At 37.1% G+C, this 72,089-nt stretch overlaps 3 protein-coding genes, 2 long non-coding RNA genes and 1 pseudogene across 5 annotated transcripts; 4 read left to right on the top strand and 2 right to left on the bottom strand.

Moving 5' to 3' along the window:
- The first annotated feature begins 28,087 nt into the window (after positions 1–28,087).
- LOC113718245 (cytochrome P450 87A3-like) lies at positions 28,088–31,381 on the top strand. The gene is made up of 10 exons (XM_072075817.1): positions 28,088–28,364; positions 28,630–28,728; positions 28,902–29,136; positions 29,246–29,395; positions 29,576–29,824; positions 30,020–30,109; positions 30,206–30,284; positions 30,540–30,646; positions 30,772–30,899; positions 31,073–31,381. The coding sequence occupies exons 1-10, from the start codon at positions 28,168–28,170 to the stop codon at positions 31,164–31,166; spliced, it is 1,428 nt and encodes a 475-aa protein (XP_071931918.1). The 5' UTR covers positions 28,088–28,167; the 3' UTR covers positions 31,167–31,381.
- Positions 31,382–36,466: 5,085 nt separating this feature from the next.
- Positions 36,467–37,708, top strand: LOC113718246 (uncharacterized). Its single transcript, XM_027243162.1, has one exon. It carries the CDS (start codon positions 36,467–36,469, stop codon positions 37,706–37,708), a length of 1,242 nt encoding a protein of 413 aa, XP_027098963.1.
- Positions 37,709–37,801: 93 nt separating this feature from the next.
- Positions 37,802–38,629, top strand: LOC140035632 (uncharacterized). The gene has a single exon (XM_072076938.1). It carries the CDS (start codon positions 37,802–37,804, stop codon positions 38,627–38,629), a length of 828 nt encoding a protein of 275 aa, XP_071933039.1.
- Positions 38,630–51,708: 13,079 nt separating this feature from the next.
- Positions 51,709–53,336, bottom strand: LOC140035919 (uncharacterized). The gene is made up of 3 exons (XR_011839814.1): positions 53,249–53,336; positions 53,094–53,139; positions 51,709–52,176 (listed from the first exon to the last, which is right to left on the bottom strand). It is a non-coding gene; the product is annotated as an uncharacterized lncRNA (long non-coding RNA).
- A 1,821-nt stretch (positions 53,337–55,157) lies between these two features.
- Positions 55,158–56,696, top strand: LOC113718248 (uncharacterized; annotated as a pseudogene).
- Positions 56,697–68,659: 11,963 nt separating this feature from the next.
- Positions 68,660–70,164, bottom strand: LOC140035317 (uncharacterized). Its single transcript, XR_011839381.1, has 3 exons — positions 69,831–70,164; positions 69,678–69,720; positions 68,660–68,881 (listed from the first exon to the last, which is right to left on the bottom strand). It is a non-coding gene; the product is annotated as an uncharacterized lncRNA (long non-coding RNA).
- Between the last annotated feature and the right edge of the window lie 1,925 nt (positions 70,165–72,089).

Raw genomic sequence — 72,089 nt, 5'->3', positions numbered from 1 at the left:
GATCACCAAATACAAGAAAACTTCATGATCCAATTTTTTCACATAGGTGTAATGGCCTTTCGAGTACAGATATTTGCTCCAAATCGCTGCTCAACTTTCTATGAATGGAACATTTTACCACCCCAAGACTATGGCCAAAATGAATACGGTATGGTACAAAATTATTACTCTCTAATTAAACACAATTTATCAACCTAAATTGTTATCCAAGAAAACTGCAGGAACATTCTGCCCAACAGAAGGACTACTAACAAAGTTTCAATTCTTCGTGACAATACAACCATCCGATATAGACTACTTGGTAATTTTCATATTACACAAAATATTAAGCATATCAATGTATCAATATTCTTACAAAAATTTCACACCTTTTTATGACAGGAATTACATCCAGATGATGCCTTCCATATTCTACCAAATAAAGACAGCATAATTGTGCTCAATTGTCAACAAAAGACTTGGCACATAAAGGTTGAGGACAATTATTTAACAAATGGGTAGAAAAAGTTGACAAAATTTCATGTAATTAAAGTAGACTATACTATCGTATTTACTCACTTAGGATTGAACAAATATACACTTCAGATATTTGACAATGAACTTGTTCAAGTGTATCCAATATAATCTAAATAAAATACAATTAAAATGTTCACAAACTCAATGCAGTTATTTAACATTGCTACTCTAATAAACATAGTCCAATAACTATCATATAACTATCATATTATCTAAATGAAATTAATTCCAGATGCACTTTTGTTCCGCTATCATATAACTATCAACCCAACTATGCATGTAATATCTTATAGACTGACTTCCATCCATATAATTGCACTTCCTTCGCTATGTAACTTCAACACTATATTATCTAAACTCATTCAAGCCAAACTTATACCACCTATATAATTTTCTACACTACAACAAATATATAATAACTAAAAATTGTGCAATTTAACACGGTAAATATTTGACCGTCCCAACTAGTATATAATAAAAGTGGGAGTTAGCAAATGAATAGTGCCATTTTGGTCAAGCGGTTATGCCGTTATTTTTGTGACTTTGAAGGGCGTTTTGGTCTTTTGAAATTGGATGGCAATGGCTCTGCTGGAAATTGATCTTTTGTCAAGCGGTTATTCGATAATTATGGACAACTTTGTTGGCTTTTGTATTTGTCCTTCAGGTGTGTGTTTGGTTTCTCCAAGTGAGCCGCACAAAGCTCCTACTTTTCCTTCTAAGTCACACCTGTTCCTACTTGAAACTCCTAAACGGAGTTACTTCGGTCTTTTATCTTCTTCAACTGGATTAAGCATACACGGATTCTTTCTTTTAATCTTTTCTTTATTTTCTTTATTAGAAAATTTTTAGTGCCCTTATTTTTATTATTATAGTTTTCATTCTATTTATATGTGTGTGCTAAGCCATTTTTAGTGCCCTTATTTTTATTATTATAGTTTTCATTCTATTTATATGTGTGTGCTAATTTATGAGCTTATTTTCTCTTTATAAAAGATAATGTCTAATAATATAAAATGGGAGAGTTGGGTTATGAATAGTGCTTTTTGGTCAAGCGATTATGCTGCAATTATTGTTGGATGTGGAGGCTATTTTTGTCAATTGGCTATTTTGGTTATTTCTCATTGGTGGTTTACTTTGTGAGGCAGTAAATAAAAGCTCTATGCAATTTATTACTCATTGCATTGGGTGGAGTAGTTGTCTACCATGTTGACAAGAAACTTCTAATTGCAAGATTCCCAAAAATTGAACCGAAAAAAAATAGAAGTCCAACATTGTCATCACAGGTAACGAAAATTGGCTAACGTGTCAAGATTTGGAATTAAAATGGTTTATAATCCTTCTACTATTTAAGACGCACAATTATTAAAAAAAATATTAGTCTATATATCCATATTAAATGTATATAATTATTACAAATTTTTCGGTGCCCTTATCTTTATTGTTATTTTTCCATTCTATAAACACAAAATTATTTCCGCCCTGTATGTGAGTTAGATTGTTAACTTACTTCCTTTTTAAAAGAATTAATTTCTTATTTTACTAACATATTCGTATTTAATATATATAATTATTATAAATTTTTTTAACACATTCATTTTTCCTAATGACTCTAAACTGAAAAGCAATATGGTGTGCTATTTTTTTCATTATTTTAGTCAAACATGTAACATTAATTAGATTGTTTCTTACATTAAAAAACTAAAGTACTCTAAATTTCAAAAAAATATAATATAATTATATATATAATACAAAAGGGAGAGTTGCCCTATGAATGGTATTTTTGGTCAAGTGGTTATCCTACAATTATCTAACAATATAAAAGGGAGAGTTGCCCTATGAGTAGTGTTTTTTTGTCAAATGGTTATCCTGCAATTGTTATTGGATGTCGGGGCTGTTTTCATCAAATTGCCTGTTCTGTTTGTTTAAAGCAAGTATAGTTTTGGTGCATATACGGGACATATTGATCGAATTGGTAATTGGTGGTGTAAAAAGTGAAACTTTTGAAAGTTGGTTTTTTGTGGTTAATTATTTGCTTTTAAAGTGTCCTGTAAATGCAAAATTACCTAGGAAAAAATTGATAAATTATTGCTAGCTTTAATGACTTTAAAAATGGCCTTTATTACTGTAACATGAAATAAAATTGTTAAATGTTCTGTAAATGCACAATTATTGAGGAAACAATTAATAAATTATTGTTGGCTTGACATGAAATAAAATTGTTAAGTGTTTTGTAAATGCAAAATTATTGAGGAAACAATTAATAAACCATTGTTGGCTTTAGTAACTTTAAAAAATGGGTTTTATTACTGTGACATGTGGTGATTAATTTTAACAATGCCAAATTCTATGGTTTAAGTGCTTAATTGACTTGCCAAGTCCCCTCTTTTTTGTGTCAACAATGATTAATACTTTTTTGGGAATGATTCACTTTATAATTTTCTAATTATCTTAATTCAAATGCAAAATAACCTTATACAATTTTTTAATTTACGCTTATGCATTCTATATAAGCGCCCTCATGTATTCTATATATTATTGTTCTCATGTATTCTATATATTTCATAATTATCAACCTTTAATAAAAATGATAATTCTCTAATGATCTGCATGAATTAGATAATAACATAGATATATACTAATAAACCCACACAATAAAAAATAGTTAACACGGGAAATATTAGCCCACCTGAGCAATGCGCAGGCCGTCTCACTAGTTTAATGTAATGATTATCTTTCATCAACGATTGCAAGGATTTTTCTACAAATTCTACTTAATTTAATGTAATGATTATCTTTCATACCGACAAAACAAAGAAAGATCCATGTGCAGAAATCTATTACGGGACCCATAACGTCAACACGTCAACGGTTACGAAGAGCCCAATCCTTTGTTTACTTTAATGTGTAATGATTAATTAATTCAATTTAGTTCTAGATATGTGATGATAATCTTTTGTATTGATGAAAAAATGATTTTGGAGAAAATTCTATTGCGAGACCCACAACTACGACGCACAAACGATTATAAAGCGCCCAATCCTTTGTTTAATTTAAGGTAATGTAATCTATATATATATAATTATTAGGATTCAAGCGCGGAATAAATAACTATTGAAATATGAAGTCGACAACAATTTAATGAGAAACAAGCCACAAACATGAAAGATAAATGACATACAATATTTAACGTGATTCGACTCCACCATTGAAACTACGTCCACGGAGAGAAATCAGTTCTTTATCATGAGAAGAAAACCCTATACAAAAATACATTTTGAACCCAAATCCAACCCTTGTATACCATCTCTTATCTCTCAAGAATTCTCTCTCACCTCATATATAAGGTTACATGTCGCCTCTTATATGCCCTTGTGTGTCTCTTATGTAGTATGTCAACCCATCTATTTATAGGGAACATTATTTGGCCAAAAACCCAAATAACAATAGGAAACCAATTCTAATTCTTAGAGTTATATAGAATAGGAAATAACTTCTAATTCTAAACAAAATAGAATATTCCTTGGCTACTACTTCAAGTAACTAAAACCAATTAGAAAACTAGTTACTTTCACACAAAACAAGAATCATACCTAAAAAAAATTAAGCCAATTTCCTAAAAAATCTCCACCTTGGCGAAAATTTCTTTTAATAACCATTTGCCTTCAACTACCAAATAATATGGTACCAAACTACACACTCGAATCAATACAGTCCTGATACCAAATTGCTTCAATTGGCAAATGAACATGTGTAGTTGCCCTGAGTCTAACCTTCTGTTGACTCGCGAGAAGGTGCCTCAATTCACCATTTCCCTTTGAATGATTTCTTCTCACCACCACTTGCAATCTTGAATTCCCTTCTGTGAGCTCTAACCCTAACCATTGAGGTAATCAAGTGGTAAAATCAACATACTTCTTCCCATCCTCAGAACTATCTCGCCACGTGTGGTTTCTAAGATTCCACCTAAAACAAAAAACTTGTAACTGTCAGAGTCTTCTGGCGCATGGAAATTATATCTCCTTATTTCTTTGGGACATGTGCCATACTACCCCAAAAACATAACCGAAAGCTAAAAGCCACCGGGATGAAGTATTAACCGTTGGAGATGTGAAAAAGTCTCCAACGATTCACGTCCAAAATCAACATTGGACTCCATCTTTTCCTTGACCCTTAAATCACCTGCCTAAATTCACCATCAAGTATCTTCATACTTTTCGACTTCCTATCATTCACTATCAATGCTTTTTGCTAAACCATTGAAATAAGGATACCACTCATTCAATGTACTCCAGCGAATAGGACCTTTCAATTGAAAGGAAAGATTAGAGCAGGAAAAGGGAAAAAGTTGCAACCACGATATATAGGACCTTTCAATGTACTCCAGCGAATAGGAAAGGTGGCTTATCGACTTGAGCTACCAGCTAGTTTGTCTAGGATCCATGACGTTTTCCACGTTTCTCTGCTTAAGATATACCATCCGGATCCGACTCACATTTTCCCACCTGAAGATGTTGAACTTGACGAGTCCTTAACCTATGAAGAACGACCTATTCAAATATTGGATCGGAAGGTGAAGGACCTGAGAAACAAGCAAATTCCTTTAGTAAAGGTTCTATGAAAGCATCATGAAGTGGAAGAAGCAACTTGGGAGCTAGAAAAGGACATACAAGAAAAATACCCTGACCTGTTCACGACGAAAGGTATGAATTTCGAGGTCGAAATTCTTTTAAGAGGGAGAGAGTGTGAGGACTCGCAAATTTCTTATATTTTCCTCAAAAATGCCTTTTATTTGGAAATTATTATTTATTAAAGCCCTACCACCCAATCATTCCACAATAAGTGCAAATAAACCTAAAAAGTAGTGTTTCACTTTTGGTTTCAAGATTGGGGCAAAATTAGGGTTTTCGCGTTTTTCCGCCAGATGAATTTTCGGTATGGAACAATGATCAAATTTGGTGATCAAATGTGACTTTTAAGTGAGAAATAATATGTGATTAGGGAAAATGATATAAGGTTAGTAAATATGAAGAAAAAACCCTAGTACATGTGTTTTTAAGAAAAACGGTGCGAACCGACGGGTACCGTGCATTACCGATTGAACACACCACTTGACCACCACTTTCTTACCATACAAGCTCATTAATACTTGAGCAAAATATCTTCTCATTTGCCAGCTAGCTTGACCGAAATTTAGGGTTAGAAATAGCAAGGAAAAGAAAGAGAAAAATGAGAGGAGGTGGTGGCGCCAAGTGTCGCCACCTAAGGGTTTCTTGACCAAGAGATGGTCTTCTTTCTTATCCCCAATTTTTGCTCCTTTTCCTTCATTATTTCTGTTGTTTGGCCAAACAAGAGAGGAGAGAAAGAGAGAGCAAGAAACAACTTCCTTCTTCTTGATTTTAGCCATCCAAGTGAGAAATTAAACTTCTAAACCGATTAAAGTGTTAGTTGTGGGCTTGAGAAGCTAGGGGAACTAAAAATTTCCAAAGGAGGTGGAGTATCACTCTTCCAAGGTTTGTCTTTGAGGTATAAGATCTGATCATGGTTCTTGTTCTTTTAAATTTTGATTTAAGATGTTATCTAGTTCATGTTTTTGCTTGATTATAAGATATGCAAGTTGTTGTGATGATTTTGGATGATATATGCAAGTTAGGGTTTAATAAATTTCTGCCTAAACTTATTGTATAGTTAGTATATGTTGTATATAAGGTTGTATAAGGGGCTTTGGTAGTGTTGGAAGCAAGAAAATAAATAGATTGTCATGAAATCCCAAAAACTCCAGATTTCTGGAATTTTATGTTTACATTCTGCCCGGTTTTAGTACTCATAGTTAGAGGTCGAATTAGATTTGGACTAAAACATGAAAGTTGTATATAATGGTATTTTATAGTTGCCTGCAAAATTTCAGCTCAATCGGATCAACGTAGCTTGTGAAAAGATGAAAATACCCTCACTGTTCTAGGTTACATTCCAGAGTTCCGCGTGGACAGTTTAGTCTATTTGGTTATGTTTATTCACTATAATACGTTCAGATTTAGCCTTTTTCCAAAACATGAAAGTTTTAGTACCCTATCTTAGCTTTTTAACGCCACTAAGAACACCTTAAACGGACCTCGGTAGCCTGAGATATGACCATTCTAGTACAGTGCGGTTAATTAGTCGTATAGTTGGAAGTTGGCTCTGTAAATTGGGAATTTGACCAGGTTACGCTGGAAATTGGACTAAGTGATCTTCATGAACATTGTAGCCCTATGTCTTAGCTACAAAACGGTATAAGTTGTACACCAATCTGATAAGTGTAGTATCGGTTGTGTCATTTCCGCAAAAATCCGTCAAATCTGTTTTTGTTTAATATCATTTCCGCACTTGTTACTAGTATGATTGTTGTCCTTATGTTATCTTGAGCCTTTTGGATGGCTATTGAAGTTAGATTGTTGTGTGTGTACTTTTGGGGTTGAATGAGAAAAATAATGAAGGCAAAATTGCTGGAAAATTAGGTAAACACAAAGGGCATGCTGCCCAAATTTACGCTCAAGGACTAGGGGGATATATTTACGACTTGGGTAAGGTTGACAAACGAATATCACTTGAACCATCTAGGACTTTTGCTACTTTGGTTATCGAGGGTTATACGTTAGAATCTAGCCGAACTTGTACCCCTAGGGAAGGTGGTATTAATCACTATAAATCTGTTTTCCTTGCACTTTCGACTTAAAAGCTATTTCCAAGTATAATGGATACCAAAGTTTACCATTTGAAAAGCGAGCGAGTGATCTACGGATATTTTTCAAACGAATTTCAATTTCTTGATTATTATTGAACGAAACGTCTAAGTTTCGAACCTTACATGATTTTCCAAGTTCTTAAGCAACTTCTTATCGCAGATCTGGACTCCAAGCTAGGAGTATCATTTGGACGAGACCACTAAAAACACTATACTTGTTTTGGTGAGTGCTTTCACATATCGAATTGCGCTTGATACTTGTATTTGATACGTGATCAATGTGATTATATGCTATGTACGTGAAATTTTAGGGCAAGAGTGTACTTTATCGCACTTGTCCTAATCAAACTTGATATTATTCCGTGATTTCACTTGAAATGATATACTTGCATACAAATTTCATCTTGTCTGGAATTCCAGAAGCCCTGAGACTAGTTAATCGAGTCGAGTCGGCAAGGGCCGGTCGATTAGATAACAAACCCCGGGTAACTAGTAATGTCGAGTGGAGTGTATCTCCTCGGCAGAACGGTATACTCGAGTATTACCACCCGTGTTTCGTGTGGCGTGCGGGCCCGGAAAAGGGGGTTGATTGGTGGACGGAGACTGGCGTGAAGTGGGGTATTATTTTTGGACTAGTTATTACTTGAAAGTTGACGGAGTGTCAACTATCGACCGATCAAGCTGGAATGGAACCGAGAGATGAGTTACTGTATCCTTATATGTGAACGTGAACTTGATATTTCTTGATTAACTGAAGTGATATCTCTCTGATTTGACTTGTTTGCTCGACATTCTACTATTACTCTGCTATCACTTGAGTTGTTGACCAATTTGATATTTGGAACTTCACTGAGCTTTGGCTCACCCCGTTAGTTTTGTTTTCCTTACAGGAGTACGAGCGAGGCGTGAGACACGTAAAGGCTAGCATAGTCTAGTTGTTTGTGACTTTTGACTTGTACTCGCGCTATTTCTCGAATAGAATGTTTTGTACTTGGATTGTACACACTTTGAACTAGTTTGGGTATATTGAGACTTTGTACCATGATTTGTACCAATGTAAATTATAAGTTTGAATTGTGAATGTTATTCATGGGTCATGGATGTATGCACGTGCTACGAGTGAGTAAGTCCTAGCGAGAACTGGGCAGGCGGCCTTTGGTACGCCTTAGGGGGAGGTGGGGTCGTCACACTCTATTAGGACAGCTCCTACCATTTGTCGATCCTTTGTCGCTGACATGGTTTTCAGCTTAGTCACGCTTATGTGTTCTTTGGCCGAGGGGATGAAACTTGAAAGTAGACGGAATCGAGCCAGTGAATGTCCAACTTGACAAAAAGAAAGAAAGAATGTCTGTTATAGAATTAAGACTAATTTGACATAGGATTTGAGTAATTTATGATGTGAATAGTATGTTAAGAAAACAAAAAAAAAATTAAAGAGTTCAGAAAAAAAAGTAAGAAAAGAATTATTCTTATGAAATTTCAATTTTCTATTACTTTGATACAAGATTTACCCTTATTTACAAGGGAATTCAAAGTACATCAAAAACATTTTCAAGACGGCAATAACATCATCTTGTGAGTCGTCATAATTTTATTGATAGTCATATCAATTTTATCAAAAGTCGTGATAATTTTATCGAAAGTCGTATCATCGCTGTCACCTCATAGGTTATGATATTCTGAAAAATATGAAAAACTTATCACTATTTAGAAGTTGAGATAAATGTGATATACATCCATAATTTTTAATTATTTCATAACAATGTCCAATTTGACAACTACATCTAACTAAAGGAGTAAAGCACCCATACCTAACTAAATTTTTGGTCGTTTGTTGGAAAAAAAAAAAAGAAAAATGACTAAACTTTTGGCATATCCCATAGAATTTTGACCGCCAGTCAAAACAAACCATTGATTGAACGCGAACCAACTATTCGTTGGATGATAGCGCAAAAATTTAACTCAAGACCAGACGGAATCATGTGACCATTTTGTCCGGAAGAGATGATTTTGGATGAATATAAAATTTGACTAAACAAATTGAAAAATTTAATAAGTCATCTATGTCTATATCTATGTTTATATGTATTGTAGAGAGGGTTTTTAGGATGGTTAAATTAGAATGTTTGTAACTCCTCATTCCTTTTTTTATAGATAGAGTTTTGAATTTTTAAAATTGTTATATATATTTTCATTTTTTTGAATTTAAAAATAAGAAGTGGCCCACTTAATCACTTATATAGAAATTTGATTTGAAATCTATTAATGTGAAGGTAAATAAAAAAGAAAAATCATCAACCCTACTAAAAGTAAAAAAGTAAATAATAATATTTTACCCTTCAACTTATTAATTCTAACTGAAAGGGAAAATTATATAGAAAATAAAAAAATAATATTCATTGGTCATGGACTTAAAATATCAATAATGGTACCATTTGTGAATCCTAAATTATGAAATCACTGAATAAAAAACAAAATACTACTAGCCTAAAGAAACAAATTATGGATTTAAAGGGTTTGGGAGAATGGTGAAGGAAAAATAATAGGAAATTGGGTGGCAATGATAGAAAACTAGAGGCTAACTATAGGCGAGAGAAAGACAATAACAAAGAGTTAAAGAGTGATGGGAAAAATTTGGACGGAGAGAGGAGAGACAAGAAAAATCTATAAGAAATGATGGGATTGTGGAAGTATGACAGGAAAGATGGCACTGTAATAAAAGGTCTGAAAGTCATAAAAAACAATAGATAGTCAGTTAGCAGGTAAAAGAGAATGGAAAGGGTGACAGTTTTCAATAATTTTGAAAATTTTAAAAACACATTTTATAAAGATAATTTTAAATATATATTAAAGTTTATGAAAAACATTATTCTATAAGCACTCAACAATTTTAGGATTACAAGATGGGAGAAATAATTTTCTAAAATTGAGGAAAATGAATTATTTATATTTTATATTTTTAATGTTAAAAATTTTGATATACAAGTATAATATGATATATTGATAAATAAGTTTACAATTACTCTATCATGTAAATCGTTAAAATTAAATTATTTTATTCAAATTGTTATCATATATTGATAAAACAATAGGTTAACAAAATTTGGTTTCAACTTATTTAAGATATTAAAATTAAGAAAGTCCATTTTGTATTTATGAAATAAACTTGTTTTAAACATGTTAAGCATATACTTCTTTGAAATTTTCCCCTTTTGCATATACTTTATCCTATACTATAATATATAAGTATTGTTTTGAATTGAAATATAAATCAGTGCATTTCATGGATTAGAATGCTAGTGAATAGTGTATTAAAATGGCTAAATGAAGAATTTAATCAAGGGTTTGTCGACATTTGAAAGATTAATGATTTCACACCCTCAAGATAAGGAATTAGGGCTATTGTAAAATAGGGGGCTCCATGCAGTACATGCGGCCCTTAGTTTCCAAAATTTTTCTAAAAGATAACATTTCTAAAAAAATTCAAAAAAATAATAATAATAAGAAAGAAAGGTGTTTAGTAGCTGCAATAAAGAAAGATGTTTAGTAGCTGCATGTAAGCGGTGCCGATTTTTGTTGATTTTGCCAAAATCGGCACCCCTAAATGAAGAAAAAATCCACCACCTCCCTTATTTTTCCAATTTTCTTTTAAAATATTTTTAACAATATTTTGAGAAATATTATCCAATTCGAATATTGGGGATGCAGAGAGTATTTAGAATATTATCCGATTAGAATTACTATATCTCTAATTTATTTGCAGGTACTCGCTTCATGAAAAATTTTATGTTAGACATGACCAACTACTTGGTATGTAGGACAAATTAATAAAAGCTTCATTTGGACATACAAAGTTCCAACTCACATTTCAAATTTCACAGTCAGGTGTATATGGTAAAATAAAAAACCAATCAAGCAAATACAAAGCTTAACATTTTCCCCTATTTAAAAAGATAAATAGGAAGCTAGATAATTATTTATAAATTCAAGGAAAGAATACGAGCAACAATTCATCATCAAGGTGGAGAAGCATACGAACTTCAGTCCACATGATTGATCACGGAGGAGTAGCCACATTACCTTGAGGAAGGCAATACATTTCTACAAAGATTGCAACTAAAATAACCAAAAATTTTCGAGAACTTTTCTTAGACTTTGCACCCCCTAGATGTTTTTAAATTGTATTTTTGCACCTAAACAGTTTTGGCTTAATTTATCGAATGTTCTCTTCACTGTTTTGCCTTCTTATGCAGACGGAACCATAGAACTTTTATACTATGCGGTAAAAAAGAACAAAGAGTAAATGGCATTATTCTGTATCCAAACATACAAAATTGTGTTCAATTGTTCCGAAACTCACGATTCCCGTGAAAATTGCTTCTCTGACTTTAGCATTGCAAAGAACAAGTGGATGAACCAAGGGTATTTTTAGATGGATAAAAGTTAGTATTATACGTCAGGATAACCAAATATACTGTGAGGACCCGAATTTTTACTTATTTTAATCTTATTCTAATGGCTTAATTAATTATTTATTCACCCGTTTTCTCCGAATAATTTATTCCAACCTTTTTAGACCCAATTACATGGAACTATGACTTACATGTATTTTTAAAATGACTTGTTACAAAAATTTAATTTGTGAGAGCTCGTTTAGTGAAAATAGTGAATGCGCGTGTGGAGGTAATAATCGATTCGAGGGTACAGTGAGTTTGGAGATTGAAAACTTATACATTAGTCTTAAAATAGGTATTTTTATGTTTAAATACTCAAGTATTAGTTAATTATACCACCGTTATAAGAATTTTTTAGAAATTTCGCCGTATCGCGCGCAAATCGAAAGTTCGCGTATATCGAGCCTGAACGGTTAATTGGAGATTTAAGAAATTATTCTAGACTATTAAGAGTGAATAATTATAATATTTAAAAAAGTGCATTGGAGGTTTAGTGCATAAATGAAACAAACCGAGTGGAATCAGGCACGAAACGCGCCCAAACGTTCACTATTCTTAGTTGACTTTTGAAGTAAATTTGGGCCACAAACACTTAAGCTTCTCAAGGAAGCTTCGCCATCAGCAAAACACTCCCTCTCTCTTTACTTTTGCTGGCCGAAACACCATAGGAGGAAGAGGACCAAAGCTCTTCATCATCTTGCTTCATCTCTTGCTCATTTCACTTCAAATTCCTACCCCACCTTGCAAATAACTTGGAAATCATCTTGGGCTAGGAGAAGAGCTTCTTTCTCACGGTTTTCTTGAGCTTCTTGTGGCCGAAAATTTCTGGTTTAAGATCATCTAGGAGGTAATGATCATCTAACCCTTAAATCTTAGCTTAAGGAAGTTAAATTGCACTTGGAAACTTATAGCTTCATGTGGGTACCTCTATATTATTGGAAATCTTGTGAGTGGATTCTATGAAATCCTACAATGGACTTGATGAACTGATATGATGATGTTGGGTGTTGTTTATGTTGATTTAGTGATTAAACTAGTGATTATAAGTTGAAAAGTGGAAAGAAAACTCAAAGGAAGTGAAATGGAAGAAGGACCGGTTCTGCCCTGTCTTTGCCGTCCCCCTTGGTGTGATTTTTGGTGGTTAAATTGACTTAGTTTTGATGTAGATATGTTGTATAGGTTATGTGGAAATTTTCCACCAAAAATCACTTGATTTGATTGGCCAAAAGTTAAATTTTTGAATTGGTTTCAAAGCTGGAAATGTGTCCCGAGCTGCTCTGGCAGCGAATTTCAAATGACTATAACTTTTTGCTCTGACGTTGAAATCGAGTGCTGTTTGTGGCATTAGAAACTAGACACTTCTAGTTTTCTAAGGGTATAAAATACATCCCCTGATTCCACTTGAGTGAACTGTACCAGCCTTTCAAATTCACTTGCCCTATTTCTCTGCTGTGTTAGAGAGTCTGTTAAGTGCTGCGAATTATTGCTTGAATATGAGCTAGTTATGGACAGAATTTTAAAATATTTCCTTCTATGAAATTGTAGCCTTATGAATGTAGTTTCCAATGCTACCAGCCACGCTCAATTCCAAGTTGAATTGAGTGAGTTGTGGCCGAATTGCAAAACTGTCTCAGTGATAGAAAACTCTCTTTTTGGCTAGTTGAATGCCTTAATTTGAATTGGGACTTATTATTTCGAAATTCTTGGTGTTAACCACCTACCAAATGTATTTTGGATGTTTCTTACACCTTGTCTTCATAAATAAACTAGATTTAAGTCGATTCCATTGGGCCAAAAGTTAGAAAAGGAAAATTAAAGTACAAGGCAAATTTGCCTTGGAAATTCTTGAAACTTTAGTGGCTTTGTTAACTGACTTTCCATACGAATTTTTGCATGAAATTTGACAGAGGAATAGACCTTATATGGTAGTATAATCATACCAAATTTGGTGCCATTCCGAGTCCATTTCGATACCCAACCAAAGTCTCAAAGTCAGTGAGGAAATTTCAACAATTTTGAGCTGCTATATCTTGGTGCTCAAAACTCCGATTCTTGTTCCGTTTTTTGTATTTTAAACTTTGATTGTAACTCTAATCGAGTTTCAAATTTTAGAGGCTAGTTCACATTCCGTGAATTTTGCCGAATTTTCAAAATTGGCCAAAAACCAACCTCGAAACTGTCTTGGTATTCCAAAACAGCAAATTGAAGCCGAGATTTGAATGTCTTTCATTTGGAATCATGGAAAATTACCTTCTAGAAACTTTTAATAACTTTGGAAGTAGTTTCCAATGGTGTGAAGTTTTCCAATTTTGGGCTTACAGAAAGTGAGATACAATTTTTCAAAGATTACGTGTCAAATCTGAAATTTCCAAACTTAAAGGAAATTGAGTTTTTAGAACTCTCCATTTTTCTTCGACACCACTTGACCGTTTTATACTTGATTTCAAAGATGAAAATCAGATTTTTTTGTATTACTAAAACCCCTCTTTGGAGCCTCGATTTAGGAGTAATTAAGACTCATTTTCGTGATATCTTCTTAGATTGTACACCAGTACAATCTTTATCGATAATTAGGGGTTTTAAACGATAGTGTATAATAGTTTATTATTAATTGCTCAGGCAATCAAGAGGACCTTCGAGAGGATCCCACAATGGACACCTGAACCCTCGAGTGGGCATTGCTCACTTGTTTCTTTTTTTGATTGGTGAGTGTCAAGTGTATGTGAACGTGTTACGTGCTTAATCGTTATTAGTGATTGAATATTTTGAAAATGCTGAGTCGAGTGTGTACTTTACCATACTCGTTCTCATTTAAGTGAAATGTATTTGAATTATTTGAAGGGAATTGCTTGAAGTAACTTGTTAAGTGAATTAAGTGAAGTATTTCAGTGATTAATTATGCTATAGTTGCATAAATCGATTGGAGCAATGTCTCATCGACCACTGAGCGATAGTAAATACCACATCGATTCAGGTAGGAGGTACCTCTCGTGTCGTCTCAGAACCATAAACCATTCTAAGTATATTGGAGCGATGTCTCATCGTATCACACCGATTCGGGTGGAATGTACCTCTCGTGTCATCTCGAAACCATAAACCATTCTAAATCGATTGGAGTGATGTCTCATTGACCATTGAGCGATAGTAAGTACCACACCGATTCGGGTGCAAGGTACCTCTTGTGTCGTCTCAGAAACATAAATGGAGTAAGTGAAGTGCTACGAATTTAATTACCTACTCGAGTGACGAAGTGTTGTCACGAGGAGGTATTTGATTGAACTTTGGCAAAGCAAGTAGAAATGAGCTCCTGAGAGCTCTTGTATCCTACTTAAGTGTGTTTTATTATAAATTATGAATTACTTGAATGTTATAGTTTTCATTATTGTGTAAGTGCTATTGTTATTGAACTACGTATTTTGCATGTTTTTTTGGCCTCACGAGCATTCGCTCACTCCTGTTATATTTGTTTTCCTTAACAGGAGTTGGAATGGAAAGAAATATGAAGAAGCCGACTCAATGGACTTTTGATTGGGGTGTTTGAATGTAATTGTTAGACAACCTTTAGAGGTTGTATTTTGAAAAAATGATGTACTTTGAGAACTGCGTTGTGAAATTTGAAAGTTTATTTAAGGAAGTGACTTTGCTTACTTCGACTGTTATTTCTTAGTTGTTTATCTTAAGTTTGAATTGAAATTATATCGAGTTCTGGCGAGAGTTGAGCAGGCGTTCCGCGGATACCCTTGGATTCGCCCTTGGGAGAAGTGGGAGCGTCACAGTTGGTATCAGAGCTTAGGTTTCAGATCTTTATAGATTGTCCTAGGTTTAAAAGTTTATGATTGATAATGTGCGATTTTATCATTTATTTTATTATTAATTTCCCCTATTACATGACCCGATGTGGATTAATTATTAGATTCTACTCACTTTTCATATTTTGCATTTATTTCAGGGAGTAGATCGAAAATATCACAATCAAGGCCAATTTGACAATCATCGGAAAGGAATTCAAATGAAAGGTCTTCAAGGGTATTTTTGGAGCAAAAGAGACGCAAGCCCTCTTTGGGATAAATTGGGCCGAAGTCATCTTTTCTTCTGTGGGCCGCCGCACATCTGAGGGAAGCAGGGGATAAAAACCAAAAAAATAGCAGAGGAAAGGGGGCCATTTGGCTTTCTTCTTAGTCTTCCATTTTCTTAAATTAGCTGAGAGCTTTGATTTTTCTTTCTTTGGAGTTTTTTAGTAGCTTCTTTTCCTCCTTGTGTGTCAGTCGTAGGGAAATCTATGAATTACTTTTTGTAGCTTTACTATCTATCCAATACTTGGACGAGTTGAATTTTCCAAATCTCAAAGGACAATGACCGCTGCTTTCTCTTCAATTTTGCTTGGGTTTTTTGCATCAAACATGAACTAATTTCACCATTCTAGTCAAGAAGCAACGGAGGCTCTGGTTCGCCTAAAAATTGTGAGATCGATTTAATTTTATCTTTTTCTTTTATTTATTGGTATTCGCATATTCCCTTATTACAGTGCATATGAGTGTTTAATTAATTGATTGTCTTGGATCCGAATAATTAGTTAATTTGATAATATATTGTCAATTGGAACGTTAAATCCGTAATTGTTTAATTGTCTCAAAATAGTGATAACTGGCATGATTGGATTTGTGTCAGGGGAATACGCTGGCTAACCTAAAATAACCCTGGTAGTGTGTTATTTGGTTAGACTAGGGCTCCTCTAATACGTAAGACAATTGGAAAATTAAATCTTACGGGTGTACTTAAGATTATGTTTCAATTAGAGTAGTGATTAACGGGCGTACCTTAATCACCGACACAGTAAGGAGGGGTTGATTGTCATCGCTTATTTGACAGTTATAACCTATTTATTGATAAATAATTGGAATTGCCTTTGTTTCGATGATCAATTGGGTGAACCATTGTTGAAGTTATTCCTTGGCTAGATCCTTAATTATCACTCATCTGATTTTAGTAAATTATTACTTAATTTTTAGTTGGCTATTTTATTATTATTATGTTACTTTTAGTTGAATTGCTTAAATTGTCACCCCTGATATAAAAACACCCCCTTGTCACTGTAAATTTGAAGAGAAGCAATTATTCCCAATTCCTGTGGATTCGACCCTGCTCACCGCTATCTACAGAAATTACTTTTAGTTTGAGTAGATTTTATTATTGCATAGGCCGACAACCTGTCAATGTTGTCGAACTGTGGAATTTGATTGTGTATTGCATGTAATGTGATCTTGGTGCTTGAGATTGTAGCACCATTTTGCTCATAAAATACTATAAGACTTTACTCTTTAAATTAGGCTGGAGGTGAGTCAAGATTAGGATATTTAAATAGCCATTTGGTGAGTTTAAGGGTTAGAACCTTGCTTCCCCCATTATTTTGCTTGCCGAACTTTTCGAAAGAAAAGTGAACCATTTGAACAATTTTGGGCTCCACTTTAAACTTGAAAATGAGACATCTTTTGCATTCTATTTGATTTGACTTATTACCATAACTTGTATAAGAACTTTCACCTTGAATCTAGTAAGGAGGCTAAGAATTTAGAAAGTACCTTAGGCTTTTGGATGGAATTTGGAGTTTATAATCATTTGAATGATGTGGCTTGGTATCCGGGATTCTTCTAGTTTTGTCCCTAACTAGACTTATGGTTTTCTTTTGATTCTACCTAGTATAGTAGGGGTGGTACTCGCCGTGAGACCTTTTGTATTTTGCCTATATACACTCATATATTTGTGGCACTTAGTTGCCTATGACCTGTATTTGACATTAGTAACCCGTTGTATGCACATTGACATATAACATGACTTCTAACTTATGTAAATAACTATGCTTTAATTTAAAGTGTTCTTGCAATGTGTACATGTTTTTCAATTCATGCGCTTATACTTTTCACTTTTATTATGCGTTTAGAATCTTGCTAAATGGATCAGCGAGGACGTGGACGGGGGCGTGGGCGTGGGTTTCGGCAACCTCGCACTCCCGAGAGAGGTGAGGGATCTGCGAATGGACCAAACCAAAATTTTAGAAACGAAAAGGGTGATCAAGTGGCTACGGCCATTAACCGCATGACCGATATTCTCGAGCGCTTAGCTGAGCACCAGGGACCTGAACCAGTCAACCAACCTATGAATCAAGAGAGGGATGAGGATAGAGCCCTAGAACGATTCTTGAATTTCGCTCCACCTAAGTTTCATGGAGGCCCTGATCCCAATGTAGCGAAAAATTGATTTGAAAGGATGGTTGACATTTTTGCTGCTCTAGATTATAGCGAGAAAAGGTAAGTAAATTTTGCCGTTTTTTAATTTGAGGGGGTAGCACGCTCATGATGGAATGTCGTTAGTGCAAAGTGGGAAAGAGAACAAATCCCTTGGACTTGGGTAAACTTTGAGAGGGAGTTTAATGTCAAGTTCTTCCCGCCAATTATACAAGAAAAGAGGGAGGATGACTTTATTAAATTGAAACAAGGATTATTAAGTGTGGCCGAATATGAGGAGCGGTTCACCAAACTTTTCAAATTTGCCCCTGAACTTGTAGTCACCGAACGGAAAAGGACAAGGAGTTTTATTCAAGTGTTAAATGTAAAAATCCAAGAATCCCTAGCAGCATCCCACATTACCACTTTTACGGATGCCTTAGATAAGGCATAGATGGTAGAAAATGTTAAATCTCAATCTAAGGCATTTCATGCTAAAAAGAGGGGTAATCCAAAAGGAAATCGGAGTAGACAAGATCAACAAAAAGGGAAATTTCAAACTGGTCAAGCCGTGACTCCTCACGTAACTTATCGATATTGTGGACAAATTAACCATACTAAGGCCGAGTGCTGGAGAAAGCAAGGAAAATATCTGAACTGCGGTAGTACCGAGTATAAGTTTTTGAATTGCCCTAGAGTTTCTAAGGGAAAAGAAAATTCTCAACAACCTGCTAAATCCACTGCAAATCAGTCGAGTGCTAGAAGGAGTGATTAATGCTGATGATTGTAGAAGGAATTCAGGTAGTGGAAACTATACGCGTCGGGGTGAATCTGACTCCACTCGACAAATAGGGATCGTAGTCTTACCCTAGTATAGACTGACACTTTTAGAAGTTGTAATCTTTTATATAGGGGATGACACCCTTTTGTTGTGTATTGCGACTTAGCACATTTTGATCTTGTTGTTTTCCCTTTTCTTTTGAAACGATTTGATGAACTTAGTATAACTTAGTGTAAATATTATGATCTTTTATGGCATACAAAAATTTACCTTGCATTTAATTGATTTTACGGTTTATATGCATATGAGTTCGAAGCTTCACTTAACAAACACAGAAAATTTCAGGTTTAACCCTAATATAGTTCCCGAAAGGGCCAAGATTTCTTGTTCAAATCAAGTTCAAATCAAGGGAAAACTACATGTATGATAGGTCCATGTTTCAAGTATAATATGGAACAAGAACATGTTGATTATAGCCTCTCTGTTTAATCTTGTTTCAACCCTTCCTCCTCTTCTACAAGTGTGAGATGAGCTTATTTAGAGACAAAGTCTCTTTTTGACAGTTGCAACTTACCTTAAACTGATTAAATTGTGTAGGAAGAGATATTAAAATCAAATACATTAGTAACTCTTCAGAGAGTATTAATTTAAGTGCATTTAATTTTGAAGTAAGATCAGACACTCCATAATGTACTCTCTGATATTACCTTTATCACTATATTTTATTGAAACTAGACGTGTCAAGAGCGTACTAATTTCAGTCTTTTCATTCTTGACAACTCTTTTTTCAATGTTCTGAAGGAACTCTTTAGCAGTTACTGTCGTTTCTGACATTGTTTTTCTAAATGCTTTTGGAACGGTCTTTTTGATGATCATTAGACACAAGCGATTTGATCTCACCCACCTTTTCTTATCCCTCTTTTCATCAGAAGTACTTTGATCTGTAAGAGGTGGGAGAGAATCATCCCTTAACACAAGGTCGAGATCCATTATTTCAACTACTGTTAAGAGAATTTTTTTCCATAACTAGAAATTTGTGCCATTTAGCATAGGAATATTATTGATGTTGGTAGTAATATTCGTTAAATCATTTGCAACTGAACAGAAAACATAAAATATTTTTAAAAAGCTCACATAAATCAAAATAATGATAAATTCAAATAATGGTAACCCTATCTCAAGATACCGATGTTTCATTAATATCTTATCTTTGGACAAAATATTAATTTCTAATTGATATCTTGGTGCAGTAATAAATATTGATAATAATAACATGTCAAACAATAAATTTTCTTTTGAACCAATTTATAATTCATATGTAAAAAATCCAAATAATCATAACGTATTTATTACCACAAGTGTACATGTAATTTTATTAAATATTGATCTTCTTTTGGACAGATCAATATTCATAAATAAAATTATAAGTATTCAACTAGTTATATTTTAGAACAAATTAATTTTCACAATAAAGGTCACTTTGGCGGCATATTGTTTCAATTAATTTATTCTAAAATATATATAATCATACCAATATTTAAATTTAAAATTATATAAATTAAAGAAAAATTTTGATCAAAGTCAACTTTGGTCAACTCTGATCAAAACGTGGTCAAACATGATCAAACCAGTCAAATTGGACCAAAAGTCCATATCCATAATTGAACCAAATTTATCAGTTAAGTCCTAAATTTTCTTGAAGTCCATAAATGCTTTTTAAGACTTTATATTTAGTGGGCCTAATATATGGACTTCATAGGGTTTACATATCTTATTAATTTTATTAGGGTTCACTTAAATTAAAGAAACTCTAATTTTCTTAATATTATTTCTCAAACAAGAAAACAAGTCACGAAAGCTATATAATCAAATTGCTTAAAAAGGAACCAAGCAAACAAGACAATCCACAGGTCCCAAAGTAAATATAAATGGTGCCTTTAACATATAAATCATGTGGGTCCTACGATGACTTGTGCAATAGCATGATAACCGTAACATCTCCTATGTAAACAATTATGAATATGAAAGCCTTATGAAGACTTGTCCATCATGGTGGTGGAATCCACGAATTCATTCATTTTTTTTATTGCATATGAATCAATGGGGCTTGTGACTGGACCAGTTTCAATACTTGACAACCATGCATTCTTTATGAGACAGGTCACTAAGTCAAGCATAAAACACCGCATGAATTGGATGACGACTTTTATTAAAGATCTGAATTCATAACACTAGATTCACGTGAAGCAAAAAATTGTTAACGTGAAGCGATATTAACTTGGGCAAAACCACGGAACAAAAAACTTGTTGGTCGTGCAAACAAAGCCAAAATTAATCATAGTTCTATATAAAAAAAAAAGTCAAAATTTATGAATTTTTAAATCCAAATTATTTCCCAATAATCAACCATATTTTTTATCTCTGGTAGCTTTTCTGACGATGAAATATCAGGAAAGAGCTATTTTGTTGGCACTAGAAAATATGGCAATAAGAATACTTGTGACCTGTGAACTATAACCCTATTTATAAATAACATTCTTGCTACCTTTTGAATTTCTATTTCAGCTCATTATAAAAATAAAAAGTACCCTTAAGTCTCTACACATTAAATGCCCATATCTTACTAGATACATTAAACCCAAATTATAGTTGATCACTTTAATTAGACTTAGTCTTATTTGACAATTGTATTACATAATTATTTATATATAAGTCCAATATTAGATTAAAGATTTAGCATGCAAGACACACTGATAAGAGTGAGAATTGCCAGGGACCTTCAAGAGTATTATCGACTCTTCAAAAGGGGTATAGCAATTGGGCATTCTGTACCTTTTGGATATACATTTGTAGGGACAAACTGATTTGGTAACATCCCCTGTAGCAAATCATACCCAAAATGAAGTTAGATCTATCATGTCCAATAACAGAGAAACGGGCTTCTAAGAAAATTAGAGCTCATTGCATTACATCACCTCTTACATAGATAAAAAAAATGCATGACTGGGAAGGCGCTCAAGGGTACAAGGTTTCCCGAGATTTTCGTCAGATCCTTCAACATTTTTGTATGTACCAATAGCGCATTCCTAAGAATCATTGCATTACCTAATTAAAGTAAATTCCTCTAAATTAAAATCGCATTTTCACACTCTCAGCAGCAAATAGTTAAACGTGGATCAAATAGTATGGCATCCAAATCTGAAGAGGAACTATTTATGAGACGATGGATTCATTCCAGTCAACCTACTCTTTTAATAATAAAAAATTTATCAGTAATTTAGACCCTAGATGAAATTGAAAAATGGAAACCCATTAAAAATAATAAGAGAGCCACAAAATGAAGGCGGAAAAAGGAAAACAAAGAAGACTGTAACTTTAGGATCATTACCGATGATAATCATTGAGACGGCAAGAGTGTCGATGTGACATCACACTTGCGCTGCCTATTGTTGTAGCGGGAATCATAACAGCGCCCCGGAGAAAATCAAAGCCCATCGAAAACAAAGCTGCCGCCCTGTTTGAAGGGAATTTGAAAATTAAGCAAGATCATCAATTTAGGTGAGCGGCGTTGAGGAGATGGCCGCAGGCTGCAGCAGCCGTGGAGGATTTTCTTTTGTTTTTTCTCTGGGATAATTTGAGAAACCTCCCCTAAGCTTTATGATAATTTCACCAGCCTTCCCTGAAATTTGTAAAATTACATAAACCTTTCTTAATTTTAAGGTTTTGATAACAAAATTAGTTCAATTTAAAAAAGTAACATTAAAAAAGTATTTTAAGGGGAGAGATGAAACTTTTATTCTATAAATACTCCTTATGTATGTATATAAGTTGCATTAGTAAAGTAATAAAAATAATTAAAAGTTAGAAACAATCAATACACATATTTTACTACTCAAAAAGTTCATATTTAATAAATTAGACGACACAAATAAGCAACAAAACTATTCTAATGATCACAAACAAAAGGAGGACTTTGGTAGAAAAGAAAAATACAGGGCAAAAGAAGGTTGTTTATGATAATATTTTCTTTGAAACTCTTAAAGTTGTGACAATTGTAAAGTCATTTCACATAAATAAAGGAGAAAGGAGGGAAAAGAAAAGTAAATTTTGAAAATTTTTCTATTTAAAATCACAAGAATCATGGTAAATATCATTTTAAAAAAGATAACTAGTGTATTATAATTAAGAAATTAAGGGAGCCAAATCCTTATCCTTTATGGTGATCAAACTAGGAAAATGCACATGCATTGCACATGTATAGTGTGTAATTTATCATAAATTGCTTTTCCAATTAGGTAAATCACTTAATGATTGATTTAATTTCTTCTCTTTTCTTTAGTTATCTCCTATCTTAGTCGATCCTGGATCTGTTCATGTCCCTTTTTAGGTTTATTTATAGTATAGTTTAGTAGTAGATAAAAATGAGTTATTTTTAAAGCAATAAAAGCCCATTGCGATTGATGAGGATGTGATAAAGGTGATGAACTGATAAACAGTTCATCATCCACACGAGAAAGAAACAGTCAGAACCTTTTTTCTTTTTTTTTTTTTTGTGTAAATGATTCAAACTATTATACGGGAGATGGGACTTCTTTCCACCTTATTTGTTTCCACATCTTATTTTTCCTTCTTTCATTTAGTTGATATTGACAATTACTCAATAATGCATATTCAAATACTCAAAAAATCTAATAAAGTTGAAGGTACCATGCACTCCCTCCGTCCCACTTTGATAGTCTTGTTTTCCTTTTTCGTCTGTTTCAAATTGTAGTCCACTTTCCTATTAAGAAATGTAGTAATCTTTTAAATTGTCTAAAATACCCTTATTAAATATCTTGTTATTAATACATTGTTATTAAATACTAACCCACTACATTGAATACATTGAGCTTTTCCAATACTAACCCATTAGTTGTAACTGATATTAATTGGCACTCTTCGTGATTAGCATAAGGGTATTTTAGGAAATTATTAATCTAAATTTATGTTTCCAACCAAATTAATTATACTTTCTTAATCTGTGTGAAAAAAAAATCAAGACTAACAAAACGGGACGGAGGGAGTATGTTTTTAAGCACATTTTTATCTCTTGAACTATCTTTTTTCTTACATATATTATATCACAAAAAGTATTATAGCATTAAAATATATAACAATATACAGGGTAGAGATTTGTAATAATAGAAATCTTATTTGAATAAATAAATATTTTACTTTGACTCTACAGATGCACACCCCCCTACTTTTAAACTGAACACACTTTGAGATTTGCTTCTAGCATGCAACAGCAAAAGGATAATTTTGTTTATTTTTCGCTCTTGTGACACGTAATGTGAGGAACGTCTCATGCAAAATTGTTTTATTCTATTCTTGTATGTTTAGGTACCTTGACAAAATTATTTTATTCGTGCATGCAAGTCTATTCTTTGTTGCGAATATTTTCTCACCAATTTTTGTGGCTTCACCTGTCTATTTCTTAGATTTTCCTCAACCACTTGATCAGCATATACTTTATGCAAACTCTTTTGGACTGATTATTTATTTAATACCACAAATGGTCATCCATTTCAAAAAATGAAGCACTATCATCCAGGCATGGTGATATGTTTCTTTTCGTCATTCTTTCTCGCTTGACTTTTCCTGAATTTTTCCTTGTAGTTTTAGTTTCGAATTTTTGCTTCAAAGGAAAAAATATGAGCAACAATTAAGAACATATTACAGTAATCAAAAGATCTAACTAAGGGTCTGTTTGATAAGATAAAAAAGTGCTGAATCTGAATTTTTTCAGACATTCAGATGTTTTGAGTGTTTGATAAATGAAAATCCATTTGCTGAATTTGTTAAGTAGTGTTGAACTTGTGTGTATTTTTTTCAGTACAAGAATCCTAACTGAATGCTTAATTCTAATAAGAATTAATAGAATTACTTCAATTTCCTTATCTTATCTTCCAAATCTACCATTGTTTGTTAATTATATTTAAAATTCTTATCTAATTAAACAATCTGATATTCTCTATCTAATGATCTTCTATTTCTTTTTTTTTTTCCCTTTTGAATGATTTTCACATCTTCTCCATACTCCTCATATAATATATTTCATCTTTTATATTAATTTGATTTTAAAATATATATTATCATTTTCATACGTAACATTTTTAGCTAATTAAATCATAGGTTCTATTTCTTTTTTGGATGAAAAAATATAAGGGTAAATTTGTCAAATTTAACTTATCAATCATTTAGTTATAAATGTTTATCAAACAGTATAAATAGGTTTAACATTAAAATTCAGACATTCATATATATTTCTTTTCAGTGCTTAAAATTCAGCAAATTAATTGTTTCAGATTCAGTTTTACCAAACGGAACCTAAGTGAACTAAAAAGCGGCAAACTGTAATGACTAAATTACCCAAAATTTGATAAACAAATTAAAAAAGACTTTTGTTAGTAAAGAAGAGAGAGAAGGGCCAAATCAGAAGTCCATTCTTTCACTATTTCAACCAGGAGCGTCAAATTTGGCTTCCAAAAAGCATAGACGTATTGCCTTTGACTAAAATGAATAAGATATTCAGGTTCCTGATTCTCTCTCCCTCTCTCGCTTTTTTTTTTTTTCTGCTAATCTTCTCGAACTATGACAATATAATTTGATAAGCGTCCAGCTAATCCAGATTCAGCTTTGAGGGTCGCTAAGACATATCTATAACACGTAATTATTACCAAAAATAGTGGCAGAGAGCTTTCCCTCCAGCTAATCCACATTCAAATATATCCTCACTTGCAGCTTAATTGATTAATTACTTTGTAATTAAACCTCTGCAACTTTTTGTTCCTAACTTTAATGTCAATTCAACTTTTTGTTACTACTACAAGTCTACAAGTCAATAAGAAACAACAACACGAGTCAGCGACAGAAGAATTTTAAGAATGATTTATTATACACAAAAAAATACTTTTCAGAGGAAGAAAATATCTAGTTGCAGGTCTCCTCTGCAAGACTGTAGTCAAACTCCTCTTTCACTCCGACAACGACGTCGGGGCACGGCTGTTTGTTTAAAATCCGATAGGCATTACCCTCCGATTCTGACATTCAACGAATTAAATATTTTTTGTCAAAATTAAAAAAAATATATAAATTATTAAAAAGATATATATAAATTATTAAAATCCAACAGGCATTGTCCTCCCACAATTTCACTGAATTCTCCTGAACTTTAAAAAATTACACATACCTCCCTTTTCATTTAAAATGATAATTTTATCCTTAAATATTTTAATAAAATTCTTTTATTTGGTATGCTTATACTTAGAATGAGTTTTAAAATTATTTTTTCATTCTTTCTATAGAACTACCACTATTGCATCTGGGTTTCTATTATAATCAAATGTCGAACTAATGATTTTTTTGACGAGTTAATTTTATATGTAATCCAATGTTTTTGCTGATCTTTGTTTTTTTTCTTTTAGTATTAAAATTAACAATAAATAAAAAAGAAATGGCCCAAAAGAACTACTAAATTATGATAATCCCACTACTCCAAAAATTTATAAATTCTAAATGAATTATTTCAACATTTTCTTTTTTATCTTATAAATCTAAATTCATAATAAAATACTGTAAAAGATATCATATCATAGTAATAAAATTATTATTATAGTCGTTTATCAAACAGTAGATATAGACATGAAAATTTTGGCAATTTTTCCTTATAATTATACTATATAATCTTATAATTGTATATGAAAATAAATTAAGACTCATTTCACAAGGGCATTTTTTGGGTATTCATTTTAAAAATTGTCCAAATTAATATTATTTTAAGATTTCGTTACTAAAACTATCAAATTAAAAAAGATAAGTGTAATTTTTCAAACCTTATGAGAGTTCAGTGAAATTGTTAGAAACGTCAAAAGAGGTTTTCGAAATTATCCCAAAGTACAATTTGGCGAACTAAAAAATTGGGTTAATTCCACATACCTCCCGTAAGGTCGTAGAACAAAAAGTTGTAGACAAGATTTATTTATGAAGGTAATTACTCAATTAGGCTACAAGTGAGGATACAACGTCATGTTCCGGACGAGCTTTGAGGGTCGCTAAGACACTGTATCCTCACTTGTAAAAAGTATACAACATGTTGCCAAAAGTCACTGCAGTGAGATTTAAAAAATCACTACCCTGGAGAGAACCCTGCTACTAAGAGTGTAATAACCCCCAAATTCCTCCAAAAGCAGTTTATCTTTTATCAACAATTGCAAATTGACTTTTATTGAATTTGATAAACCTAATCCCAGAAGAACCCTCAAAAGCCGGCAACCCTATCGGGGTTGGGGGTTGGGTTAGTTGGGTAGATAAATCCCTAGGAGACCCTCAAGAGTTGCCGGCTTTTGAGGATTCTTCTGGGATTAGGTTTATCAAATTCAACAAAAGTCAATTTGCAATTGTTGATAAAAGAGATTTAAAAAAATCGTTATTACCAAAAATAGTGGCAGAGCTTTCCTAATATCACAAGGTATCTTCCTCGCACGTGGCTTCAATCTGTAGCCGGCGTTGTACAAGATAGACTTTTTCGTGGGCCTCTGTAGCCGCCGTGACCAAGCGCTATTGGTCTTTACATTGACCCATTTTTCCTTTTGACTCTTTATAATTTTACAGGTGAAAACTATGTTTTCAGAACCGGATCGGATAGCGACTCGGCCGAGGTCAGGGGTCAGGGGTCAATGGGTTCGACCGGGGGTCGATAGGGGTCGAACCGGATGACGTCATAAATAAAAATTATTTAAAAATTAAAATATTATATATATAATATCTAATAATATATTGATATTAATAAAGGCATATTCATATATATTTGATGTTTCAAATATATTTAACAAGAAAATACAAAGAAATTAGAACAATCAAGTAGCAATTTATATTATTTAATAAATATTAACAAGTTTAGAATTAAAATTATGAATTTAATTGAAAAATAACATCAAATTTTAGGACAATATTTATAAAGTATCAAATATTTGAGCTATATCAATAAGTTTTAACAATTTAGGGGGTCAAAACATAATATTAAAAAGTTTGAATTTTTTTTAAAAAAAATTACTGTTGAACCGGAAAAACCGGTTTTTTCCCGGTCAAACCCGGTCAAACCCGGTTTTTGACCGGCTTTGACCGGATTTTAAATTTCCGGTTTTCTAATGTGACTCGGACCGGCTACCTGGCCGGTTTCCGGTTCGACCGGTTCGACCGGCCGGTCCGGTCCGAGTCTGAAAACAGAGGGTGAAAATATTTATTGTTGCAATAACATAAAAGAAAAGGTAATATGTCTATCGCCAACATTCTTACAGCGGGTCCTTGTCAGAGCTTGTGCTCTCCATCTATTTAAGCAGCTCCAACTTCCAAGATTCCTTCATAGCAAACAACATCAATTGTAGCTAATCTCCTCCTCCTTTCCCTACATTTCCATTACACGAACCAGGGACCATGTTGTTTGCTTGTGCTATTATTGCTCTCATTATTGTGCTTTTCAGCCACTGGGTATACAGATGGAGAAACCCCAAGTGTAACGGCGTATTACCGCCAGGCTCGATGGGATTACCAATTATAGGAGAAACAATTGAGTACTTCACCCCTTATGCATCGGATGATGTTCCACCATTCGTACAAAAAAGAGCGGCTAGGTATGTCTAACCCTTTTTTTTTTGGTTTCTCCTTGCTCTTCTCGTTTCTAACTATCCGTTACAAAATTCGAATCTTAAACTAGATCGTGGAGAAAACTCTAATACCCTCTCCTAATCATTAGGCCAACCTCAATACTCCACTGGTTATCTAACCACTTCTATCACATATATATATTTTAATAATATGACAGCAGTAATAGTTAAGAATATTTTATCTCAACTAGCTTTCCTTTGTTTCCTTTTTTTTCTCTTTGGGAAATTTCAGGTACGGACCAATTTTTCGCACGAGTATAGTTGGGCAGCCAGTCGTTGTATCAACTGATGCTGACTTCAACTTCCGCGTCTTCCAGCAAGAAGGTAATGGGTTTGTTTGGATTGTTTCATATTTCCCCAATTTTATTTGTTTATATCATCTTTACAATTTCCAATACACCTTTTTATCTTTCCAATAACTTTTTATCTCACATACATCACATCACAAAAAGTGCTACAGTAAAAATATCCCAAATAATCCCAAATAACTTACAATCCAAACAGACCTAATGCTTTCCAAATTTGGTATACTGAGAGTCTCTTCCAGATAATTGGGAAACAAAGTGTACTTGCCCATCATGGAGGCTTCCACAAGTACCTCAAGAGCTTAACGTTCAAGCTTGTTAGCCCCGAAGCCTTAAGAGAGAAGCTAATATATGAAATGGATGCCAGCACTCAAGAATCTCTAAGTTCTTGGAGTAAACTTGGAAAATTAGATGCTAAAGATGGAACATCAGAGGTAATTTAATCAGCATCCTACTATTTGATTATATTAATCAGGATGAATTCGGACTGTACGTACAGAGCATTGCATGAAAAGTAGTAATGAACAATCTCATTTTCTCCAGTTGGTATTTAAATATGCTGCCAAGAAGATGCTTGGCTATGAAGAAAGCAAGGATCAGCAAAAATTGAGAGACAGTTATAAGGCATTCATGGATGGCTTGATCTCATTTCCTCTCAACATCCCTGGAACACCGTTCCATGCTTGCTTACAAGTAATCAATTGTTATTGTTGTTGTTCGTCATTTGGAATTCTTTTTATATTGAAAGATCGATGTTCACTATACCTACAAGAAAAAAAACATATTCATTATAAATATATGACTAAGTAAAATACATATGCTTTCATAAATGCCGTATCAGATTGAACGAACTATATGGTTTTCATTTTCCAGGGACGTAAGAAAGCAATGAAGGTCATCAAGGACATCTTTGAGAAGAAGCGCTCGGGCAATGACACTTCGAAAGACTTTGTGGACCATTTACTTGAGCAAATAAAGAAAGAAGACACTTTTTTGAATGAAGAAATTGCGAGGGACCTGGTATTTTTGTTTCTATTTGCTGCCCATGAAACGACTTCAACAGCTTTGACTGTGGCCTTGAGGTATCTAGATGGCCATCCACGTGTTATGGCTGAACTAAAGGTCCGTGACTTTCCGAAACAATTTCTCCCGTTGTCATCTGTATTTACCCTTTAATTCTCCAATTCTTGTGCAAGTTCAATATTTAAATGATTAATATTCTATATATACTGATAGTATACATTGTTATGATTAGATGTTTACACTAACAGAATATGTAAGATTATTTCATACTTAAATAGTCAATCGTTTTTGTAGAGAGAGCATGAAAATATTCTTCAAATGCGAGAAACAGAAGGTTCTGTTATTTCTTGGAAAGAGTACAAGTCTATGACTTTCACACACATGGTACGTTCCAATTAACCAGACATTTCATCGTATCTATCATTTGAATCATATGGTGAGCTAGACCATTTACATCTTATGTTTTGTTGTCTACTGTAGGTTATAAATGAAACACTTAGGCTTGCAAATATTACTCCTGGGATTTTGCGCAAAGTTGTCAAGGAAGTTGAAGTAAAAGGTATACTTCAATATGTCATTTGGCATCTTCTTGAAAATCATTTGTCACACTTTCTTTATTTTGGACCGGTGATACCTTTCTCCTGCAGAAAAAAGGAAAAAGAAAAAAGAAAGAAAAATTCTCTTTGGTAACTACTTGGGTTGGGCATTTTTTCATGGGAGTAAAAATATAGAAAATAAATTATTTGTTTCCTTGGTTCCTCTTTTCCTCCATTATAACTTCCAGTTTTGACTAATAAGTGCGAATGATTTGCAGGGTATACAATTCCTGCTGGCTGGACGGTAATGGTTTGTCCATCAACTGTTCATTTGGATCCTAATGTATATGAAAACCCCCATGAATTTAACCCATGGCGATGGGAGGTAATTTGATCATCGACATATTTGAGTAATATATGCACACAAGAAGGATAAACTTACAAAACAAAAGATAAACAAAATCAAGTAAAAATGATTCAGGGTTTTTCTGCTGTTTTTTCAATCAAAAGGGCAAAGAATTACACATGGGATCAAAAAATTTCATGGCATTTGCTGGTGGTACGAGGCTTTGCGTTGGTGCTGACTATGCCAAGGTGCAGATGTCAATTTTTCTGCATTACTTGGTCACAAAATACACGTAAGGATCTCCAAATCACAATTCCCACCATCTCCGCTTAAATACATATAGAAGAAGCTAATTCCTACATATTATAAATTGATGTCCACTTAACTTCTTCGATTTTTTGATATGCATGATTGCAAGAAGGAAGTGATAACTGATCAAAAAGCTTGTCTAATTTGAATTTTCAGCTGGAGAGTTACCAACGGAGCAGAGAGAATCCGGACACCTACTGGTATTTGTTACCCCAAGGGATTGCACATGGAGATTTCAGAGAACAAATAGATTTTAAGCCGGGCGCGTACGAATAAAGCCTGTACTTTCAGAAGCGTATTTATGATGCAGTAATTTACCGTCATATTGTAATTTACCTTTCAGCTGAGTTTCACTACATTGCAATATTGTAAGTGCCTAATAAACAACATTTTACGTGGTATCTTTCTTGACACTATTGTAATTGTTGAAGATGTTATAATAGTTGTAGTTTGAGCTTCGACTAATTGTTTTTCTTCACCAAAATCGATACAATGATCTTATTTATGAGGACAAATCAAGCCAAGAAAACAATACATGTATATGTATGCAGTAAGTATTGCTCCTTACATCTTATAAAGTTTGTCGCACTTCAAGAATCAATTTTTATTAATAGTGGATAGAATTTGAAACTTGATGGGTAGTTTCTAACTCATAAAGAATTGTGGGGCTATGATATTTGTTCAATCCTAGGTTTTGTGGAAAATCTTAGATATTTGAAAGTTTTACCAAATCTTGGATTGTTGTGATCTTAATTACTTGATAACTGTTACATACTACAAAAGTAGCTGTTTTACTTTCTTGATAATAGTACGTGGACTCATAAAAAAATACATGCATTGAACTTTTACGGATTGCCTGAGGAGGTACTGACCATTAATATACCCTTTTTTTAGACTTCTTTTTTCTTTAAATTAAGATAAATTAAATTATAAAAATCTTATTGTCATAAAAAAAAAATTGATGCACAACGGGTGCAGGTGAAATTACTGATGCATCTATTTTTTTAACAGAATGACCTCAAAATCACCAAAATCTTACTATTTTTTTGCCTGTATTAACAACATGCTTCCAAGTCTCCATCAAAGAACTTTCAAGCTGTACAGAAGTAATTGACATAAAAAAATAAAAGAATAAAAATAAACTCTTGGGCCACACCTCATAATTTGGTGGACACGAAGTGGGGGATGGTCATAATTTACCACACTACAATTGGCCCCTTTAGTAGATCTAATCCAGGATGACAAATTACGAAAACAACTTGCATTTTGGACTCCTCCGAATGAGTGTGAGGGTCTTTTATGGGAATGGCATCTGTGAAAGTATAGAAGTGAAATTAAGTTTAGGTAATCGATTACAAGTTGAACATATGTGCTTTACAGCTGAAAATAAAATATGGCTAATTCATAACTCGCTTGTGGCTAAAAGATCTCCCATAGTTTATGGAAATAATTTCATGTTTTTATGGAAGTAACACAAAATTTTCTAGATTATGTATATAAGGTGTTGGAATATTTTAATAAAATTGCTAAATTCTCAATTTGATGTGTAAGTTATAAGGAGAATAAATTGGTGAATATTTTTCAAATTTATTGGTGTTTGAATGATTTTTGACTAAAGATTTGTTATATAAACTTATGGCTTTTCAATTACAATAAATTTTGCAACCTACAATTCGAGTTAGAGTGTGTCTTGAATAGCCAATAATTTTCAGCATCTACTTGGCATATTATTAGTTTAGGTTATGTTTGACTAATTTTTCTTGATCTATAAATATGGGTTATTGAGATAGAAAAAGATGCTACAACAACTTATGTTTTTTGAGCTACAATTCATAAGAGAAAATATCTACTCTTTTGTTATTTTCTATCTCATATATTGGCAAAAAAAAAAAAAACAAGTGTTTGTAGAGTTATTTTTTTTTAACAATTATCTATTTTTTATTAGAAACAAAAATTGCCTGAGAGGGGCCTGGACCGAACCTCAGCCAGCGAACGACACATTGAAATCAAATGACTGCAAACTAACCCAAGCGACTAGGACGACGTCGCACCGAAAGGATGGATACGACATCCTATCCAACCTATACTCTCCCCTAACTAAACGTGGCAGATCCTCCGTCCTCTTAAAGATGCTAATCTCATCCATAGATTTGTTGCACCCTTCTTTTGCCAATATGTCTGCAATTCTATTGGCTTCCCGAAAGCAATGTTGGACTTTAAAAGAAGAGGACGATGCAAGGCGAATATGCTCCAGCTCCTTATCAATGGACCATGGCCTCTTGCACTCGTTGTTTAAAACCCGTACCAAGACCAACGAGTCCGACTCCGCCAATACCTGCGTGAGACCCTGCTGGGCACATAGTCGTACCCCCACTAGCATGGCTTACACATGCTGTTAATTTTTCTATTTGACATTTGTGTAGTTGTTCTAGCGGAGCAACAATTTTAAAGTGATTCAGAACAAGATGGAGTTCAACTTACAAGTCACTTGAGCCTACCTATGGACGAAAAATGAGAAGATCTCAACCAATGAAACATATTAACAATAAAAGAATGCTTGTGGAGAAAAATTTAAGAAAAAGGGAAGTTGTTGAATTCTATTACTAGTATTATAATGACTTTTATAGTTTCTATGAAACTTCTTGTCCTAATACCAAAAGTCTTGGAAGGCTTAATAGGAAAATATGGCACCAGAGAAGTAGATCCGAAAGAGTTCAAATTGCTGAACAATTACAACTTGTTGCTGCACTAGACATGTTGCTGCCATGCATTTTGAAAGAAATTTTTAAAGGTGCCTTCTTAACAAGTAAAAGTGAGCTTCCAACGGGTATGATTAATTGGGTCATTCACTCTAATTGCAATAGATATATACTCCATTGCATGTTAAAAAGTTGTGACAAATAGTGGGTTCATAGTAATTTTCTATGCTAATATGCAAAGAACCACTCTTTGACTGACAAATTGAATGCGATATGTGTTTAGTTGCGTATCATTAAAGCACTAAAATAATGGGGGTTTTTCCTTTGCTAAAAATTAATTCAAAGAATCTGATATATTATTGAAGATTCTCAATAACATGGATTTTTAGTGTGAATAACAGAAAAAGATGAATGTGTAGAATCTCATGTGGTACCATATTATTTTTGCAACTTGTGAGCATGAATCTTAAAGTTGCAATTAAGTGCACTGTTAAATGACATTGAGTATAATGGTTTTGGATTTCTTAATTCTTTCTTTGAATTTGTGCAAATGGATATACACTCGAAAGTGTGAATATAATGTGAAGGCACTTGAAGTAAGTATTTCATATTCTTGCAGAAAGAAGTTCTATGGAAATTCCATGGAGATAGCAAAAATGGTTCCTAGTAGGTCTATGGAATTTACTGCTTGAAGGTTGGAATTGGCCCTGTTTGAAGAGTAGAATCGTCAAATTTTCATCTTCCAACTTCTATTCCAATTCCAGCACCTTTGTAGATGATCTCAGGTTCTTTGTTCTTTGGACTAGACTACTTGTGTGAGCCCTAACGCAATGCATGAGGGTGCCAAGACTTTGGTTAATTTACAACTTGAGCAAATATGTAATCAAGCAATTGGCTACTGATACGCAGATAAAATTCTTCATTAAACAACTTTTATTACTTAACTTGCAATTATACATAACAAACTTTTTAAAGCTATTTTAATTCAATACACAGGATTAACAGGCCATATCAACATAAGAAAATACTCTATTGAACTAAATACACCAAATTCATACTAGCTTCATTGTCTTGCACTGCATAAAAGAAGTATTAGGCTGCAAATTCCGGAGCCACAAAATTTTGATCAGATTTCCACAGGGCCAAAGAGTTTCACTCTTAGCAACAAAGTCAAACCTCCATTCCTTTGTATAATGCTCGCGATCTGCAGGATCATATACAAGAATGGTCATACTCAGACTAAACATACTCCTAACAACGGTGAACTTTATTACTCCAACGCCATTGTTTCCAGGACCAGGAACAGGATTAAGCAAGCATGTGCTATGCACTGACCCTTCCCACCGTTCGTATGCTGCAATGGCGTTGATCTCGTCTATAAATCTGTTCAAAGCACCATCATACCTGCTGTCAATCACTATTAGCACATGAGTAACATTTGAAAATTTTGCAAATGAAGTAAAATTTTGTTTAGAAAATCTCTCATATTCTCGCTGTATCAGACCAGAAAGTTGAAGCTAAGTGAGCCTCAACCAAGTACAGTTCATTGGAAAAGAAGTCAAAATTCTGACTCAGTAAAGATTAACTTATGTATCTTTGTGGAATAAAGATTAATGAATAAGAAGAAAGACTAATATCTTTCAGGTGTAAAACTCAAAAGATACTAAATAATCACAAACTTAAGCAAAGTCTTTTAAAATGGCAAAGAAAAATATATACTGCAGAGGCCCCGTCCTGGGCCTGGACACGTGGCAGCCCAGGCTTGGCCGAGCTGGGCCTCGGCCCCAGGCCCCTGGCGGTCGTCCTGGGCCGCTCTGCTAGGGCACCTAAAGGGAGAAAGGATCCATCCCGAAGAGGTCGGGGACGATTCCCCTGAATGCGGGATAGGGGGCTATTCTGGGCAGGTCCTGGAACGTGCGGAGGTCGGACTCCCCTAGCAGGTATAAAAGGTAACACACGTCGACTGTACAAGATACGCTCACTATTGGCAAAATTACGCCCGGTTGTCTTTACTTCCCGTGAACTCTACTCACCGGAAAACTAACTCGACCGTCGGAGTGCCCTCGGGGACAACCCTCGGGCCCCCTTGGCTAGCTCATTCTTGTTTGTTTTGCAGGCTTAGGACCAGCTCTTCCATCAGCACCCCGAGCTAGTCGAATCAGCTCGGTCCGGGGAAGCTCAGCGCTTCTTCAGTTGGCGCCGTCTGTGGGAACGTAAGGTAGTTAAGATTGTGTTGATGGCCAGGACGCGGTCCAAGCGAGCGGTAGAGAGCACCGGCCCTGGAGGCGGTGAGGGGTCCCAGCGACGGGAGGCCGAGGCGTCCCGGGGCGCCGGGAGCTCAGCCCTTTCAGGAGAAAGGATGCAGCAGATTTTCCAGTTCGTGACGGAGAACCTCCCTATGCTGGAAGACATCATTCGGCAAGCGAAGGAGGGGGAGGGGGCTGGAGGCCCGCAGACCTCGAAGGCAAAGGGAAAAGAGAAAGAGCTACTCCCCGATCCCTCGGAGGATGAGTCACGTGACCAACCCCCTAGAAGGAAACGGCCAAGGACTCCACCTCGCCCGCGAGCCTCGGTAGTCGGAGATAGCGAGAGGCACTCTCGTTACAGGTCCGCGGGGAGTAGGCCGAGGGACTCCTCGCCGAGGAGGCCTGTGTGAAATGGGCTGGACCGCTCTCCAGCCCGGTCTGCCAAGAGCCGACCGCGCGACCCCCTTCACTTGAGGCCTGTCCAAGACGAGCTCGAGCAGATCTTGCGGCGACGGTTGTACGAAAACAACTACTCCACCTCGCCCTTCCCCAGGGAGATAGAGGATTACCCCCTACCCCGGAGGTTCAAGATCCCGAGCATCGAGATGTACGACGCTTCCACTGACCCGGAAGACCACCTTTCGGTCTTCCTGATGCACATGCGACTGCAAACTGCTGCGGACGAGATCCGCTACAAGAATTTTCCCATGTTCCTGAAGGGGAAAGCTCGGCTCTGGTTCCAAGGCTTGGCAACAGGGTCTATCCGGAGTTTCCCCGAGCTAGTTAGGCAGTTCGTCGCCCAATTCGTCTCCTCGAAAACCTATGCGAAAAACGCCACCCATCTGATGTCTATCAGGCAGAAGCCCGACGAGTCGTTGAGGAACTTCATGACCCGCTTCAACGTGGAGAGCTTACAGGTCAGGGACAAAGATGAAAAAGTGGTAATGGCCGCCTTCCCGAACGGGCTCCGGGTAGAGGAGCTCTTCTACGAGCTGGCCAAGAAGCCTCCCGTAAACCTGGAGGAGCTCCTAACCCGGGCTCATGCGGCCGCTAATGCGGAGGAGGCAGGCCGCCTGAAGAAGGAATCAGATCGGGAGCTCGGAGATCGGAAGGGTCGGACGAACCCCCAAGAGGGCAAGGACGTCCCGGCCAAGAAGAACGTCTTTGATCGGCTCTCGAAGGAGAAGGCACCTGCTCCGCCGCCATTCCCGGAGAAAAGCTACACCCCTCTGACACGGCCTAGAGCACAGATCTTGGCTGTTATGGAGGCGGAAGGGCTGGGAGATCGGCTGCCAAAGATGGGGACACCTCGGAACAAGAGGAACCAGGACCGGTACTGTGCCTTTCACCGTGACGTGGGACACGACAAGGAGGGATGCTGGGCCCTACCGAAGGAGATCGAGAACCTGATCCAGCGCGGTTTTCTGGGACTGTTCGTACGCCATGGCAGGTCGGGCCAGGAGTCCGGGCGCCATTACTATGGAGACCGGCGTGAGGGACAGCGTCGCGACCGCCCTGAGCGGTGTGACGCTCCTCGGGGCCACTCTCCCGATCAGAACACCCAGAACTTGGCGGGAGTGATAAACACCATCGCCGGAGGCCCCACGGGGGGGGACAGTCATACAGCTCGGAAGAACAAGCGACCACCCCCCGAAGGGGACGACTCCTTGAAACGCTTGCGCATGGACGAGGAGATTACCTTCGGACCAAGGGATGCGGTCCTCCTGGCGTCCGGGAACCACGTGGCCATTGTGATAGACATTGTCACCAACAACTACCGGGTGAAGAAGGTGTATGTCGACCAAGGTAGCGCGGTTGACATTATGTTCTATCGGGTGTTCAAGTAGCTCGGATTGAAGGATGACCAACTGACCCCGGTTCGGACGCCTCTGGTGGGCTTCACCTGGCCGCCCATTAATCCGGAGGGAATGATCACCCTGATGGTCACGGTAGGGCAGGCCCCCAAATGCCGGACCATCCCTGTCAACTTCGTGGTGGTCAAGCAGCAATCCTCGTACAATTTGTTCCTGGGTCGACCAACTCTGAACGCCCTCCGAGCTATTCCATCTACCCTCCATCTCAGTGTTAAGTTCCCCACTCCAGGAGGGGTAGCTGAGGTGCACGGTGATCCAGAGGTGGCCAGAGCTTGCTACTTGGCCACTCTCTGCGGGTCAGAGAGGGTGGTCGCCCATACGATCTGTCTGGAACCTTACATCTCGGGGGATGAAACCCGGCAGCCGGGCACCCAGGACGAAATCGAGGAATTCCCCTTGAGGGAAGACCGGCCAGACCAGGTGATCCGCATAGGCGCGCTGCTGCCCCCCGAGGAGAAGGAGGGCTTGAAGGCTCTGTTAAGGGAATACTCCCAGGTCTTCGCTTGGTCGGTGGATGACATGCTCGGGATCCCGACCGATCTAGCAATCCACCACCTCGACGTGGATTCCCGCTTCAAGCCAGTCAAGCAGAAAAAGAGGAGATTCGCCCTAGAAAGGAACGAGGTGATCAAGAAGGAGGTCGGGAAACTGCTGGAGTCTAAGATTATCCTGGAGGTCTACTACCCGACCTGGTTAGCCAACCCGGTGCTGGTAAAGAAGGAGGACCAAACCTGGAGGATGTGCGTGGACTTCACGAATCTCAACAAAGCCTGCCCAAAGGACTGTTTTCCTCTGCCGAGAATCGACAGGTTAGTAGATTCTACTGTGGGTTTTGATGTTTTGTGTTTTCTGGATGCTTTCAAGGGGTACCACCAGATAGAGATGGCTGAGTAGGACCGGGAGAAAACCTCCTTCATCACCGAGAAAGGAACCTATTGCAACAGGACCATGCCGTTTGGCCTAAAAAATGCTGGGGTCACTTACCAGCGCCTGGTCAACAAACTGTTCCAGAACCAGATCGGCAGGAGCATGGAAGTCTACGTAGATGACATGATCATCAAGAGCCGGACAGACCAGCAGCTCGTCCGCGACCTGAGGGAGATCTTTGGCATCCTGCGGGAAAGTCAGATGCGACTGAATCCGAAAAAGTGCACTTTCGGAGTTAGGTCGGGAAGGTTCCTGGGGTTCTTGGTATCCCGGGATGGGATTCGGGCCAACCCGGATAAACTCCAGGCCATCATGAACATGGCCCCCCCGAGGAGCGTAAAGGAGGTTCAGCGGCTCACAGGAAAGATGGCCGCCTTGAACAGATTCCTTTCGCGTTCCGCGGTCCGGGGGATGCCCTTCTTCCGCATCCTAAAAGCGCCTAAAGATTTTCAATGGACGGAGGAGTGCCAGAAAGCCTTCGCCGATCTCAAGGCATACTTAGCAGAGTTACCCACTCTGACTGCCCCGGAGTAGGGGGAAACCCTGTTCCTATACCTGTTTACTTGCAACGAAGCCGTTAGCGCTGTCTTGGTGCGGGAGGACAGGGGGGTTCAGAGGCCAATATACTATGTCAGCCGTGCCCTACAAGGGCCGGAGACGCGGTACACGCCAGCTGAAAAGCTAGTCCTGGCTTTAGTGCACGCTGCCCGGAAGCTCCGACCTTACTTCCCGACCCACATCATCGTCGTCCTAACCGATCAGCCTCTACAGCAGATACTCACGAGGCCCGAAGTCTCGGGCAAGATGACCAAGTGGGCTGTCGAGCTGGCCAAGCATGACATCGGCTATCAGCCTCGCAAAGCCATCAAGGCTCAGGCCTTGGTAGACTTCCTTGCTGAGGGGGCTAGCTTAATACTAACCGGACTAAACTCCCTGCCCGAGGAGGTACGGCCGAAGGAGCCCTGGGTGTTGTTTGTAGATGGGGCCTCCAGCAATGAAGGTAGCGGAGCAGGACTGCTACTCATCTCACCCACAGGGGAAGAGCTGACATATGCTCTCCGATTTGACTTCCCCGCGTCCAACAATGAGGCCGAGTACGAGGCCATGCTCACGGGATTGCGGATAGCCCACCGGATGGGTATAACCGCGATCCAAGTCCGGAGCGATTCTCAGCTCGTCGTCCTCCAAATCCTCGGGGAGTACGAGGCCAAGGAGGAGGTCATGAAGAAGTATCTGGCCAAGGTGCAGGAGGCAACAACCCTATTTGATACCTTTGAGATTGAGCGGGTGCCAAGATCGCAGAACAAGCGTGCGGACGCCCTGTCGAAGCTGGCATCCTCCTCGTTCGCGCACTTGAGCAAAGAAGTTCTGGTAGAGGTAGTAAAGCAGAAAAGTATCGACCAGGTATGGGTCCTGACTATAGACAGCTCGGCCACCTCGATGACACCCCTCATCGACTACCTCAGCTCGGGTGTCCTTCCGAATAATAAAACCGAGGCCCGCTGAATCCAGTTCAGAGCTGCCAAGTACGCCTACACTGGGAGAACCCTCTACAGGAGGTCATACCTGTCTCCCTGGCTAAAGTGCGTGTCTCCCGAGGAGGGGGACTACGTCCTCCGCGAAATCCATGAAGGGATAAGTGCGGCGCACGTGGGGTCCTGGGTGTTGGCCAAAAAGTGCCTTCTCTCGGGCTATTATTGGCCCTCCGTCTTCCGGGATGCCGCAGAACTGGTACAGAAATGCCGAACTTGCCAGGTGCACGCCCCACTGCGTCACCAGCCAGCTCGGGAAATGATCCCCATCCATAGCCCCTGGCCCTTCGCCCAATAGGGGATAGACCTCCTAGGCCCTTTCCCCCGATCTCCGGGAAGGTACGAGCATCTCGTGGTTGCCATCGACTACTTCACGAAGTGGATGGAAGCGGAACCCCTGCGCACTAGCTCTGGCCGAGCAATCCAAAAATTCTTTTGGAGGAACAATGTTTGCCGCTTCGGCATCCCGCATGTCTTGATATCCGACAACGGGTGCCAGTTCGCTGAGAACCCCTCCCGGAACTGGTGCGCCGAGCTCGGGATCAACCAGCACTTCACGTCGGTCGGTCACTCCCAAGCCAATGGTCAGGTGGAGAACGCTAACCGAACCATTCTACAAGGGTTGAAGACTAGGTTGGAGTCAGCCCAGTCGAGCTGGCTGGATGAACTCCCTAGTGTCCTCTGGGTTTACCGCACTACGCCTAGAACGGCCATCCACGAGACCCCCTTCTCTTTAACTTACGGAGTAGAGGCGGTGGTGCCCGCGGAAATTGGTCTCCCCTCGCCCCGGACACAGAACTTTGTTGCATCGACCAACGAGGAAGAGCTGCGGTACAGCTTGGACATGCTGGAGGCTAAGCGTGAAGAAGCGGCGGTACGGATGGCTAAGTACAAAAGCCAACTCGCCCGCTATCATAACGCCAGAGTAAGGACTATGCAGTACCAGCCGGGGGACCTCGTCCTAAGGAAGAACTTGGTTAGCCGAGCTCACGGCTCCAACAAACTCGACCCAAACTGGGATGGCCCATACAAGGTTCTTGAGGTGAGCCGAGCTGGCTACTGCAGGCTCGCCAAGATGGATGGATCTGAGGTACCCCGTACTTGGCACTTCTCCAATCTGCGACTGTTTGTAGCGTAGGTTAGACCAGGGTGCTCAGTTGTCTGTTCTCCGAAATCTGAATTTTTGTTTTATCATTCAATAAAAGCCCGGCTTTACAGTTTTAATTTCACTCGCACTTGTCTGTTTTTAAAGTTCTTAAGTTTGCACCTTGCACTAGCACACTTAGCGTTCCCTCACTAAATGTCCTAGTGGGGGGCTAAGGGTAGTAAGGGATCAAGGTCAAATGTTCGACCCAGGAGATCGGCACGACTGGAAAAAACTTGAAAACTTGGAAGGGTTCTGAAAACTCCGCGCTCGGCCCAGGAGGTCGGCGGAAAGGAATTTGAAGCCTGACGCTCGACCCCAGGAGGTCGGCACGGGTTACTGCTTCAATGTAGGAGCTCGACCCCAGAGGTCGGCAGGTCCCAAGGACTGGACACCCGGAAGCCTGACGCTCGGCCCAGGAGGTCGGCGAAAGGGCCTTCGAAGCCTGATGCTCGACCCCAAGAGGTCGGCACGGTTTGTAGCTTCGAGGTAGAACCTCGATGGGTCTATTCGGTGCTCAGCCCAGGAGGCTGGCACATCCCCTTGCTGGGTTTATTTGGTGCTCGACCCGAGAGACCGGCACATGATTTTAATAGTTTGATCACCACTGGGCAATTCCACTGAGGGATTAAAAAGGGTGACGTATTTGGTGCTCGGCCTAGGAGGTCGGCACATGGCGTTGCGCGCAGGCGAAAGTTGCAAGGAAATTTCCTTTGATTCGTATATGCACTCAAAGCCTATCTATTACAAAATTTTCGAGCTGCTTATCTGTCGCAAAGTGTGCCTAGCCATGAAAAGAAGACAGCTCGGACCCCCTTCTTCCTGCTGGTGGCCTGCCTGGAGCAGGAGTTGAAGGTACACCCTAAGCATGTTGAGAGGCGTATGGTGAAGGCTATTCAGGCAGGGGAGCCTTTCCGTCTCAGATGGACCTTCAAGAGTATTTTCAACTGGAACATGGTCACATCCTTATAAGAAGACGGAAAGGGTTTTTGGAGTGGCCGCCGCCCTAGGCCACCGGCTCCTTCCCGGAAGTTCTGCCGGGAGACTCGCCTTCCTCCAAAGGAACCTCCGCCAGCTCGACTCCTACGTCGGTCCGGCCTACCAGCCCCTTCAGGGCATGCCGCTTGCGGTACCCGTCGAAGAGCCAGTCCAGCCTTTCCTTGGCCGTGGGATTGTAGTCTTTGAAGTCCGCCAAATTGAGGTCAGGAAGGTGGAGGCTCTTCACCTGGTTCAGGGTCCGCGTAGAGCCGACCTGAAGGATGGGCAGGTTAAGGAGGGTGATGTCCTCTTCAAACTGCTCGGAAGAGATAAACTCCCGGACAGCCTTCTTCCGCTCCCGGCTGATGGTGCCGAAGAGCTCGATGGCATGGTCTCCTTCAGCTTGGCCACACCAGCCTTCTCCTGGTCGAGCTCCGACCTGGTGGAGGCGAGCTGGACCTGAGCTGTATCCAACTCCTTCTCGGCTTTGCCCAGTTTGGCTTTAAGGGAGTCGGCATCCTTAAGGGCCTGGGAAAGCCTCTTCTCCGTCTCCTGATTCTTCTTCCGCAATTTCTCCAAGTCGGAAGATAGCTCGGAGAAGCGGGTCGCCAGGGCAGCACCAGCGGCGTTGGCCTGAGGAGGAGGGAAAACAGGTCAGCACGTTGCGATACCCAACCGGAACACAGACGCGAAACTAACCCATGGGCTAGAAGACTTACTTGGGCCTGGGCGGTGCAATACGCATCCAGGAGCTCGGAGGGGTCGGCCAGCTCCATTCACCTCCTGTCGCGTGGGAGGACCGAGCCCACCATCAGCTCGCGAGCCATCTCGGAAAACTGGGTTCGGTCGTTGATGGAGAGCTCCCAGGACGGACAAAAGCGGCGGCGGTCGTGCATAGTGGGGGCCTGGCCCGGTTTCGGGAGAGCTATGTGGCGGAAGTGCCACAAGCTCGGGGGGGGCAACTCCTGGACATGCTCCTCGGCAGAGCCAACGCCCAGATGGACGGGGCCCTCCGAGGCCAGCGCGAGTGGAGGGGGTTGAGCTGGAACCAGCGCGAGTTTCTTCCCGGGTTGGGAGGGCTCATCCCCTCGACCCCTCCTCTGCCCGGCTGCCTTCTTCTTGTTGTTGGCAGCCTTCTTGGAGGGGGAGGAGGTGTCCTGCGTTTCCTTCTGGGGGGCTTGGCCGCCCCCCAGGGTCGAGGTCGCCCCAGGAACCTCCTTGGCAGCTTCTGGTTGGGGAGTGGCGGTGGCCGCCTCAGTGGGTGCGCCTAGCAGCTGTGAGAGCTTTCTCACTGCAAGAAACATCGCTGGGTCAGCCAAAACAGGACGGTAAGAAGATACACGTATATGCAAATACCATGAACTACAGGGTCGGGGTCAGAGTTACAGGCGACGAGGTCGACAGTGGAGGCCACCACCTCGCCGGGGGACCCAGACAATGTCCCCATCAGTCCGGCCGCAGAGATCTGCTTGCTGGAGAACTTGGTGGCAGTGAGCTTCATCTTAGAGCTCAGCAGCTGGATGAGGGTTTCAGAATCCAGGTTCTTAGGGTAGGGGTCAGTTTTGACCTCCCCGACCCTCCACACAGTGGCGTCAAAACCGGTGGATTTCACAAAGAAAAAGTCCCCTTTCCAGTTTTTGACGGAAGAGGGGAATTTATAGAACAGGTCCTGGCAGCCCTTGTCCCCCCGACCTTGGCTCCCGGTCCGGCGGCAGAAGTAATACCCCCCAGTAAGGGCTGCTTTGAGGACGAAAGCAGCTCGAAAGAGGGAGAGGGAGTAAGGGATGGAGCAGAGTTGGCAATAGATCAAGAATCCTATGACGATCCTGATCGAATTGGGGTGGACGTGGGTGATCCTGAGCTCAAAGTAGCTCAGGATCTCGGCCAGGGCCGGAGGGATCGGTACACAGAGCCCCCCGATCAGCTGCTCCTTGTAGATAGCTACGAAACCAGGGGGAGGTCGGCTGGCTCGGTCGTCGGGCCCGGCAACCCTTGGCTCGAAGGCCGGAGGGATAGAGTACGACCTGACCAGCTCGGCCACCGCCTCGGGTGAGATGGTGACCTCCTCGTGGTCAGGGTAGCCGTAGCTGAATTCAAAAGCATCCCCCTGCGGGGGCCAAGGGACCCCGCGGGGGAGTCCCTATCCTCCCCAACTCCTTCCTGGGCTCCGCCAGGGGAGTCATGGGGGGACCTGGGGGAGGGGGTGGAGCCGGCCCGCCGCTCTAGTTGGGCGTCGAGCTCGGCCGCCTCCTCCAGCTCCCGGGCTGAGGGGGAGTGGGCAGAAGGAGAACGGTTGGAAGGAGAGTTCATGATGTCTATGGGATCCAGCAGACCCGGGTTAGAGGCAGAAGAAGAAGAGGGAGGAGGAGGAGAAGGTGAAGACGAGGATGAAGAAGAAATGAAGATCCTGGTGGCTCTACGGCGGACCGGACTTTGGGACGTGGTGGAGGTGACGTCGGAATGACCCGACATAAAAAGCAGGAGGTGACGGAAGGCAGAAGGGACACTGTAAAAGGAAAAGGAATCGCAACAGGGACTTACTGATGATCGAGGTAGAAGAAGGATGGAGGACTCGCCGGAATCTGGGTACGGGATGCCGGAAGTTGCTGGGAAATAGAAGTTGCTGGGAAATGGAAATGCGAATGCACAAGGAAAAGGGGAATGCAAAATGCACAAGAGGAAGGAGAAGTAGCAAACGGAACAGATGGAAATCTGGTGACCCCTATTTATAGGGGGAGGAGTGGAGGGAAAACGGCTGCGTGGATTTGAACCGTCCTCCATGTGAACGCATTTAATGCTGGTACGAAAACCGAAGAGGCGTGACGACTGAAAGGACGCGGGCGCAGCGTCCCTGTGACAGTACTGTACCAGAGGTGACCTTGGCAGGGTAGTGCACGGCGCTGGCCTCCCACGTGGCAGAGGTAGATTAGATCTGCCTGACAGCCCTACCTAATCTAGGGGGCTAGTGCAGAGGCCCCGTCCTGGGCCTGGACACGTGGCAGCCCAGGCTTGGCTGAGCTGGGCCTCGGCCCCAGGCCCCTGGCGGTCGTCCTGGGCCGCGCTGCTAGGGCACCTAAAGGGAGCAAGGATCCATCCCGAAGAGGTCGGGGACGATTCCCCTGAATGCGGGATAGGGGGCTATTCTGGGCAGGTCCCGGAACGTGCGGAGGTCGGACTCCCCTAGCAGGTATAAAAGGTAACACACGTCGACTGTACAAGGTACGCTCATTATTGGCAAAATTACGCTCGGTTGTCTTTACTTCCCGTGAACTCTACTCACCGGAAAACTAACTCGACCGTCGGAGTGCCCTCGAGGACAACCCTCGGGCCCCCTTGGCTAGCTCATTCTTGTTTGTTTTGCTGGCTTAGGACCAGTTCTTCCATCAGCACCCCGAGCTAGTCGAATCAGCTCGGTCCGGGGAAGCTCAGCGCTTCTTCATATACAGCAATCAAAATTCTCTCGTAATCAAGGATGACAAAAGAATTATTAAATTAAACTCCTACATATAAGGTTCCAAGGTGAACAACATTTTTTCTTCTAAACCTTTGCATACTGCCCAAAAACTTCAGATTACAAGCAAATGTTTACACAGTCTCAACAATTGCGTTGGGAGGCAAATAGGGAAGATTATATGGTTCTCTAAAAGTATTTGGACCCATAAAAGTACATCATGTGGACATGGCTCTGAGTTTCTTCAGCTCTGGCACCACTGACCTAGATGTTACGCAAATGAATTACTGTAAAAATAAAAATAGCCAATTTGGCAATACTACATAGATGCATCATAGAACCAAAAAGTTAATGAAGACCGTACGTCAGATAAAGACAGAAGATAAGGAGAATGATAATGATTTTGGAGCTCAGTTTAATTCACATTGATATATGAACACCCCAACCCATTCAATTTGATCCTCAAAGTGCTCAATACTAGAGCTAGAAGGAGTGCAAGACACGCTGATAAGAGTGAGAATGGCTAGGGACCTTCAAGATTATGTATAAACTCTTCAAAAGGGGCATAGCAGTTGGGCATTCTGTACCTTTTGGATATACATTTGTAGGGGCAAACTGATTTGGTAACATCCCCTATAGCAAATCATACCCAAAATGAAGTTAGATCTATCATGTCCAATGATGAAGCAAATAATTGAGAAATGGACTTCTAAGAATATTAAAGCTCATTGCATTACATCACCTCATACATAGATAAAAAAATGCACGACTAGGAAGGCGCTCAAGGGAACAAGGTTTGTAGATATTTTCGTCAGATCCTTCAACATCTTTGTATGTTCCAATAGTGCATTCCTAGAATCATTGCATTGCCAAATGACAGTAAATTCCTCTAATAAAAAAAGATTGTAAATTTAGGATCAATACCGAGGACACAGCACGAGTGCCAATTTTATTCAGGAGGGTTGCGGGAAGTGCCATCACACTTGCGCCGCCAGTGGTTGTAGCGTGAATCATAACAGCGCTGGAGAGTGAGGCCCATCTAAATCAAAGCTGGCGCCCTCGTGAGTTTCAAAAGAGTTGTAGGACCTGAACAAACATTAAAGGGAGAAAGGAGAAATCAAAGCAAAGAACTGCAAATTCACCTGAAATTAGTTGGACTTTCTAAGTCATGGAATCTCTAAATGAGCAAAAGGAATCTCTTTGAGTGATGGGGCTTTGAAGGTGAAAAGCTGAATTCCGGATGATTGGACTGAACCGAAGGGATTCACCTATCAAATCTGCATAAAGAGCACAGGGCTTTGTCCCCCGGTCAAGTGGTACGCAATTGCAAACTAAAAGCAAGGGCCTTAGTATTTCTAATATGTGTGTGAGTTAGAGTATGTATGTACCTTTCCTACGGATGGAAGGGTAATTATAATAGACAATATGGTGGGAAGAATGATGAGTTTCAATTCCCATAGGACTTAGGCTGACAGTGTCAGACTTAGGCCTGATAGAAAGGACATAGCAGTGGTCATTGTTAGTAAAGCAGTAATAACAACAGAAAACGGCTTTGACGTGAAAATTCACTTTTCTTAAGGAAATTTGCTCTCACTATTCTACTACTGGGTTTGAGCAATTACATCTAAGAATAACAAAGCCAACTAGAATTTCCACACAGCAGTATGTAGAAATTCTCTCAAAAAACAGTTTAGAGAATATTGTTTTGAACGAAATAGAAGAATAGGAAAATCAGAAGTAAAAAAAAAAAAAAAGAGTTTTTTGTTATCTGTACACTCTTATTTATTACGTTCAGGTACCCCAAAAGAAATGTCATGTCTTTTGGAAACGTATTTCTTCATGAATATGTACCTTTTAAAAATGAATAGAACTTAACAGTTGTATGCGCTGTATTATCAGATATAACCCCTAAAAGGAAACCGTTTAGTTAAGAAGAAATATTAAAACGAAATTATTTAAAATTAATTTTGGTTCTTAAGATCCAAGTGCCCAAGTGCCAAGTGCCAATCTTTTGACCATTAAATTTATATTTTAATTTAATAGTCAACATGACAAATGCATGTGCAATTTTGAAGTTTCCCTCCAAAATTTCCTACCATCCAAATTGATTTGAATACGCGTGCCCTTGATTATAAACCTCTTCCATACTTCACATACTTTCAATGTGGAATTTATCACTAACTATTTCCAACAGTCTTGTCACTGTCATGTCATTCCGTCGTGTACAAGTCAACCTTTCCTGTGGTACGTTAGATGTTAGATAGGAAGTCAAGCTGAGGTGAAGCCACCTCGGAGAGACTAAGGCCGGCCCTAGGGGGTGAGACAATGAGCCGAGGTGGCAAGGGACTCGCGGAGGTCACCTCACCCAGTCGTAAAATCGAGGAGGGACGAGGTGAACGCCCTCAATAAGCCCCCCAGCCTTGGGGAGGGGAAAGCTAGCATGCCTCCCTACTCCAGGCTAAGTTGCAAAGCAATGACAAGACATGTGGCTCACATTAGGATGATGGTAAGCCAAGTGTCGATGGGGGAAATAAATGCTTGGACATTGAGGGATGCATTGAACGGATGTCAGACGAACAGTCACTCATTAATGAGGAAAGAGGGGGCACGTCTTTTGAAATTCAAAACGACTGCCCGTTTGCCTTTCCCCTCCTATAAATAGAGGGCTTTTCACCTTTTACTTTCACTGTGAGAGAAAGTTACATCAACTCAATCGACGCAATCAATTGAGATTATTTTTTGCTAGCGCGAAGTAGCTGACCTCTACTTTCTTTAGAAAATAGTAAGTCCATTTTCTTTTTCAAGTATGGCTAGAATAGCTCATACGCATAAAAAGACAGTGAGGCCAAACTTCGAAGAAGCGGAGAGCTCCAACCCTTCCGAGGAGGTTGAAGATACCTTTGCCAACCTAGGAGGAGAAAGAGCTGAGATTTCTCCGGAAGCCGAGGAGACGGAGTCCGAGGTCTTATATAACGACGACCTCGGATCTGAGATATCCCGAGATGAGGGGGTATTGGAGCCAGCGGCTCCACTAGACCTCACCAGAATAGATTTCGGCCAACTCCCTCTTTTCAGGAGCACAGTTGGGATAGCCGAGGTGGAAGCCCTCGTACGAAAGTATCCTTTTCGGTGAAGATTTTGTGGAAGATTTTGTTGAAAGTCACAAAAAATGACTGATCATTATAAATAGCATTTCTAGTTGTATGAAAGATTAATCTCTATCCTAGTATTCGGGACTACATAAAAATATTAAAAAATTCGTCAATAAAATATTTCTTCTTGTTAGTGCCTCATTTACACAGAAAACATATCGTATCAATAAAAACTCATAACTATTGCTACTAATTTAGCGTCATTATTCTAAACAACCACGTTGATCAAGGAGTGCATTTGCTAAAGAAACTTATTTAGCAATTGTTTGTACCTGATATTCCATAAACGTCACTGTTATTAAATTCATCTCAATGCTTATTGTTGTAGAACATTATTTTTATATTTTCTTATTTTAGTAGAACTTAGTACTTTAAAATATGAACCTTATCATCGCTATAACAAAAATTGATTGATTCTCCAATTTACATAACAAATTATACGAGTTCATCAATAAAACCACCAAGAATAAACAAGATGACCATTCTACATTATAAAAACATTTCAAGGGAATATCCCATATTTTCAACTAGAGGGATCTAAATCTAGATCTTATAACTTGGCAACCGACTGTGCAATCAAGTTCCTTTATCTCTAGCAAATCAAAATTTTCCATTTAAAATACATCAAATTGATTCATCGCATTTTTTTACATCTAAGTTTGCAGTTTTTTCCAATTTCACTCTTGGCCATGGAAAAACGAGCAAGAATACATTAAATTGCTCGTTTTCGCCATTTGATTGAATAGATTAGATCGTTAACAAATTGGTTATAAATTTCAAATTTCTTATTTTGGCCATTTGAATAAATATACTAGGAAAATGACAGATTGATTATAAATTTTGACTAATCTAAAACCAAATGGACTAAAAAGAATAAGGAACACCCTCATATTTGAGATATTTTCCAGATGAGTTAGGAACACACCAAAAAAAAAGAAAAAAACTTACAATCCAATGCATCATTGTAAAGAACTTCTAAATAAGTATTGCAATCTGGTATCCCCAGTGAAAATTGAGTGTTGTATTTGTGTACTTTAGCAATTAAGCTATCACTACTAAGATTCATCTGAAAATATCTATCCCAAAAAATGACATAAACTACAACGAAAGAAAGAAATTTTGTCGAGGAAACTAAGTGGTCAATGGCTTTTCAGCAGCAATGAAACAAGGAAAATCCGAGTAAGCATCAACCTTGAGTCAAGAAGATCTTCAGGAGCTGATATACCAATGCATGTTTAGCATCCTTCTCTAACTGTGCCACAGCAGGCTTACATAGTAGTCCCACTAGCAAGAACACGCATAAAAGAATCATTATCCATATAGCAAGAGTGAAATATTATCAAAAACATAATAACACAAGCAACTTCCAGGTGCACCAGCACCAGTACCAGTCTTTGAAAACAAGAAGTCACAAAGTAAATTATGTAATACATACAGCTTTTCACCTTCTACAAGGTCGACATATAGCTATATTCCAAGAAGACATACCATCTCACGAGTTCGTCTATCTATCAGCTATTCAAATAAATATGGAAGTAGAAGTACAACTACTATAATCCAAGACAACAAGAACAAAATCTAACTTGATTGATGAGTTGTAGGTTTCTTCGCATTCCAAGGTACAAATGACTCCACAACGTTGTGACACATCACACAAATAAGTTCCAATATACCATACTGATAATGAAGTACAATAGCATATATGTCACACTTTAGCTCAAAATTATAGCAAGGAAAAATTTAATGTAACATTTGGAAATGAATAATCAGATTCAACCAAGCCTTGAGGCTCCTCATAACCATTTTATATGCAATTCAAAGAGACAGACAAGCGATACCTGAAACATGCCAGGTGCCTTCAGAAAATCAACTGTAGCACGGACTGCTTCGTCCTTTGCTTCATTCATAGCATATGCATCTTCATCAGAAAATGTTGCGAGGTATCTAGTGAGAAACTTAAAACACTCTTTTGCGGAGCTGGAAATCCACAAATGGACAAATAAGACAAAAAGTAACAACATACTTTGGACAAGAGATGTCGTAGCAATTAGATTAAGTACAAAAGATTAATTGACAACCTAAAACATCTTGATCTTCTACAGAGAAATACATAGAAAAACTCATCCATTACTAAGGATAATTGAAAAAGAAAAACGAAACAAAAAGACATATGCACCATGTCACGTGAACACATGAAACAAGCTTACACAGCAGTCATGAGAGTAATAAAGCAGAAGGGTCTTACAATTAAAGCAAGAGCGACTTGTTAGAGCTCACGATACCTCAAAACAAAAGTGCCAAAGATGCTTAACAGACACGTGTCTGGCAAGGAAAGGTTCGCTCAAGTGACCATAAAAGGCAAACAATAGAATAGAAAAAAGAACAGAAATTACATTGCTAGGTATAAACTTATAACACTATCTATGACTAAACGCATAATACATCTGAAAACATGCAATTCCTTCACATCAGCTTTAAGCAAGATAGAGTATAAGAGGAAGGAAATCAAAAAAGGGCAAAGAAAGATGATATTGGACTTTGTTGGCTAATTTACTGCTTGAAGGTTGGAATTGGCCCTGTTTGAAGAGTAGAATCGTCAAATTCTCCTCTTCCAACTTCTCATCCAATTCCAGCGCCTTTGTAGATAAACTCAGATTCTTTGCTCTTTGGACTAGAATACTTGTGTGAGCCCTAATGCAACGCATGAGCATGCCCAGACATTGGTTAATTTACAACTTTAGCAAATATGTAATCAAGCAATTGGCTACTGATATGGAGATAAAATTCTTAATTAAACAACTTTTATTACATAAATAAACTTTTTAAAGCTATTTTAATTCAATACACCGAATTAATAGGCCATATCAACGTAAGAAAATACTCTATTGAACTAAATACACCAAATTCATACTAGCATCATTGTCTTGCAGGGCATAAAAGAAGTATTAGGCTGCAAATTCCTGAGCCACAAAATTTTGATCAGATTTCCACAGGGCCAAAGAGTTTCACTCTTAGCAACAAAGTCAAACCTTCATTCCTTTGTATAATGCTCGCGATCTGCAGGATCATATACAAGAATGGTCATACTCAGACTAACCATAATCCTGACAATGGTGAACTTTATTACTCCAACGCCATTGTTTCCGGGACCAGGAACAAGATTAAGCAAGCATGTGCTATGCACTGATCCTTCCCACCGTTCATATGCTGCAACGGAGTTGATCTCGTCTATAAATCTGTTCAAAGCACCTTCATACCTGCCGTTAAGCACCATTAACAAATGAGTAACCTTGAAAATTTTGCAAATGAAGTAAAATTTTGTTTAGAAAAACTCTCATATTCTCGCTGTATCAGACCAGAAAGTTGAAGCTAAGTGAGCCTCAACCAAGTACAGTTCATTGGAAAAGAAGTCGAAATTCTGACTCAGTAAAATGGATCAAAGATTAACTTATGTATCTTTGTGGAATAAAAATTAATGAATAAGAAGAAAGAGTAATAACTTTCAGGTGTAAAACTCAAAAGATACTAAATAATCATAAACTTAAGCACAGTGTTTTAAAATGGCAAGGAAAAATATGTACAGCATTCAAAATTGTCTCGTAATCAAAGATGACAAAAGAACTAATAAATTAAACTCCTACATAAAAGGTTCCAAGGTGAACAAGTTTTTTTCTTCTAAACCCTGGCCTACTGCCCAAAAACTTCAAATTACATGTGAATGTTTACACAATCTCAACAATTGCGTTGGGAGGCAAATAGGGAAGATTATACGGTTATCTAAAAGTATTGGGACCATAAAAATACATCATGTGGACATGGCTCTGAGTTTCTTCGGCTCTGGCACCACAGACCTAGATGTTATGCAAATAAATTACTGTAAAAATAAAAATTGCCAATTTGGCAATACTACATAGATGCATCCTAGAACCGAAAAGTTAATGAAGACCATACGTCAGATAAAGTGAGAAGATAAGGAGAATGATGATGATTTTGGAGCTCAGTTGAATTCACATTGATATGTGAACATCCCAACCCAATCAATTTGATCCTCAAAGTGCTCAATACTAGAGCTAGAAGGAGTGCAAAACATGCTGATAAGAGTGAGAATGGCCAGGGACCTTCAAGTGTATGTATCAACTCGTCAAAAGAGGTATAGCAGTTGGGCATTCTGTACCTTTTGGATATACATTTGTAGGGACAAACTGATTTGGTAACATCCCCTGTAGCAAATCATACCCAAAATAAAGTTAGATCTATCATGTCCAATAATGAAGCAGATAATTGAGAAATGGACTTCTAAGAAAATTAAAGCTCGTTGCATTACATCACCTCATACATAGATAAAAAATGCATGACTAGGAAGGCAGTCAAGGGAACAAGGTTTGCAGAGATTTTCATCAGATCCTTCAACATCTTTGTATGTACCAATAGCACATTCCTAAGAATCATTGCATCACCAAATGAAAGTAAATTCCTCTAAATTAAAATTGCATTTTCATACTCTCAGCAGCAAGTAGTTAAACGTGGATCAAATAGAATCAAAAACAAAAAATTTAGATTGATACCAGAAGAAAACTACATATAGTATGGCATCCAAATCTGAAGAGGAACTATTTATGAGATGATGGATTCATTCCAGTCAACCTACTCTTTTAATAATAAAAAATTTATCAGTAATTTAAACCCTAGATGAAATTGAAAAATGGAAACCCATTAAAAATAATAAAAAAGCCACAAAATGACGGCGGAAAAAGGAAAACAAAGAAGACTGTAACTTTAGGATCAATACCGATGATAATCATGGAGACAGCAAGAGTGTCGATGTGCCATCACACTTGCACTGCCTATGGTTGTAGCGTGAATCATAACAGCGCCCGGAGAAAATCAAAGCCCATCGAAATCAAAGCTGCTGCCCTAGTGAATTTCAAAAGAGCCGTCGGAACCCTGAACAAACATGAAATTGTGATGGAGCTAAAAGGTTAGATTGGAACTGAAGAAATGAACTAAGAAGCAGAAATGAAGAAGTCGTGATGTCAGAAGCTGAAAGCGTGAAGTTTTGCATAAGTGAGTCATCGAAGGCGTGCCCACAAACCACGCCTTTGCTGGGTTTCATCTGCTTCGAACAGAAACTGAGGACCATTGCCACTTGTAGCTATGAAAGGACACGTGTTTAGAGTTCATTGGTTTAGTTGAAAGCTTGTTAGCACAGATAGTGATATAAGCAGGCATGTCTGCGGTATAGAGTAGCTTTTGTCATTATTTTCCAGCTTTGATTGTAAGAGATTTGGGCCACCAATCTCAATCCCTCCTCCCAAGTTTTCCTTCAATTTCTTTCCCCTTCCTCACTGAATTCGTATTCTCTGTTCTTGTAACCTAATATTGAAGTTCATTAATGAAAGTTGAGTCCATCTTTTAATCTCCAAATTCACTGTTCCATTGATTGTTTGATGCGATTAACCCATATTTTGAGTTTGCAACATTCTCATATTGCTGCGACTCTGGTTCTGTACCATAACAGAAAGGGAGAAAAGAGAAATCAAGGTAAAGTACTAAGAATTCAACTGAAATTTGCTGAATCCCTATATGGGCAAAAGGAATCCCTTTGAGCGATGGGGCTTTGAAGGCGAATTGAAAATTAAGCAAGATCATCAATTTAGGTGAGCAGTGTTGAGGAGATGGCCGCAGGCTGCAGCAGCCGTGGAGGATTCTCTTTTGTTTTTTCTTTGGGATAATTTGAGAAACGGGAAAAATGCACTTTTCATCCTCAAAGATTGGGTTCTTGACCAATATCACCTCAAAGTTTCACCCAAAACACATTTCATCCTCAAAGATCTGCAATTTTGGTCAATCAAGGACAATTGACGGAAAATTAAGGACAACTATTTAATTTGAACGGAAATTTGCATGTGAGAAGCACGGTCTGTCAAATCCAACTCTATACTCAACCAAAAACAGGTCAAATAGAATGGAGCCACTTTCATAATTACTTGCGTGTTGGTCTTAGATCGTGGTTAAAAATTTCCCAAAGTTTGACTTCTTGTTTCATTGGCTCAGAGACTTATAAAAGATGAGGCCAGAATTGACTTGACTATTTCCACAAAACTTGAACAGTATCTATACTTGTCTGTTTGGAAGATAATCAAGCAGCTACTATATCTTTTCCACTCCATATCCCCACTCGACAAGAATCATCTCCTTATTCTCAAACAAATCCCATAAGAAAGTGTGGAAATCAAATATGAACTCAGTCACCAATAAGGATAGGCAGCTGATGGAAGATCAAGCTTCGAGACAGAAAAGGAAGATAAGGAGCTACGTCTTTTTCATCATCTTATTCACGGTTATCATCGGTTCAATCATCACAGTTTCCATAGCTCTCATACAAGAAAAAGAGTCTGAGTTACTCTCCGCTTCAACTCCAGATAGAGCAATTCGTGCCATCTGCAATCTGACTCCAAAACCAACCTCATGTTTTGACTCTATATGGTGCCTCCGCATGAATTTCTCCACCGATTTAGGCGAGATCAAGACCACCCCATCAAGAATTTTCACCCTCTCTCTCCGTGCTGCTATCAATCAACTAGAGGACTTGATTTCAGCTAATGAAAAGGCAATCTCTGAGGTCAAAGATTCAAGAACTTTGACAGCTTTGAAAGACTGCAATGTCTTGTTCAAGGATTCTTTAAGGCTTGTAAACGCGTCTGTGACAGCAATGGGAGTCAAATCTGATGACAAAATCTTTAAGGTCGCGAAATCTGTTGACGACATGAATGAATGGATGTCAAACTCTGCTGCAACTATAGACAAATGTTTCCTTCTTCCTCCCAATCACTCTGCTAATAAGGCCTCCAATAATGAGCCTCCACTTTCTGCTGCTGACTTGCATCGTCAAGATAGTGCTGCGTCATCCTTTTCCAACAATAGCGTGAAGAGGGAGAGAGAGCTCGGTAGCAGCGAAGAGGTGGAGATCGAGACAGTTTCCTCAAGAGTAAGTGACGAAGATGATGATGGTTCTAATGGAAGGAAGAAGCTTTGCCTCACAAAAGCTCAGTCTGCTCTTTTGGAAGAGAGCTTCAAGCAGCATAGCACTCTCAATCCGATAACATCTCTTTCTCTCTCTTTCTCTCTCTGTGGCTAGCTAGTTGATTTATTTTCACACGTAATAGTATAACATTCCTTGCTCTTTTTTTTTTAACATTTGAACAATCATTTCACAGGGCAAATTAAATCGTGTGTATATACATACATATATGCTGATTTTGCAGAAGCAAAAGCAAGATTTGGCGAGGGAACTGAATTTAAGGCCTCGACAAGTTGAGGTGTGGTTTCAGAACAGAAGGGCCAGGTACTTGCTTCTTCATCCCTCATTCCCGAAGATTAACAATGTTGAGGAAAAACAGAATCGATCGTGCGAGCCAGTTTTTTGAGATATGCATAAATTTTGTCTATTTGAAATAATGGAGGGGGGCTTTTTTCTTGGCTATACGCAGGACGAAGCTTAAGCAAACGGAAGTAGACTGCGGGTTCTTGAAGAAATGCTACGAGACGCTGACGGACGAGAACAGGAGGCTGGAGAAGGAGCTACAAGAACTGAAAGCGCTAAAACTAGCGCAGCCCTTGTACATGCATGCAATTGCCAATGGCTATACTGACCATGTGCCCTTCTTGCGAAAGGGTCGGCAGAGTTGGTGAAAACTCTTCCAGTAAGAGCCCATTTTCTATGGCCCCAAAACCACACTTCTTTAATTCCTTGACCAATCCATCTGCAGCTTGTTAGCTAGCTTTTAATGTAGCAAAAGAGATAATAGCGTGAGCATTAGGCATGAGGGTACTGAAAGGGTCGTGGGTCATTAGGCGTGAGGCGTGAGGCATGAACGACAGGGGTGAGATAGGTGCGGAGAAAGAAAAGAACGGAAAAATCCCTAAAACTCATTTCCCCTTCCCTCTCTCTCACTCTCTGAGAGAGAAAGAGCAAAGAGAGGAAGGAAGGAAGGATAGTGCGGTGTGTGTGGATCATAACGAAGGAGAGGGAAGAAGGAAAAGAATGTTGGTTTTTGTCCGTTGCAAATTATTGTTCCATTAAAAAAATAGCTCCATTCAGTTTTACCCATTTTTGTTGGGTTTAAAGTTGGTTCTAACGGCTCACATGCAAATTTCCGTCAATTGTCCTTAATTTGACAAAATTACAGATCTTTGAGGATGAAATGTGTTTTGAGTGAAACTTTGAGGTGAAATTGGTCAAGAACCCAAACTTTGAGGATGAAAAGTGCATTTTTCCCTTTGAGAAACCTCCCTTGAGCTTTCTAATAATTTCACTAACCTTCCTTGAAATTTGTAAAATTATACAAACCTCCCCTGAGGTTAAGGTTTTGATGAGAAAATTAGTCCAATTAAAAAAAGGAACATTAAAAAAGTACTTTAAGGAGAGAGATGAAATTTTTGTTCCATAAATTAAAAGTTAGAAATAATCAATATACATATTTCACCGCTCAAAAAATTCACATTTAATAAATTAGAAAACACAAATAAGCAACAAAACTACTCTAATGATCACAAACGAAAGAAGGTCGTTTTGAATCTTATGATTATTAGTGTAGTTTTGTTGCTTATTTGTATTGTCTAATTTATTAAATGTGAACTTTTAAGTGGTGAAATGTATGTATTAATTGTTTCTAACTTTTAATTATTATTTTTTTTTACTAATACAACTTATATACATGCATAAGGGGTATTTATAAAATAAAAGTTTCATCTCTCTCCTTCAAGTACCTTTTTAATATTACTATTTCTAATTGAACTAATTTTGTTAACAAAACCTTAACCTCAGGGGAGGTTTGTGTAATTTTGAAAACTTCAGGAGAGTCTAGTGACATTGTTAGAAACCTCGGGGAAATTTTTGAAATTATCCATTTTTCTTTTTGAATAAGAGGAGATGGTTTAAGATGGTATCTGACACTTTTTTTTTTGGTAGTAAAATTAGTGAAAGAAATGGTAATTCCTTAGGAAAAAAAAAAGAATTGGTAACTTTCATTTTTTTTGGTAGTAAAATTACCATTTTTGCAATCAAGAGGTAATTTCGTTAGATATTTAGGCACCATTTGGAGTTGCATTACTTTTGGTAAAAGAGTACTTTTAGGTGATAAAAGTACTTTTAAAGTGTTTTTTTTTCTAGCTAAATTTACCAATTTTATATTCAAACTAGTTTTGTACCCATTCGTTGAACGGGAATCGTCGAAAAAAATAAACTATTTAGTCAATTTTATAAAAATGTCAATATAAAATACAAATTTAATGTATAATCTATTATAACTTGTCTTAAGTATATTACTATGTGCGCATTGTAATATAAAATATTCTTATAATATAAATTTGAACATCTAATTCAGTGAATAATAATTCAAAAATGGAAAAAATAACATTCAAAAACTTGAAAATAAATAAAAAGTGCAGTAAATAGTATTAAATAATATTATACTCTTCAAAAACTTGTTTTGTTTTTCTTCTGTTTGAAAATTCTCCTCGATTTGTCCGTGCAACTCGGCATTTATTGATTTTCCATTATCACTGCATGATAGCAAATCAGGATTTAATTAGCCACACTATTTATGGTAATTGATGTATTAAAGTGGGTAATAATTTTATAGTAAATTGCATTTGTAGACTTAGTTGACTATATATTATGCCCATGAGAATCTTATTGCGTTGACCCTTGAACATCAACATACATAAATTTCGCAAAAGGAACCAAAATAAATTTTTCCCGTTGAGTTCATGATCACTCAAGAGGCATAGGCCAAATGCTTATAATATGAATATTTAACAGTAGTGTCAGGCATAACAAAAAAAAATTCAACTAAAGTAACTAACAGTAATAATAGTTAAAGACACAAATTTCGTGAAGAAATATCTTAGTCAATTGATTATTAAAAATTTAAGAACAACATGGGACGTAATCAACAATAGCATTTACTTCCATAAAATTCTTACATCTGAAGATGAACATATTTTTTTAAAAAAGAAATCTTTTGGCTCGCTGAAAACAATTTCATTACAAAAATTCTAGACAACAAAACCCATGAAAATTTATATATATGAGGTGAAAATTTGATTAAAAAATATTAAGAATTGTTATAGGAAATAAAACCACAATCGTCCAAATAACTATTTTTTTGAAGAAAAGATGATTTATTAATTGAAATTAGTTACTTTTCTACTTCTTGTAATGATAACAATTCTTATCGGACTAAGAATTGATATATCTTAGTATGATTGATATATCTTATCGGACTAACAATTCTTATCCGACTAAGAATTGATATATCTTATCAAACTAATCATATAATATAGGAAATAAGAATTGATATAAATCCAAACAAAAAAAGAGCAAGCCACATAGGAAACTACTTGCCATCTCGTTAAGCCACGTAAGAAAAAGAAAACATGAATCGATAAGAATGAGAATACGACTTTATTATATATATATATATGATTTGCAAGTTTACCTTCTTATCTTACTTTCCAAGTTTTTGAGACTTGAAAACTTGAATGACCACCAAATTTTCTAGTGTTTTATTATTAAAATAATATTCACAAATAATTTGGCTCGTCTCTAATAAATTATCTTTCCATTTCCTATAATGCACATATGAATGAATCACATGTGTCTTTATTTATTAAAAGGGGACAAGATCATTTCAAGTTTGACTAATTTTAAGATTTGTTAATAAATAAAAACACATGTCATGCATCTAGATGTGTATTATGAAAAATGAAGATAGAATTTAGTGGAGATGAGCCAAATCCTTATTCTTTATAGTGATCAAACTAGGAAAATGCACACGCATTGCACGTGTATATATAGTGAGTAATTTATCATAAATTGCTTTTCCAATTAGGTAAATCAATTAATGATTGATTTAATTTCTTCTCTTTTATTTACTTATCTCCTATCTTAGTCGATCTTGGATTTGTTCATGTCCTTTTTTAGGTCTATTTATAGTATAGTTTAGGAGTAGATAAAATGAGTTATTTTTAAAGCAATAAAAATCCACTGCATTTGATGAGAATGTGGTAAGGTGATGAACTAATAAACAGTTCACTATCCACACGAGAAAGAAACAGTCAGAACTTCTTCTTTTTTTTTTCTTTTTTTTTTTTTTGTAAATGATTCGAACTATTACACGGCAGATGGACTTCTTTCCACCTTATTTGTTTCCACTTCTTATTCTTCCTTCTTTCATTTAGTTGATATTGACAATTACGTGCGAGATGGGACTTCTTATTTTTGTCTTTCTTTCATTTAGTTGATATTGACAATTACTTAACAATGCATGTTCAAAATACTCAAAAAATCTAATAAAGTTGAAGGTACCATGCACTCCCTCCGTCCCACTTTGATAGTCTTGTTTTCCTTTTTCGTCTGTTTCAAATTGTAGTCCATTATAGCACACAATGGGCTTGTTTAGATATGGGATAAGAAAAATTTTAGTACCATTATAAATATGTTTTTAATCACATTTTTATCTTTTAAACTACCTTTTTTCTTTCACATATTACATCACAAAAAGTATTATAATATTAAAATATATGACAATATACAGGATAGAGATTTGTAATAATAGATATTTTATTTGAATTAATAAATATTTTGCTTTGACTTTATAGATATACATCCCCTACTTTTAAACTGTACAGACTTTGAGATTTGCTTCTAGTTTGCAACGACAAAGGATAATTTTGTTTATTTTTCATTCTTGTGACACGTAATGTGAAGAACATCTCATGCAAAATTGTTTTATTCTATTCTTGTATGATTAGGTACGTTGACAAAGTTATTTTATTCATGCATGTAAGTCTATTCTTTGTTGCGAATATTTTCTCACCAATTTTTGTGGCTTCACTAGTCTATTTCTTAGATTTTCCTCAACCACTTGATCAGCAAACTCTTTTGGACTTACTAAATATTTAATACCACAAATGATCATCCATTTCAAGAAATGAAGCACTATCATCCAGGTATGGTGATATGTTTCTTTTCGTCATTCTTTCTCGCTTGACTTTCCTGAGAGTAGAAATTCGTGTTTTCTATTTTTCCTAGTAGTTTTAGTTTCAAATTTTTGCTTCAAAGAAAAAATTATGAGTAACAATTCAGAACATACTCCAATAATCAAAAGATCTAACTAAGTGAACTAAAAAGCAGCAAATTGTAATGACTAAATTACCCAAAAAATAGATAAACAAATTAAAAAAGACTGGTGTTAGTAAAGAGGAGAGAGAAAGACCAAATCAGAAGTCCATTCTTTCACTATTTCAACCAGGAGCGTCAAATTTGGCTTCCAAAAAGCATAGACGTATTCCCTTTGACTAAAATGAATAAGATATTCAGGTTCCTGATTCTCTCTCTCTCTCTCTTTTTTTTCTGCTAATCTACTCGAACTATGACAATATAATTTGATAAGCGTCCAGCTAATCCACATTCAGCCTTGAGGGTCGCTAAGACAATATCTATAACATGTTACCAAAAGTCACCGCAGTGAGATTTAAAATCATTATTACCAAAAAAATGGCGGAGCTTTCCCCGAGTGGATTTGAATAAAATATTATTTAAAATAATTATTATAATATTTTTTATGATATAACATGACATAAAAAAATAATTAAAAATTATATATATGATACAAACAAAATATTATGTAAAATAATTCACCAATCCAAACACACTTCAGTAATTTCATGAGGTTTCTACCTCGCACGTGGCTTGAATTTGTAGCCGCCGTGACAAAGCGCTATTGGCCTCACATTGACTTTCCACCGCAGGTGAAATTTGTGTCATCAGGTAATATGTCTATTAACCACTCAGCCAATGAGTCAAGAGCTCAGTGGTTATCAAAATGGAATTAAAATCATTTTTTGAGTTGTAGATAAGGGTTCGAATCCTATTTGTAATTAAAAAAAATTTAAAAAAGGTGCCACAACGCCCTTTTGATTTAATAGATTTTTATACTTATTAGGCTCTTATATATAATTTCTTTAAGCTCCCTTTTCTCCTAAATTAAGATAGATTATGTTAGTGACAGGTGTCAAACCTGTGCAATAATAATAATAAAAAAATCTAACTACCACAAAAAACAGTCAATAATCAATTCTAGGTACTGGAGCAGGGACTCTAGGTGTGCAATGGGTTACTTGATTCACCCTGTTCCTGAAGAGTTTACTTAATCCAATATACCAGAATTAATTACCTGACTAAATTTACTAACTAATAGACAGTGGCAAGCAGGGTTGTCTTCTCAGGGACTGGGGAGAATTCGTTTCTTCCAGAATTCAGAATAAGGGGGATTTTTAGGAAATGTAAAATAACTAATTAACCAACTAATAAAATAACTAATAGAAATAAATAGAAATTAATCAATAACCAATACAACTCTAGCCAAAGGTACAATTTTTCAGACACGGTCCATTCAACTGATCATCGATGCAAAAATAATTCAATTACTCATTACTAGATTGGTTATAGCTATCAATAAGCTCTGATAACCAACTTTTCCTTACTTTATCGATAGCCAAGGTACGACCGTTGACTATTTATCTAATCAAAAAACAACCCTACGTACGACCGTAGGATTTAATTTCTCGATTGCATTAATAATTAGAAAAGTCCAACCCTAACCAACAAACACGCTACGAGGGTTTGTTTAAGTTAGATCATACGTTTCCGTAACATGAAACCAATCACGCTAGTCACCACTGGTATTAATCAATTGAACAATTACGGATTCAATCAATTAATTTGGCATAAGATCATCAGGTTAATTCGAATATCGGATCCTTGACATTCAAATAACATAACAAGCATAAGCAATTAAATCAGGAAACGTACAAATACCAATGAATAAAAGAAATAAATAAAATTAATTCGATCTCACAGATATTTGGAACCGCACCTTCAAGTTGGCATTCGACTAGAAGTAGAAATCTAGTTCATCTCCGTTGAGAAAATCCCATACAAAATAGCCGAGCTCTTTTACATGGATGATCTCCCCGCAAGTGATATATTTATTCGAAGTACATCCAAAAGAAAAATGTAACAACAATGTTCTAATTGTTCCCATTGGCTTACGGCCGAAAATAAAGTAAAAGAAATAACCTACTACTCACTGTCCTTTTCCAAACGTGAAAGAAGGAATAAAAAACAGACTTTTGAGTTTCATGATAAGAATAAGTTAGGAGTTACAATAGTAAAATATCTCGAACCAATAAGTGCTCGTGATGGAGGAGTGAGTGAAGATTTAAGGTCATCACTTATTTGTTTTGCGCCATCTACTAATCCATGGAAGACCGTAGCTCGTGTGCTCAAGAATTACTCTATTTACGAGGGATATCAAAATTACATAGAAGATGAAGCGCTGAAACGAGCTACACGATTTTATCCTCCGTAAATAAACAGGGCAATGTCTAGCCAAAGACATTAAAGAAAGGCGCTGCTTGGGAGGCAACCCAAGACTCTTTATTTTAGTTTTCTTATGTTTCTGGAGTTTTTGTAAAGTGCTAGTTGAATTTAGTGATTTGTTGTTTTTGTGGCAGGAAGCTGGTAGTTGGGTGTGCTCGCGTCTAGTGCTCACGCCTAAGGAAGGAATTTTTGATTTGACGGACAGAAAACTATCCACTAGTTAGGCGTGCTCACACCAGATGGTCATGCCTAAGGAATGCAATTATTTTTCTGTGGTCAGAAGACTCTCCAATAGTTAGACGTCCCCATGTTAGGTGGTCACGCCTAAGGAAGCCAATTTTCTTCTGCGGGCAAAAGACTCTACAATAGTTAGGCGTGCCCACGTCATGTGGTCACGCTTAAGGAACTTAATTTCTGAGGGCTGGTCAGAAGACTCGAGGGTAGTTAGGCGTGCACACGCCTAACGCAGTGGTTCTAAAAGAAAAAACTTTTCTTTTCTCTTCCTTTTCCTTTCCTTTTTCCATTTTCTTTCTCTCTTCTTTTTCTTTTTTCTTTCTTTCTTCCATCCTTCTCCATCCGAACTCCACCGCTGCCAACCATCAGCTTACATCGAGCTCCACAATCATTTGCCCCTCACCCGTAGATGTCCACGGCCCCCACAGTTATCAGGGAAGTTTCGTTATCCCCATTACTTTTCTTTTATTCTTTATTTTACATTGGAGACAATGTAAGATTTAGGTGTAGGGGGAGTAATATAGTGATAATATATTGGAAGAGCACAAGTGTAGGCATTTTTGTTGGAATTTTTTGTTTGACTTTGTTGAATTATCCAATTTTTGCCTATCTTTATGCATACTTGTGGTTGTTCCTAATAAACGATGGTTAGATATCTCAAAATTTTCTATTGCTAAGATTTTACACTGTAAGGTTTTAAGTATGGCATGGTTAAATTTAAGGGTATCTCTTTGATAAATATTTGAGATTTTGTGACTTTTACACTTTTTGATTAACTTCTCTAAATATTGTAAATATTTGTCTAGCATTTTTTTAATGCAAATTGGTTCAACTATTAATCTTAGTTCTCTATATTTAAGAAATGAAGCGGGTTTGTGTGATTTTTAATTTTAATTTAGTGCTTATTTATGAATAGTATTCGGCTATACTCCGCTAGTATCGTTGCCTAGTAACCGGAGGTTTTCACCACAAGTATCGATTTTTGCATCAAAAATTGACGATAACTATGAGTATATGGTCCTTTAGCGATAAAAGTTGAGTAATCGGGCTCCTTTATTTGGTAGATATCGGAGTTCGCGTCGAAACGCTTAAATGGCTAAAGACTAAGGATTCCCCCTGAGAAAAAATAAAAAAAAAAAAACTCAAGTGTGGGGATATTCTAGAAAAGAAAAAAATGTGCTAATAGTGAAAAATGTGGAAGTGTTTGAATGAATTGTTAACCTGCTGATCCATGAGTTTAATGTTGAGATTTTGCTTAATAGTTGAACCGTTTGTTGGCGAATGTTAGTTGAATATTTTATATTCTTAGATTAGTTAGTCGAAAATTGGAAAAGTCTTTGATTCTGAAAGATAACTGGAGAGATATTTCTCGAAATTTAATCACTAATGCTTGACATGTATTTTAATTGTATCTTGGCAATAGAAGATTTGAACAATAACCATTATTTGAATTTGATTGCTTGATTTGTTGTTCTCATGCTTGAGGACAAGCATGATTTAGGTGTGGGGGAAATTGATAGCTCATAATTTGTTGCTAAATTTATAATTATTTTCCCCTTTGATTTTAGCCAAATATTATTTTAATTGATTGATTCTACTAATATTTAGTATAATGGTGTCAATTGTAGGAAAATGGGCAAAATGTAATAAAATGGGCAATTTTCCAAGAATTGCGGTCAAGTCTAGAGAAGACGGGATTCACGCATGGCAGTTTCCTAATTTAAGCCGAAGACTTACGAAGCATGTTTTCAAATACAGTTGGGAAACATCTTAGATTATGAGGAAATATCTTCTTCTTAGGAAAATTAGGAAGTTCAATGTATTTGGGAAACTAGAAAATAGGAAAAGAAAAGGCCGGCTCTCGTTTGATTACTACTTCTTAGGAAAGAAAAGAGGAAGCTAGTCTATTTTTATGTAGCAACAATGTTCTAATTGTTCCCCTCGGCTTACGGCCGAAAATAAAGTAAAAGAATTAACCTACTACGCACTGTCCCTTTCAATAGTTTGTTGAAAAATATATGGGAAATGACTTAGACCCTTTATGTGAAACATAGTAGTGTGTAGGCATTTATGTGAAACGTGGTTAATTTGGGAATGCATATAAGGTGTTTGGTGAAATGTCAAAAAGAAATTTGTATGCTATGATTGATGCCTATACGGGGTGAGAAAGCACCAAGCAACTTGATTAAAACCACAGTTGAGGAATTTCAGTTACACCAGCCAACTTGATCATCATTTTTTAGGGGGTGTGGTGTGTAAAATATTAGGATACAATAAACTAGAGCTTGAAATGGAATGAAATTTATTTAGTATTTTAATGCTAACGACTTTGACACCATTTAATGGTTATAGGAAAAATAAAAGGAAAGTGGAGATTGGGGTTGGTTCTTTGGTGTGAAAAAGGAGAGTTACTCTAAAGTAATGCTGCATCAAATTCTGGATGCATATGAAATTAGAAATATGATAACTTTGCAACTCATTCTCATTCATCATGAATTTCTTTAATTCTATATAAAATTGCAATTTTTTCGTTCAGCACAAAAATATTCTTTTTTTTATCATTTTGATGGCTTTTGCTCTTAAGATTATCTGCATGTCGGTGGTTAGTATTATTGATGAGGTTAGAGGTCATGGACTTCCCCTATATGTTTCTTGGAATGGAGATTGGTTTCAAGAATTTTAGGGTGATGCCAGCATCTTGATCGTTCACTCATCCCTTAGGATTCAATTGGTGCATTTGTTAGCTAAAGGCTTAATCTGAAGTTCATTGATGGTTGTTGATGTTCTATAATTGCAAGAAATTGGTAATCTACAACTTTAGTTGGTTATTTGAAATTTCGGTATGCACAATTGAATTATACTATGATTCAAAGAAAAGTTTGTATGCATAATTTGGAAATGCTTATAAGGTGTTTGGTGAAATGTCAAAGAGAAGTTTCTATAGAATGGAGACCGAGTAAAGTGGAGCAAGAATTGATATGGATCGTTGCCACCTACTTAAAATTACAGAAGCAATTCGAATACTCCACTGGACCCAAAGAATCTGAAGAAGTTCGGCGCGAAGTTCTTTGCGATTTCCCGCTCCGGTCATGGATCCGTCCATGGATTGGATAATTAGTATATACTAAATTGTATTTTCATTTGTAAATTACTAATGTTTTAAACAAATCATACCTAAACTCATGGTGTGATACGTATGTAGTTGCTCACATTTATACTTATACCATCGTTCATTCTTTCCATTTGTCTTTTAACAGTGCAAAATTCTTTTGATTATATTGGTGAAAAAAATAACATATTTTACTAATTATTCCAATTTATTTAGAAAATGTTACTAATTCCAGGAGAAATTATGTATTGTAAGAATGGTTTATTAATTTTCTATTAACCATAAATACTGCATACAAAAGGAAAAGATATTTGATTTGATTTTACTTTGATTAGAAGAACTTGTACTAGTAATAACGAAACTAGTGACAATGGTGCAAATTTCAAATCAACAATCAACGTACACATTATTACAGTAATTTTTAGTCGATCAGACTAATATATGCCATAAAATAGTAAGATTTAGTCATTTATGAATTGACAATTTTAGCAGTTTACATAACATTCACCCATAAAAAATTATGATTACTATGAAATGACATTTTATAATGATTTACATACCATTTGCCAATAAAAAAGGAGTTTGATAGAAAAAATATGCATACAAATCCACGATGTAAATGATACAAAGTATATTTGAAAGCCATGGAACTTAAAATATGGATAAATTTACTATAATTTTCAAAGATTATACTACATTAATACAACTTTAATTTTTATACTTGTGACCCGGAAAATAAATTTATTAAAACTTTACCATTTTATTAAATTCATAGGTATTAATATATGGAGATTGTGATGTATAAATAAGTGATATTTTATATTTGTTGTTATTGTAATATAACTTTAACTTTTATACTTGTGACCTAAAAAATATATTTATTAAAACTGTACCATATTATTATATTCATAGGTGTTAATATATGGAAATTGTGATGTATAGATAAGTGCTATTCTATATATAACTCGAAAGATTTGTTGGTATTGTCATCCAAGCTTTCTAACCTTTCACAAATTCAAAAATAATTCAGAATTTGTAACATGACAAATTATTCTTACATATTTTATAAGGTCAAGTGAAAAAAAAAGTTTTCATAGTATATTTAGTATATTTAAAATGCTTAAAACATAACATTTGTAAATGATGCGTGCAATCGTGTATCATACATTTACATGACGAGTAATTACTAACTATAATACTAAGTTTCAATCATTAATAAAAAATCTTAGCATTATTTCATAAAAACTTCCTAATACTTGTTTCATATAAGTTTTTTAAGTAAAATAGTAAATTTATGCCACAAACTGGTAAGTTTTGATCATTAACCAAATTTACTATTTTATCAACAAGATTTACTATTAATCTATAAAAACTGATTATTACTTGAACTAAACTTACTCTCCAAAAAGTAAGTTTTGGATATAGAGTAGTAATTTATGTCAAAAAAAAGTAAGTTCCCTATTTATTTCAATTTACTTTTTGAGACATAAAAGTTACTAATTTATCGAGTTAACTTACTATTTTTTATGTGAAACTTACTAACCAAATTTTTAGGTATTATCTTATTTAGGTGACCAATCCAACAAGTAACCAAATAGTCGCTAAAAGTGTTTTTACCTGTCATTCAAGAAGTAATCATTTAAAGGATACGAACTCACTTGGAACCATTCATTCATTTAGTCATTCTGTCTCCATCCATTTCTTCCTTATAACTTCTGATATTTGAAAACACATTTGAAAACAAAAACCCCGACATTGATCATTTCATTCAATCATTTATTCATTGCATTTCATTCACTGGTCAGTACTCCACCTAATTTCGTGGTTATACTCGAGTATACCAAAACAGTGGCTCAGGGTTACCAACCTACCTGACCGAGTCCGCTTCTTATTCGAATAGGCTGGCAACGAAGGGTAAGGGTCCAATTCAACTAATGACTTACATTCATGCACAAGTAACATTCAATCATGTAATCATTAAAAATTCATATTCACTTAGGTCGAGTGCGGTAAGGTACACATTCGCCTATCAATGGTAAAGTGATTTTTGAAATACATTTAACAGTCAAAAAATAACACACAATCAAGGCATTCAATTCACAAACATAAGGAACACTCACCACTTGACCTCAATGTTTCTACTTCAAACCCTGATTCGTCTTCTCAAGTCCTGTGGTCATATAAGCTATCAAGAGTTTATCCATTTAAATCCAAGATAAATGAGAAAATATGAGTTCGAAACTTCACTTAACAAACACAGAAAATTTCAGGTTTAACCCTAATATAGTTTCCAAAAGGGCCAAGATTTCTTGTTCAAATCAAGTTCAAATCAAGGGAAACTACATGTATGATAGGTCCATGTTTCAAGTATAACATGGAGCAAGAACATGTTGATTATAGCCAAGAATTTTGAAGACAACAGGACAAGATTTTCGAGGTACAAACTAGAAATTTCGAGCAAGAAAAACATGTTGGAGAAAACTCATTTTCCTTCTCTTGGCCTCTTTGTTTTGACTCAAATCCAATATACAGGTGAAGATTTAGGTTTAACAAAGTATCTTGAGCAAAACCTTGCCAAAATCACCACAAAATTCTGGAAATCAAAGCTAGAAAGTGGCCCTTTTCTAGCCGGCCAACTCTAATAGAAATTACAGCAAGTTTTCCCCAAATTTTCCAACAAAACTTCCAACTTTCAACTTTATTTTCTTGGTGAAACCACTATCAATCAAGATATCATGTCATGACATATATGAACCATCTTCTTAGCAAACAAACCCATCAAAATTTCACATATTCAAAACTCTAAACTAAACTAACTAGATTATGCACCAAAGTTGGAAATTGCAACATAATCTTGACAAACCATGAAATCTTCCATAAAAGTCATGCATTTTACCTTATAGAATATCATCCATCAAGTAGATGCAAAGACAAGTGAAGAAAGATGAGGTTGCTATCAAGTTTACCTCTTAAATCCCACAAAACAAAGTTGGAAATTCACAACAGAACCTGAAAATCATAAAATCCACCATACAAGTCCTTCCTTTAACTTCTATAATATCATACATCAAATAAACTCAAAGATAAGGGAAGATTTTTAGCAAAGTTCACATCTTTACCTCCAAAACCTTAGATGAATAGCCAAGCAAGAAGTACTCAAGGGTTTCTTCCTCCAAAACCTCTCTAATAGCTTCCTTCCAACCCTGATTCAAGGTTTGTCAGAGTAGACTAGTGTTTTCTCTCATTAATCAAGCAAGAAATCAAGGCTTGAACTTGGAGTTGGTTTTCACCTCTTTTCCCCTCAAGAATTTCAGCCAAGACAAGATAAAGAAGGAAAGAATAGTGAAGAAATAAAAGCTTATTTTGGTTAAGGTCTTAGTCAACTTTGGTTGACTACTTGACAAATAGCAAGAAAAGAAGAGATGTCTATCTCTTTATCTCTCTGTTTGTCTCTAGTTCACCAAGATATCTAAGGTTTCTTCAATTAACTTTTAACACCTCATGTCACATAGCCCTTTTTGCGCAAAACTCCTTCTAATCCTCCAAATTTATTGTACACACCTTCTAATCCTCCAAATTTATTGCACACACCTCACTATGAAACTTAACATGCACCAAATTAAACATGTACCAAGGTAAATAATACAATAAGGGAAAAACCATGATACAACTATTAAAACAACCAAGAATTTAAGACAAGTATGTTCAAACAAGAGGTATAAAGACAAGTAAAATTTCGGAGCCTCACAAAATGCACATGCATTGCACATGTATAGTGTGTAATTTATCATAAATTGCTTTTCCAATTAGGTAAATCACTTAATAATTAATTTAATTTCTTCTCTTTTCTTTAGTCATCTCCTATCTTAGTTGATCTTGGATCTGTTCATGTCCTTTTTTAGGTTTTGTTATAGTGTAGTTTAGTAGTAGATAAAATGAGTTATTTTTAAAGCAATAAAAACCCATTGCATTTGAATGTGGTAAGATGATGAACTGACAAACAGTTAACTATCCACAAGAGAAAGAAACAGTCAGAACCCTCTTTTTTTTTCTTTTTTTTTTTTTTTTGTAAATGATTCGAACTATTACACAGGAGATGGGACTCATTTCCACCTTATTTGTTTCCGCTTCTTATTTTTCCATCTTTCATTTAGTTCATATTGACAATTACACGCGAGATGGGACTTCTTTCCACCTTATTTGTTTCCACTTCTTTTTTTTTTTTTTCCTTCTTTCATTTAGTTGATATTGACAATTACTTAATGATGCATATTCAAAATACTCAAAAAAATCTAATATAGTTGAAGGTAACATGCACACAATGGGCTTGTTTAGATATGGGATTATTTATAAAAAAATTTTTAATTCCATTATAATATGTTTTTAATCACATTTTTATCTTTTGAACTACCTTTTTTCTTACATATATTACATCACAAAAAGTATTATAGTATTAAAATATATGACAATATACAGGATAGAGATTTGTAATAATAGAAATCTTATTTGAATTAATAAATATTTTACTTTATCTCCATAGATATACATCCCCCCTACTTTTAAACTGCACACTTTGAGATTTGCTTCTAGTTTGCAACGACAAAGGATAATTTTGTTTATTTTCCATTCTTGTGACACATAATGTGAAGAACGTCTCATGCAAAATTGTTTTGTCCTGTTCTTGTATGTTTAGATACCTTGACAAAGTTATTTTATTCATGTATGTAAGCCTATTCTTTGTCGCGAGTATCTTCTCACCAATTTTTGTGGCTTCACTTGTCTATTTCTTAGATTTTCCTCAACCACTTGATCAGCATATACTTTATGAAAACTCTTTTGGACTAAGTAGTTATTTAAAACGACAAATGATCATCCATTTCAAGAAATGAAGCACTATCATCCAGGTATGGTGATATGTTTCTTTTCGTCATTCTTTCCCGCTTGACTTTTCCTGAGAGTAGAGATTTGTGTTTTCTATTTTTCCTATTAGTTTTAGCTTCAAAGAAAAAAATATGAGTAACAACTAAGAACAAACTACAATAATGAAAAAATCTAACTAAGTGAACTAAAAAACAGCAAATTGTAATGACTAAATTACCCAAAAATTGATAAACAAATTAAAAAAGACTTTTGTTACTAAAGAAGAGATAGAAATGCCAAATCACAATTCCATTCTTTCACTATTTCAACAAGGAGAGTCAAATTTGGCTTTTAGCCAATCTCCTTGAACTATGACAATATAATTTGATAAGCCTAATCTACTCAGGCTATTTCCTAAGATGGTGAGGGGCTAGCTTTGAGGGTCGCTATGACATTGTATCCTCACTTGTAGCAACTTTCATGGAGCTTGACATATCTATAACATGTTACCAAAAATC

Source organism: Coffea arabica, chromosome 2c (assembly GCF_036785885.1).
Source record: "Coffea arabica cultivar ET-39 chromosome 2c, Coffea Arabica ET-39 HiFi, whole genome shotgun sequence".
Taxonomy (NCBI): Eukaryota; Viridiplantae; Streptophyta; class Magnoliopsida; order Gentianales; family Rubiaceae; genus Coffea; species Coffea arabica.
The sequence above is the reverse complement of the archived record's forward strand: the minus strand, read 5'-3'. Positions and strand labels throughout refer to the sequence as shown.

What these genes read in the sequence shown, in the direction of transcription:
- LOC113718245 (XM_072075817.1), top strand. Translation starts at nt 28,168, where the DNA reads ATGTTGTTTGCTTGTGCTATTATTGCTCTCATTATTGTGCTTTTCAGC. An exon ending in GTACAAAAAAGAGCGGCTAG is followed by an intron (nt 28,365 to 28,629) that starts GTATGTCTAACC and finishes GGGAAATTTCAG; the next exon opens with GTACGGACCAATTTTTCGCA. An exon ending in GTGTTATGGCTGAACTAAAG is followed by an intron (nt 29,825 to 30,019) that starts GTCCGTGACTTT and finishes TCGTTTTTGTAG; the next exon opens with AGAGAGCATGAAAATATTCT.
- LOC113718246 (XM_027243162.1), top strand. Translation starts at nt 36,467, where the DNA reads ATGTACGACGCTTCCACTGACCCGGAAGACCACCTTTCGGTCTTCCTG.
- LOC140035632 (XM_072076938.1), top strand. Translation starts at nt 37,802, where the DNA reads ATGGTCACGGTAGGGCAGGCCCCCAAATGCCGGACCATCCCTGTCAAC.